At 31.6% G+C, this 58060-nt stretch overlaps 9 protein-coding genes across 10 annotated transcripts; 3 read left to right on the top strand and 6 right to left on the bottom strand.

The window, feature by feature from the left end:
• The first annotated feature begins 15840 nt into the window (after positions 1-15840).
• On the top strand, positions 15841-18268 carry LOC107926540 (protein DEHYDRATION-INDUCED 19 homolog 4). The gene is made up of 5 exons (XM_016857418.2): positions 15841-16229; positions 16324-16472; positions 16839-16916; positions 17235-17494; positions 17974-18268. Exons 1-5 carry the CDS (start codon positions 16148-16150, stop codon positions 18080-18082), a joined length of 678 nt encoding a protein of 225 aa, XP_016712907.2. The 5' UTR covers positions 15841-16147; the 3' UTR covers positions 18083-18268.
• A 305-nt stretch (positions 18269-18573) lies between these two features.
• Positions 18574-20931, bottom strand: LOC107926539 (uncharacterized). 2 transcript variants are annotated; one of them, XM_016857416.2, is made up of 6 exons: positions 20304-20931; positions 19949-20166; positions 19463-19694; positions 19312-19397; positions 19141-19232; positions 18574-19046 (listed from the first exon to the last, which is right to left on the bottom strand). In XM_016857416.2, exons 1-6 carry the CDS (start codon positions 20592-20594, stop codon positions 18796-18798), a joined length of 1170 nt encoding a protein of 389 aa, XP_016712905.2. In that variant the 5' UTR covers positions 20595-20931; the 3' UTR covers positions 18574-18795. The 2 variants fall into 2 exon arrangements, with proteins under 2 accessions (XP_016712905.2, XP_016712906.2); XM_016857417.2 differs by having other exon boundaries at positions 18574-19043; positions 20304-20930.
• A 3581-nt stretch (positions 20932-24512) lies between these two features.
• On the top strand, positions 24513-27949 carry LOC107926437 (eukaryotic translation initiation factor 3 subunit J; the record flags this gene model as incomplete). The annotated part of the gene is made up of 6 exons (XM_016857284.2): positions 24513-24531; positions 26167-26285; positions 26679-26815; positions 26985-27132; positions 27220-27376; positions 27616-27949. Coding segments are annotated over 6 exons (672 nt in total), but the record flags the coding sequence as incomplete, so codon positions are not given.
• A 693-nt stretch (positions 27950-28642) lies between these two features.
• On the bottom strand, positions 28643-31696 carry LOC107926375 (probable polygalacturonase). The gene is made up of 6 exons (XM_016857218.2): positions 31406-31696; positions 30452-30769; positions 30252-30372; positions 30005-30179; positions 29843-29913; positions 28643-29655 (listed from the first exon to the last, which is right to left on the bottom strand). The coding sequence occupies exons 1-6, from the start codon at positions 31415-31417 to the stop codon at positions 28979-28981; spliced, it is 1374 nt and encodes a 457-aa protein (XP_016712707.2). The 5' UTR covers positions 31418-31696; the 3' UTR covers positions 28643-28978.
• A 4615-nt stretch (positions 31697-36311) lies between these two features.
• On the bottom strand, positions 36312-38671 carry LOC107926554 (60S ribosomal protein L19-2). The gene is made up of 5 exons (XM_016857437.2): positions 38442-38671; positions 37649-37771; positions 37244-37557; positions 36677-36723; positions 36312-36590 (listed from the first exon to the last, which is right to left on the bottom strand). The coding sequence occupies exons 1-5, from the start codon at positions 38551-38553 to the stop codon at positions 36560-36562; spliced, it is 627 nt and encodes a 208-aa protein (XP_016712926.1). The 5' UTR covers positions 38554-38671; the 3' UTR covers positions 36312-36559.
• A 3588-nt stretch (positions 38672-42259) lies between these two features.
• Positions 42260-43930, bottom strand: LOC107926521 (ethylene-responsive transcription factor RAP2-3-like). Its single transcript, NM_001327263.2, has 2 exons — positions 43638-43930; positions 42260-43124 (listed from the first exon to the last, which is right to left on the bottom strand). Exons 1-2 carry the CDS (start codon positions 43837-43839, stop codon positions 42538-42540), a joined length of 789 nt encoding a protein of 262 aa, NP_001314192.2. The 5' UTR covers positions 43840-43930; the 3' UTR covers positions 42260-42537.
• Positions 43931-45335: 1405 nt separating this feature from the next.
• LOC107926522 (multiple organellar RNA editing factor 3, mitochondrial) lies at positions 45336-47298 on the bottom strand. Its single transcript, NM_001416029.1, has 4 exons — positions 46745-47298; positions 46541-46638; positions 45943-46008; positions 45336-45831 (listed from the first exon to the last, which is right to left on the bottom strand). The coding sequence occupies exons 1-4, from the start codon at positions 47098-47100 to the stop codon at positions 45719-45721; spliced, it is 633 nt and encodes a 210-aa protein (NP_001402958.1). The 5' UTR covers positions 47101-47298; the 3' UTR covers positions 45336-45718.
• Positions 47299-47699: 401 nt separating this feature from the next.
• On the bottom strand, positions 47700-50819 carry LOC107926467 (exopolygalacturonase). The gene is made up of 5 exons (XM_041101430.1): positions 49423-50819; positions 49028-49354; positions 48625-48914; positions 48246-48465; positions 47700-48131 (listed from the first exon to the last, which is right to left on the bottom strand). Exons 1-5 carry the CDS (start codon positions 49630-49632, stop codon positions 47898-47900), a joined length of 1281 nt encoding a protein of 426 aa, XP_040957364.1. The 5' UTR covers positions 49633-50819; the 3' UTR covers positions 47700-47897.
• A 2617-nt stretch (positions 50820-53436) lies between these two features.
• LOC107926414 (pectinesterase) lies at positions 53437-55528 on the top strand. Its single transcript, XM_016857265.2, has 2 exons — positions 53437-54582; positions 54662-55528. Exons 1-2 carry the CDS (start codon positions 53592-53594, stop codon positions 55360-55362), a joined length of 1692 nt encoding a protein of 563 aa, XP_016712754.2. The 5' UTR covers positions 53437-53591; the 3' UTR covers positions 55363-55528.
• Positions 55529-58060: the final 2532 nt, after the last annotated feature.

The following is a 58060-nucleotide window of genomic DNA, read 5'->3' on the forward strand; positions in this document are numbered from 1 at the left end:
ATAAATATATTAATTTCTCTACATGTTTTAAAATTTAAATTATTGTAATTTATGTCATTAAAGTCTCAATATTTCAGTATTATAATTTTCTATCGACTTAATTATTAGTTCGAGTGTTAAATGTCAAGCAATATTATTTGAATTAAATTAGACATGTTAGATCACAAATGGATTGATATACTAATCCAAACAAAGGGATTGAATCGACATCTAAGTGAATCACTTGAAAATCGAAATAAAATCTGCTCTTAAACTGATTAAATCAAATTTATAATATTTTTTTTATTTTTTTATTATTATTGAACTAAAATTTTAATCAAAATTCAACTATTAATTTAATTATTAAAACTTGAACGCCAACTCAAATATAAATATAACGTACATATTTAAAGTACTCGAAGCAAATTTCAAACACATGTATGGTGAATCGAGGACAAAATTAAAATATAAATTATACTTTTAGGATTTATGATGAAATTAACCGTAATAAACATATTACAGTAATTTTTTTTTTAAAAAAAAGCAATGTTTTGTTTAAAATCGTTTACAGTCTCAAAAAAAATTATATAGAAAAAAGTGAAAAAAATAAATTAATAACACTTTGTTTTTTTTTTAAATAATAATACATATTTGTCTATCACTATCGAAAGAATTCCTTAAATTTAAAACAAGCTTTCCTCATGTTTGTACCTACTACATAGATAATTTTTATCTAGCATTAAAAGAAAATAGTTTCATTAAATTTTATGAATTATTTTTACATGTTAAATCTAAGTTATATATTTGATGGCTACATAATATGCTGCTTGTGATCATATTTGAGCTAACATTTATAGTAAAAGCTGATAAAATAGCATGATTGATATTGTATTAATAACACTCTAATGACTTAATTAAAACATTTTGGAATTTGTAGACCAATTAAGAATCTGAATTATAATTTGGGGACATTTAGTATAATTAACTTATAATTAAAATATTTTAAATAAATTTAGGGTAAACTACATCCAATATCATTAAATTATTAGTAAATTTATGTTTTAGTTACTCAACTTTAAAAACTTACAAAATGGTCATTAAATTATTCAAAAATTTTCATTTAAGTCAATAGATTATTAAAATCGTGTTGTATGGCTTTTTTTATTTGCATATTTACGCCAATTGAAAGGTCACATTTCTCTTTTTTTCTATAATTCATTTTTTTTACGAAACTACTTTGAATGTAACAAACATGTGAATCATAATCCAAACAATTTTAGATCTAATGTATGTTATTCTACTTGTCAACATGTATTAATCCATCATATTTGATTTTTGAAATATCACTTGGCGTTTGCTAGCTAAATTTAAAAAAAAAAAACTTAACAGCATGTGACTTCATGAAAATTTTCAAATAATTTAATGATTTTTTAACTTTTTAAAATTGAATTACTAAAACATAAAATTACTAATAATTTAGTTACATTGGATAAAATTTACTCGTAAATTTATAGCAAAAAAACGAAATGATTTAACTTTATATGAAAAAAGGGAGGAAAATGAAAACTACTCCTAAAAGATCCAACTAAGTAACAACTAAGATGGCTGACACAACAAGTGTTAGAAGGGACCCACCAGCTAGCGAAAAAGACGGGACCCACTGACCTACTTTAGGTACCCACGTCAGCATAGAGCATCAAACGTTTCGTGTTGGATGAGGAACACGTGGTGCGGTCTCTTGTGGCTAAAGAGTGGGTCCCAAAATATACTAAAAAACAAAAAAGGGGAAAAACCAACGCTCAGAGATGGCGGGCCTACGCTTTTACAGTGTACGTGCGTCTCCTTTTAACACGTCCGTTTCCACCGAAGATTAAAAAAGAAAAGTTCCTAGTATGTTAAAAATACAAGTAGAGGGATTAAATGCTTATAGTCCCTGTATGTTTTGAAAATTAAGAATTTAATCCATGTGCTTATATTTCTAGGAATTTATTCTAACTATTTTTCATATTTTAAAATTAAGGTTCAACTATAAACACTATTATTTTTTGATTAAATTTGTTGCTAGTATTAATAGTTAGATTTAAATTTTGAAATCTGAATGATAGAATGACTTAATTTCTAGAAATACAAATATTATGACTAAATTCCTAATTTTTAAAAAATACATAAACTATATGCATTTTTTAACTAAATAAAAATTATTAATTACAATTTTGAATTTTTAAAAAACTTTGACTTCATTTTCGTCATGGATGGAAACTCAAAAAGAATTATCGAATTTGGATATCTTATTATTTTATTTAATAAATTTATAAGTTTTTTAATTATTATTTTTAAAATTTTATATTGGAATTAAAATATAAATTGAAACATTGATAATTAAGCTATTTTTATTAGATAAACTAGCCAAATACTAAATAATACGATTTTTTTTATCTCTAATTGAATTTCATCTTTAATTTTTTTTATCTTTTTGGTAATATTGAAATATACTTTTTGATAATATTATATTCAATCAATCAAATAATAGAATATTATGAACCCCGTATGTTGGTCTAATTATCAAGGTATTCACCGTCCCAAGTATGATCTAGGTTCAAGTTGCACTAGTCACATTATTGTTAGGACGAAAATTGATAAATCATTTTCTATATCTTAATTTATCAAAATATTATTCTCGTCAGATTTAAGATTCAATTTCACATGTACTTGTAATTGGATTAATGTCTTGATCTTTATAAAGCACAGTGACCATCAAATAAACTTCTTAGATTTCTGAAAATAAAGGGATATAATTCATAATTAGACCTATTAAAATTTTTAATCCACTTGTCCTACAAAAGGAGAAGGGGGTAAAAGAACAATAACAGAAAGTGTTAAGCATTAGTATAAAGACTGTTACGGTTGTTAGTTTGTTATAAATTCTGGTAATCAGTTTGATATGAAGTTGGTTAAGAACAGTCACTCTCATATGAGTATATAAACATAGTCAATGTATTCACTTAGGATAGAAGAAATATTGATTGAAAGGATTACTCAGTAGTTTATATTTTTCATACATTTTCTGCATAGTATCTAACATGGTATCAGAGCCTAACCTCCTGGTGTCGACGTTCGTTGCTGTTCTATGGCTAATTCACGAGATTTCACGTTCGTCGATCGTTCTACTTCGTCGTTTTCTAGTTCACGATTAATTCAAGCTTTTTCTCGTCACGACACAGTGAAATTAGATGAGAATAATTTTGTGCAGTGGCAGCAACATATCAGATTAATCACAGAAATATATGAGCTGCAAGGTTTTTTAGATAGTACTCTTCCTGCTCTGCCTAAGTTCGTGGCGTCTCCGGATGGTACTCTGACTTCAAATCCAGATGCAACTGTCTTTCTTCAACAAGATAAGCTTTTAGCCTCTTGGCTACTCTTTACCATTAACGTGTATTTATTATCTTAATTTACAGCCGCTAAAATAGTGTGTGATATCTGGACTACTGCCAATCAGCTGTTTGCTGCCTTTACCGGTGCTAAAATTTCACGAATTAAGCATGAGTTGCACATTTTAAAGGAAGGTGTGTTGATTGTTATCGAATTCATAGCCAAGGTTCAAAATACATGTGCCCTCATTGAGGCTTTTGGATCTATCATTTTGGAGGCTGAAAAGGTTAAAGTGATTCTCGCTGGTCTTCCGTCCGATTTTGATACGGTGTTGACTCTCGCATCATTTTCATCGGAGACACTTCCGTTTCAACGGTTGGTTGATGTGCTGATGGAATTTGAGACTCGTCAAACGCAAGTAATGCAAGACGTGCCGATGCATGCGAATTTGGCTGAAACTTCTCCGACTGTGACGGTGACCGAGTCTGCTCTACGTCCTAGGTGTGGTGGTCGCTTCTCTTCTGGCTCGTGTGGGTGCGATTTTATCTTCGGGTGTAGTGCCAAATATGCAGTCGATATGGTCATCCCGCTCAATGGTGTTTCTATTGATTCAACCGCGATTACGGCGGTCTGAGCGAGTCAACTCCGGTGCGGTTTCATTCCAGCCACACCGGTCAAATCATGCCTAGTAATCTTGCCTATGATGGACCTAGGTAGCATCTGGAGGTCGGACCGACTTTATGGGAAATGTGGTTGTCGTATTCAGCATTTGGATATAGGGTTTCCAATTGGAAGAACCCTAATTATTTTAGTGACGGTTGTACTTGGCCTCAGGCTGGCCCGCATGTGGTGTATGGCCTGTATGTACGGTCGCAAAGTGGACGTGAATACGGGAGTAATTTAGGCCGTGTATTTGGGTGTGATATGGAGCGCGGGTTTGGGCTTCCTTTTGGGCGTGATATGGAGCGCCAATTTGGGCCTCCTTTTGGGTGTAACTTGGGCCAACAATAGTTTGAGCTTGTTGCTGAGGTGCCCAGGCCAACTATTTCAAGCTAGCCGTTTGGGCTAAATAGTCCTAGTGGGCCGCATAATGGACAGGTTAATATTGGTCAAAATTTTGCACAGAATCCTTTTGAGCCCGTTGCTAATTATGTGGTCTTTGACACCTCTATGCGACATAATGGTCCTGAGGTTACGTGGCGGACTAAACCCCGAATTCTTGACTTTCGTGCATCTGATTTTTTAGCTGCCACATAGTATGACTCTAATTTTAATAACACTGATTCGTATGTTCTTGTGCCAGTAGGGACCTCGTCTTGGTATCCAGATTCAGGAGCCACTCATCATGTCTGTCAGAATACTTTTCGGTTAAATACGACAACTCCATGTTCAGGTACTTCTTCTTTGGTAATGAGAAATGGAACTTCTGCTAAAATTTTATCTATTGGTAATACGATTCTGCCTGCAACAAAGAAGTTATTACATATGTCTAATGTTTTGTGCGTGCCCAACATCCGGAAAAATCTTATGTCTGTGTCTCAGTTTGCTACTGACAATAATGTGTTTTTTGAATTTCATCCGTCTTATTGTGTTATTAATGACATCCAGACTCAGGAAATTTTGTTGCGGAACCAAGTGTGTGATGGTCTCTATCAGTTTTGGCCAGTACGTCAGTTTCATCTGATTCTAGTCCTGTTGTTCACAACATCGGGGTTCAAGACTATTCCTCTGTTGATGATATTTTTATTCTGTGGCATAACAGACTTGGTCATCGTTCTACTGCAGTTGTTAAACATGTTCTTGATAAGTGTCGAATTATTTCAAATAAAAAATGTCTTGATAATGTTTGTATTGCCTATCAGAAAGAGAAATCACGTAAATTTCCCTTTTTTACATTCTACTACCGAATATATGAAATTGTTTGAATTGGTTGTTTCCGATTTGTGGGGGCCAGCTCTTGTTTCCTATGGGGGCAATCTGTACTATGTTTCGTTTGTAAACATGTGTAGTCGGTTTACGTGGGTTTATTTGATTAAACGAAAGTCTCAAGCACTTGACTGTTTTCTTCAGTTTCAAAAAATAATTGTCACACAGTTTGGAAAGAAAATTAAAAAGTTTCAGAGTGACTGGGGTGGTAAGTTTCGTGCATTTACATCAGTTCTAACTAGTCATGAGATTCTTCATCAGGTTTTCTATCCACATACTTCAGAACAAAATAAGGTTGCTGAGTGTAAACACAGACATATTGTGGAAATCGGTCTTACATTCTTGGCCCAAGCTAATCTACCTATGGATTATTGGGGATATGCATTCTGCAGTGTTGTTTATCTTATTAATCGTCTACCTCATTCGATCCTAAAAGGTCAGTATCTGTATCAAAATCTTTATGGTCATGAGCCTACGTATGACCGCTTAAGGGTGTTTGGTTGTTATTGTTTTTCGTACTTACGTCATTTTGTGTCACACAAACTGGATTTTTGCTCTCAGCCATGTATGTTTCCAGGGTATAGCTCTCAATATAAGGGCTATCATTGTCTCACACCAGAGGGTAAGATTGTTATTTCTCGTCATGTTGTGTTTGATGAATATCAATTTTTGTTTCGCTTGTGTGCTCTACCCACTGTTCAGTCCTCTTTCAGATCTCCCACATATGTTCATGTTGGTCTAACCTCTTCCGTTCGGTTTACTGCAGAACCCAGCAACACCACTATCTCGTCACCGGCTGTACCTCTACCTCCTGCTCTAAACTACCATTTTGATCGATCTGTTTCGGTTGAGTTACCAAATAAGTGTCATCCCAGTCAGTCGTCTCAGTTGATTTATCGGCTGAATTTGGGAAAAATATAAGAGAGCGTTGTCTTTCATATTTGTCCACAGAAGCTAGTCCAGTCAATCGATCCAATGTGTCTCCAATTATTCATTCTCTTCCTGTAGGAAATATTCATGCTATGGGTACTCAGTCTAAGGCAGGAATTTTTAAGCCTAAGGCGTTGTCAGTTGATGTTGTAGATTTTGAGCCTCGATCTGTTGAGGAAGCTCTTGCTCATACGAAGTGGAAAAGTGTTGTGCAAGCTGAATTTGATGTTTTAATGGCCAACTCTACATGGGAACTGGTTTCTCTACCTCTTAGTCGGAAAGTAATTGGGTGCAAATGGATTTTCAAAATCAATAAGAATTCTTATGGGTCAGTTAATTATCGAAAAGCACAATTGGTAGCAAAATGATGCTTTCAGGTTCCTGGGTATGACTTCAAAGAAACATTTAGCCCAGTGGTCAAACCTGTTACGATCCGAACCATTTTATCTATTGCTGTATCTAATGGTTGGAACCTTTGTCAGGTTGATGTAAACAATACTTTTTTAAATAGAGACCTGACTGATGAAGTATTCATGCAGCGGCCTCCAAGATATGTTCAATATGGACTAAATTGTGAGCCTTTGGTGTACCGTCTAACGAAGGTTTTGTATGGATTATGGCAAGCTCCTCGTGCCTGGTTTGAAAAGTTGAAACAGTTTCTTATCTCTACCGGTTTTGTCATGTCTAAAGCTAATGCTTCATTGTTTGTTAAAGTTTCGACCAAATCCACTATTTATATATTAGTAGATGATATTATTATTACTGACAGTTCGAATGATGAAATAAGTTGTTTTGTTCAGCAACTACATACCGAGTTTTCTCTAAAAGATATTGGTGAGTTTCATTATTTTTTAGGGATTGAGGTCAATAGGTCTTTCACTAGCAGTCTGCACTTATGCCAGCACAAATACATTCGAGACTTTCTTGATATGAGTTCTCTGGATAATGCAAATAGTGTTCATACGCCAATGGTTAGCTCATTGACTTTGTCTAAGGATGAAAGTGATCGGCTTGTAGATCTTACTAAATACAGAAGTCTAGCTGCTGCTCTTCATTATTTGGTTCTAACTCGGTTAGATATTACCTATGCTGTAAATCGTGTCTGCCAGTTCATGCATGCATCTACTACAGTTCATTTGATAGCTTTGAAACGTATCCTGAGATATTTATATGGTACTATCACTCATGGGTTAGTTTTTCACCGATCTAATAGACTATCTTTGGTTGGATATGTTGATGCTAACTGGGGTATTGATTTTGATGATCGTCGATCTACTACAGGGTTTTGTGTCTACTTCAGTCATACACTTGTTTCATGGTGTTCTAAGAAACAACAAGTTGTGTCATGGTCCACAACAGAGGCTGAATATCGAAGTCTTGCTGCAGCCTTTACTGATATTGCGTGGTTAGCTTCTCTGTTAACAGAGTTACAAATTAGTTTTATTGATCCTCCTACAGTTTGGTGTGATAATTCAAATGCGGTAGCTGTTAGAGCTAATCCAGTCTTACACTATAAATTTAAACATGTTGAACTTGACCTGTTTTTTGTTTGCGAAAAGGTAGCTGATGGGTCTCTTGTTGTCGGTGAAGTGCCAGCATGTGATCAAGTTGCAGACATTCTCACTAAACCTTTGTTTGTCTTATTATTTGCTCGATTTCGAAGCTTACTTCAGGTCTTACCTATTAAGAAGTTAAGTGAATGTTAAACATTAGTATAAAGACTGTTACAATTGTTAGTTTGTTATAAAATCTGGTAATCAGTTTGATATGAAGTTGGTTAATAACAGTCACTGTCATATGAGTATATAAACATAGTCAATGTATTCACTCAAGATAGAAGAAATATTGATTGAAAGGATTACTCAGTAGTTTATCTTTTTTCATACATTTTCTGCATAATATCTAACAGAAAGGGACAAAGGGTACTTTGAAAATAGATCCACATATAAAGGTTTATACACTTATGGTACACTTTGCCAGCCTTGCAAAAATAGGCTGCTACTGCCACTTTGCCTAGTGTTTCGAGACAGAGACTGCTTGCATTTTGTACTTAAGTTTGATTTTGACATTCAATTTCAGACTTGAGGTTTTCTTGGTCTTGATTTGATATCTAAACTAAACAAAATTATGTGGCTCAATAAATATTTAACACGTGCTCTAGTAAAAAAATGTACTTAATTGAAACAAAAAAAACTTGAATATCAAATTGAATAAACTCAATAAAAATATTATGAAAGTCTTTATACTAAAATTTAGATTACACATTAAAACTAACTTTAGATGTCATATCGAATATTAAAATTAAACTTAGATATCAATTAATATATTAACAAAAAAAAATGCCATCAAATTTTAAAGTTCCTAAGTACTACTTTTTCTTTAAAACCCAATTTTTTTTTGAACCATTGAATGCCTCTAGTCTTTTGTTGTTTCAAAACCCATAGATTGCCAATCATTGTCTTGTTTTGTTTTCTCCAATGCCAAAAACTTAAACCCAAAGTGGGGGGCACTTCTTTGGATTTTTTCACTCTAAAATTTTCAAACTTCTTTTAAATTCTAATGGAAAAGACCTAAGTTACTTTAATAATTTGCACCATGTGAATAATAGGGTAAATTTATGGTTTTGGTTTTTCTTTTTTATGCTTAGAATTAAGGTTTAGTAATTATATTTTAATTTAATATTATTTGATCTTTATTTTTATGACGCTATTACTTTTTTTCCAAATAATTAATATTAAAAATTGTTTTTATTACAATGTTGACATGATCTTTTTAAATAGTGATCAACGTAATGAGTTACAATAATTTAAAAAGAATGAATTTTAACATTTTAATCGAAATAATTGTTGTTATAACTAATTGAACTAATTATGACAATGTAGATAAAAGCTTAAAATTAAAGTATAGACTAAATTTAAAATTTGAGCATAATCGTTTATGTTAAAATTAAAAATTTTAACTTATTGAATGCAAAGTGTAAAGGTATACACAAGGGACATATAAAGACCTTGGCTCGTTTAATAAATTTTTCATTTAATTTTGTCAAAATTTATGTAATTATAAATCAGTATAATAATAAAATTATATTTTAATCTATTTAAAATTTATAAATCAGATTTTAAAATGATATTCACAATATTTATTATCATAGCATGACATTATCCTTAGTGTGGTACAAAGCTAATGATGATGGGAGTTTGGAACTTTATGCATCATTTTGCGAACAGAATTTTTATGAATCAATTGGCATCCAATGTGCAAAATGAAGAATTGTGTAGTTCTTCATATTGCAATTCCTAAAAAGTGCATCAACTTTGGACTTTGTATTGGGTCCATATATATAAATAATTTTTAAGGTAAATTTTATGAAATTATTTCTAAAAAGTGTTTGTCCATTTAAATTGCACATGGGGTAATGTTAGTGAAGCAACCTGATTTTTGTACTTTCAAGTATTCCAAGAAAATGAATCATGAAAGAAAAAGAAACCCATTTTTTTAGCCATTTGTGCCTTTTTATAAGGGCCAATGCGTGTGGTTGGCATCTTATATAATCAAATGAAGAAGAAGAAAGAAAAAGGGTGCATTGGGAATGGGAAATGAGAAGGGGGGGGGGGGAGTGACATTATTGGATTTATCTCTAAGTCAACATCCATCATTGGATGGTGCCACTACCCACAACCTAGCTCCTTGTTAAATGAAAAAGAGAATTTTATGCAAAAACAATGGTTTGCATGCTAAGCCTAGTGGCTAGCTATCATCTTCATTCCTTGGTTGATTTCATGGATAAGTTTGATTCTAAAAAATAAATTATATTCAAGGTTATTAAATTATTAATAAATTTATATTTTATTCATTCAATTTTAAAAAGTTACAAAATAGTCATTAGATTATTTAAAAATTTTTATTTAAGTCACTGAACTGTTAAAATTATTATTTTATGATATTTTTTGTTCGCACCACCTGCACAAATTGAAAGCTTTCCTTTCTAATTTAGTTTTTTTTTTCCATAAAATAACTTTGAATATAATGAATTTATGAACTAAAATCCAAACAATTTGGAGTTCAATAGTTGGACTTTAACACTGTGTTTGGTTCAGTGTAATAAGTAATCCATTACACCCCGATTACGCGCCTATTACATTACGCCCCTATTCCGGCGTTTGGTTCGCTGTAATAGATATTACGCGCGTAATACAATCCCGATCTAATCCCCAAATTCCCTACTTTTCTATTCCCTTCCTAAATCCCAGATTACCTATTACGTCCGCCTTCCCTTCCCAACTCTCTGTTTTACCCTCCCTCCCTACCCGAAATCGACCTCCACCTTCTCCTTTTTCTGTCCCCATCATTTCTCCTCCCATTTCCCACTGCTTCATTTTTCCTCTCGGAGCACGTTTGGTTGTTGAATCTTACCGACGGCTGGGGTTCCTCTCCTTCGGAAATCCTTAACTCGAGACTAAAATCGCAAGGTAAGGATAATGGGTAATATATTTTGTTTTTCTTTTGTTTACTATGCTTTTGAGGTAGAGTATGTTTAGGTCTTAACAGTTCTCTATTTATGTTGATCGGAATTATTTGGGGTTAGCTTAAAATCACTACAAAGTTAAATGTCTCCATCTCTGCAAGTCCCCCCAATATATATATTTTTGCGAAAAATTTTGAACTTGGGAGAAGATATCTAATTCTTATAGATTGGTTTAGTTTTCTATATGGAATGGACATTGTTATCAGTATGGACATTCTTCTTCTTTGACTTCTCTTAATCTGTTTGGGTGTCGTATGCAATGGAACTTCTCTTAATCTATCTCGAATACAACTAAATAAAAATTCATATTTTTTCAACCATTCTTCTGAAAATTTATTTTGTTTGTTTTGCAGTATCTTTGAAGTGTAATGTTTTTTCTGGGTTTGATTAAATGGAGAAAAACAAGGATGATGATTATGGAGAGGAAGAAGATTCAGAGTATGTATTACTTGATCTTGAAGCTGTTCGTGGGCAGATTGACATCCCTCCAAATGCACCTTATACTCTTTCTGTAAGTTCTAAATTTCTGTATGTTACAAATTTGTTAAGGTTTTTTTTTTGGCAGTTATGTGAAAATTAGAATTTATAACTGAATGAGTATTTAGGAAGTTTAGTCTTGAATACATATGACAGATACAAATATTTTTAAAAAAACTAAGAACCCGAGAAGAAAGCTTTGCCTTTGGTTTTTGTTGCTCAATGTTCATTTTATATTTGTTAATTCATGAAACGAAAGCTCCCATATTTTTACTGGTCAGCTTATGAGGATTAGGGAATTTTAATGTGTTGATAGAGATCTTCATCTAGATATATAATACTAGCTATCCGTGTGATTGCTTTAACTATAGAGAACTTAATCTAGATAAACCTTGTTTAGATTATGTATGTACTTGCTTTGTACTTGTTGGATTTAATAAACATTTGATTCGGCAATCTGCATTTCAGCATTTATGGTGTTATATATTTATATAAAATTTGGCAAGTTTATAATTTGTATTATATAAAATTTCTTACATTTGCGTATTCATTTAGTTTGCAATATGATTAATCTTATTAAAAATCAACCTATATATGTTTTTGTTCTTTGATTGGAGCTCTGCATAGATGAATACGGATTTGATTTTGGTGTGTAATTGTAAGCTTCTAATTAATTGTTGAGCGATATTCTTGCCTGGAAATATTGCTTACTTGATTTACTGGTATTTTGCTGTCAGTTTTGAACAAGGTTTGATTGTTGTTTTTAACCCTTTTTTCTTTGATTTATCATATTGTGATGATCAGATTGTTACGAATGTCAGGGTTTGGATACGATGAATCCAATATTAATCATAGACAAAAAAATGAAGCTGGTGAGTTGTTAACTTTGCAAATCTTGCTATATTATTTAAATCAAGGTCAGTGTCAGATGTGGATCTGTACGTGACATGGATTTACCAAAATTTACTATGTTTTTCTCTATATTTGAAGGACCATTCCTCCACACTAGTGTCTGAATATGTTATGTATACGTAAAGAAACTGAAAAGTCCGAACAATATTAAATCTAGTATTTACCTTGAACAGCGAAGGTTCCAACTTCCAGGTTATTTATGTTTTGAAAAGTTTATTTCCTTGATGACCATATTTACTAAATATCTTAGGACTACCATTATTTATTTATTTATTAATGTTTATTGCTAGAAATTTTAAATGGTGTATGAATGTCTCTGTTATGCATGAGAATGACGTAAAGAATTCAGGAAGCCATAGACCGAATATGGTATTATAAATGGAAAATATTATCTAGAGATCATTTTCCAAATCATTATCATTCAAGTCTGGATAACTGGATAGGTATTCATATCTGACATTTGTTTCCAATTCCGGTAATATAAAAGTTTGCTTTGATTTGAACTAGGGATTTGGTGGTCCGCAATAGGCCTAAGCTATCGCTTTTATATTTGCTCTTTGATTTGAGCTTTAATAATCACCAACTGATTGCTGAGATGAGGGTTTTTTAATTCATGAAATTTTCATGTTTTAAGTTAATTTATTTTCCAAATTACAGATCGGAGAATATGAAGAAACAATTGGGACTTGCTTTGTTTTCTCTAAAGATGGTGAGCAATATTTCCTGTTATACTTACTTTGAGCTAAACCGGGACTTGGTTAACTTACTCCATCTTCTCTCTTTGTTATCATCTTCTTGCCCCTTGCATAGCGGAATAGCAAGTTACTTGTACAATCCAGGCATTCTTGTCGTGTTATTATTGTTTTTCTATGTCGTATTGCATTTAAGGTGTTATATAGTTTGTGACACGATAAATCCATGATAGATTTTGGCATGTTCGTGCATACATGTTGTGTTCCAGTAGTTGAACTTCAGTCCGTAACATAGGCTGCCTCTTCGTTTATTCTGTTTCTCAAACATTTTGCATTGCATGAATTAATAACTTGTGTGTGAAATTATGATTTACAGAAGCTTCACCTGTAGTACATGAAGAGACAGGTCCATCAGAGGCAAATCTCTTCTCAGGCAAATATATACTAGATCCAAATCAAGCTCCGAGAAAGCAAGTAAAACCGGTCGCTCGACTTCAGAAGATTCTCAAGTTCAGATTGTTACTCGACGAGGATGTTCAAGTCGAAACAAATTCCCAAAATAATTCAATTTTGTAAACTAGCAAACTCAAAATTTGTAGTTAAATGTTGATCCTTAACTTTGCAAGTAATTTAATGAAAATTTGAAAGTAATTTAATGAAATTCAAGCTTAGTTATGCTCTGAGGAAGAGTCCATATTTTTAAGCGATGGATCTTGTATATAAACTATTTCAGCAGATTGCGAATTATAATGCAGCAAATGTAACTTTTTAGTAATGAAGGTGTGATTGATCCGAATTATTTTAAATTGTATAAATTCATATAAGAAAATTTATTATTAAGAATTTTATGAAATTATATATTATTAAATTATATGTAATAATTATTATTTTAAATTATACAAATTCATAAAATATAATTTATTAGTTATAATTATTTTAAATTTTATTAAATCATATATTTTAATTAAAATATATTTAATATTAATTATTTCAAATTTTCTTTTATAGTATCATATATTATGATTTGAGTAAATTCATATAAGAATATTAATTATTAAGAATTTTATTAAATTATATATTTTAATTATAATATATTTAATAATAATTATGTTAATTTATATTTTACAGTATCATATATATTATGATTTGAGTAAATTCATATAAGAATATTAATTATTAAGAATTTTATTAAATTATATATTTTAATTATAATATATTTAATAATAATTATGTTAATTTATATTTTACAATATCATATATTATGAATATGATTTGAGTAAATTCATATAAGAATATTAATTATTAAGAATTTTATTAAATTATATATTTTAATTAAAATATATTTAATAATAATTATGTTTAAATATGATTAAATTATTTATTATTGATAATAATAATCTTATTAAAATTTAAATAACAATAACAATAATCATTTACCAAAACAAATTTATGCTAAGGGTATTCTAGTCATTTTAGTTTTTCCATTATGCTATTACACCTCTATTCCATTCAACCAAACACAAGATTACTATTACGCCTCTATTCCATTACATTCAACCAAACAGTTGATTTGCTATTACACCTCTATTCCATTACACATCTAATCCAATACAGCGAACCAAACGTGCCCTAAGAAAAACCTTAACAACCCAATGACTTGAATTTTTTTTGAATAATTTAGTAATTTAAATGAAAAATTTTAAATAGTTCAATGATTATTTTGTAACTTTCTGAAATTAAGTGACTAAAATATAAACTTACTAATAATTTAAAGACATTAAATATAGTTTACCCAATTTTTAAAATTCATTTTGACGAAAGGTTAATATGTCAGAAGTTTCTGTATTTTTGAAAACTTATAATATATTTGTTAAATTTGTTAGTGTGATATTTTAAAATTAAAAAAAAAACTTATTTGGTAATTATGTAATTAACAAATTGACGTTATAATTAACATGAATTTAATAAAGAAAAATTAATAAGGTTAACAGTTGGACCTAAATTTTAAAATTTAAAAAGTTGAGAGACTAAATTTTTAAAATATATATAAAGACCAAATTATAAAATTTTAAAGAGTATAAATACTTATAATATACTTTAACCAAAACGAAAGCTATAATAGTTTGAAAAGGCCAAACAATGTTAGAATCATTTTAACTGCTTGAACTGAAAGTTGGTGATTCAATCGGTTATGACATAAAATTAAATATTGTCCAAACAATTTTTAAAGAATCTCAATAATTTCAATAACCAATTGGTCCGATCAATTAATTGATTTAATCGAAAAAAATAATGAATTTTATTATTTTTAATTTTTTTTTAATGTTAGGATATTCAAATAATGGACATATAAATTGGTTTGGGGATATTATAATAGATATAAATTTGGGAATATAAATTTAATGTATTTCGATAGTTATTTAGTTTAACCTACTTTTTTATTGGATTTAAAATATTCAACGTTTATATTTGATATATGCTAATAATAGATTCGAGAATACAACCCTCCAAAAAACTTTCCAATACATGATTTTTTTTTTCAGAAAATTTGATTTCTCCAGTTGCTCTGATATATTTGAGAATTTGGTTCAATAAATAATAAATAAATTTCTCAAAAAAATGAAAAATAGAATTTAAATTCTCTTTAAAAAAAACCCGATAAAATGGTCAAGTCTATTAATTTTTAAAAAAATTAATTTAATAACAATTTATTCATAAAAAGGTATAAATTGAATAAAAACATTATGTTCAAGCTTAATATTTTTAAAAATTATTATTTTTGCCAAAATTTAAAAAATAATATTTTTGTCCGATTCTATAACAACATTCGTTGTCCCAAACCCCCAAAAGTAAAAATGACAGCTCCATTGGCAATGTGGACAGTCCAAAACGTTTATAAAACGCGTTTCAACTAATACCCAATCAAATTCGTACGTGACGTACTTACGTCCTCGCCCAGTAACGCAATCACAGCCAAGTGATTGTAAAAGTGGGGGTATTTTCACAATTCGGCTACAATTAAAGGGCAAAGTATGAAAATAAAATAAAAGAAAGGCAAAAAAGATTAAAAAAACAATTTGTTTCATAAAAGATAGCAGAAATTCGGTGGAGAGACTCTCTCTGTTATTCTTTTTTTCCCGATTGTTTCTTCCATCTTTTTAGGGTTTAATTTTATTTTTTTAATCTTGAAAATAATTTTGATAATTTTATGAAGCTTTTAGACATTTCATTTCAATAAATTTATCAAAAGATTTTCAAAAAGAAGAGAGACGAAAAAGATTCATAAATATTTGGATCAAAAAAGAAGAAGAAGTTGCTTTGTTTTCTCGAGAAAATGGAGTCAAATTCATGGAGCTTTCGATTCTCCCATTCTTCTTCTTCTTCGTCTTCGTCAAGGCGTCGTCAATCACGATCTGGTTAGTATTTTTGTTTCCGTTTGTTTCTCTGGAAATTTTAGAAATGGTTAGAACTTGTGATGAATTTTGAATTTTTTTGAATGTCGTTTTTTAGATCTGTTTCTAGGAGGAGGATATGAAGAAATTGACGGAGATGAGGATTTCAAGGCACAGTTTTTATGTCCATTTTGCGCTGAGGATTTCGACATTGTTGGACTTTGTTGCCATATCGATGAAGAACATCCTGTTGAAGCCAAAAACGGGGTACCCTTTTTTGCTTAATTTGTTTAATATAATCTGATTTATTATTACTCTTTTTTTTATGTTTTTGTTGATGAAATTTGTAATTTTCTTATAAGGTTTATTACAAAAAGAGATTGAAAATTTTGGGATTAACTTTATAAGAAATTTGATAATATTCGCAGCTATGTGTCTTGGTGAATTTCACTGCTGCTAGAGTGATAATTGAAATTTGCATTTTAAGCTGTTTAACTTTTAAAATAATTGTTTTAAGTTCTATGATTCTTTTTCCTTAATCCAATTGATGTGCATTGTAGGATATATGATGTTGCTTGAGTGTTGCTTATGAATTTTGCTTAATGTGTGTTTGGTTCGATGTTACGTTTTCAGGTGTGCCCAGTTTGTGCGAAGAGGGTCGGAATGGATATTGTCAGCCACATTACCATGCAACATGGGAATTTTCTTAAGATATCCTTTCTTTTTTTGGTCTATTTTGCCCAGTTCGGTTTAGTCGTTATCTCTCACTTACTTTTTATGTCGATGCTGGTTAAATAATACCAAATCCGTATAGACGTGACACGTGGTCCAAATATTTTATCTGTTTATTTTAGTAGGCTATACACTTTGACATGCTTTCATATTCATCATGTCCATGGTGGTCAACTACGCACACCATGGTGAGGGAGGGGCATTTATTAGCATTTGTACGTTTTAATTTCTTTTAGTTTAATTGTGAGTAAGCATGCCATGGTGAATGGTTTAGTTTATTCCTTGACTGGACATTACGTTCAGCGCAAGCGGAGATTACGCAAGGGTGGGTCCAATTTGACATTTTCGATGTTGAGAAAAGAGCTGCGAGAAGGAAATTTGCAGGCCCTTCTTGGGGGATCTTCATTTCTTCCTTCTCCCAATGTTGAAGCCGATCCGTTATTATCTTCATTTATGTTTAGTCCTCCCACAGGTGATGAGCCTTTAAGCTTGCAACCTCTTTCTATTGCCGAAGCAAGTGTGGTAAAGGAAAGTGGAAATAAAGAATTTCTGGGAAGGTATAAGTGCCGGTGTGATTTATATTTGCTATATTAGTCCACTTGTTTCTTTGTTTGGTCCCCAAAAAATGACTAGGCTTACTGGTAGTCCACTATGCTCCTTTGATTTAGTGAACAACTTCGAGCAAAGTCACTACGGCTCGGAAATGTCATGGCTTAAGTTAATTTGTTTTATTGTTATTATTCTTTCTGGTCAGTAGGTAGATAATCTCTAAATCATAGTGGTGTAGGCGTTGTTTCTTCATTTTATTTTATGTGTATAGGGATATGACATTCAAATACGTAGAAAAGCTTCAAAAAAAGGTGAACTTATCCATCTGAGACAGATTTCCATCTGAGTAACTTAGATCCCTACTGTCAATTGATGAACACATTAATCGTATTGGATGCATAGAGTCTGCTTGCTTTTTTGCGGTTGTCATTCAATCTCGTAAGTTATTAACCGGACCTAAGTTTCTAACGCTAGTTTATCTCGACAGAAAGCCTCAACAGTCCCAACTGTCGGACAAGGATCACGAGGAGAAAGCTAGAAGGTGCGAGTTCATCCAAGGACTGTTGATGTCCACTTTTCTTGACAATAACTTATAAGTTGATTGGGGGTGCATTTGTAGTGGTTATGCCAATATAATATTAGGTCTGAGAGAGAGTAAAGCATAAAGAAGACCTTCACCCTACCTCAGGAAAACAGTAAGCCGGTTAGATCCCCGGAACTTTATATATCTATTGTATTTAGAGCTTCTGTGCATAATGAAAAGATGGAAGAACTTTATCCTATATCTATGCTTTGCTTTTTATATACCATCGAAGATCTGAGTTTCCTGATATATAGCCACGAATATGCATAACGTTCTAAGAAAGAGTTGCATATATCTCATGTCAAATAATAATTGAATGTCCATGTCATTATCTGCAATTGGGGCTTTGTCTTGTGTTGAAAAGTAGGGGTTATACTGTCTAGCTGAGTAGCTGCCATTCATGTCGGCATTTTAAGCGGAGCTATTTGGATTAGCTAACGACATTATAAAAGCAGAGGGATCATATAAACTAAATCTCTAATTTTAGCATAGTAGAGGAATCAAAATCATAGTAATGAGAGCAAAGTCGTTTTAGGTTGTTAAAGGAGTGATCGATAGAAGATTGTTTCAAAGAGAATTAGGAAGTAAATTATCAAGGGAATGTCTTAGTTGAGATTTTGAGATGCATAAGCATCAAAGATTCGGAAAAAAAAAAACAATAAAGTTGTATCAACCTACATATTTGATATGCAATTTTGAGTTATATGTATGGGAACTTCACTTGTTTCAAGTATGGGTAACAAAGAACCTGAAATCTGGATGATCAAATTGCAAATGCCTAAGCCAATTATCAGCCTCTTGTAAAAGGGAATTGGCTTTCGGAGACTCGATAACGTCGGGGGCATTCCAGATGGAAGCTTGGAACTTATAGAAAGCAAGTCCAAAGGTAGGCAATGCTAGCTTCGAGGGCATTTCGGCAGCATCAAACTCCCTGATGTTAAAGCCTCGGAAGGGTAGGCTATCTGTGGCAGTACCTACTTGAAAAACAATACCGAAATCTTGTCATAGTTAAGTCTCACAGAGAATAACGACGACACTTGATGGAATGTGAACAGTAGAAAAGATGCTTACCGTTTGATGGTGTAGAAAGGCAGTGATATGTTAGAAAGCAGGCATCCAGGTTTTTCAAAGTTGGACCCATTGGCACCCTATATATAGGATACCTTCATGAAGAAAAAAAGACATTTCTGTCAAATATTATCGGATTTAATTTCGAAATGACAATAAACGTGGAAAATATACCATGCCACGGAAATCCAGCTCGAAGGCAAGAGATCACAGCTTCTGTAGGTCGTCAAAGCTGGGAATTGAGATGCTAGATCCGAAACCTGTTGGATGAAAGGTTATTAGAGAAAGCACGATGAACTGAAAAAATGGATGCTAAGGGACTTACTGTGTTGGTCAAAGGCTTCCGACTAGATGGCTCATCTTGCTCGAAGTACTCAAAAACAAGTTGACCTGCAGGACTGTTACGAGTCTCAGTTTTAGGCCTATCTCTAAGTGACAATCTATTCAATGCCGAGATTTCAGCATCTCCAATCTCGACATGACTCTGAGCTCCCTGGATGGCATCATTGCTCCCACTGCTACTAGATGACATGGTACTACTCTCCTCACCAGGCCTCCTGTTCAACGATATAGCAGAAAATGAGTAAGGCAACAAGCACGATTCACAGCTCAATTGAACTACTCGACGAGTACAGGCTGGAGAGCAGATATTTTAAAACGTATCAGTACCAATCCAAGTTATCAGACTTTGAGCAACATGATCATGCAAAAGTCGAGGTCCATCAAGGATTCTCTGCTCAAGGCTCGGAACAACAGCGGCAAACTAAGATAAACAAAGGTAAGAAACAGTGAATGGTTTTTAGTTTTTTACCTTTGGCTTGTGGAGGGTCTTGAAGGGTCAATATACAGCTGAATGGCAGACAAGTAGGGGACATAGTATTGAATTACAGGGTACCCGTCCAACAAAATATGAACCCCAGCTCCATACACACTCCATTCCTCCATAGATTCCCACAAATCCTTGAGAACAAAATACAGAGGATTCTCCGGTGAGTGTCGCCGTCGCCGACGCCGTCGGGTTATGATTGTCTATAGGATCACACAAAGTTTCATCAACAGAGTAGGGTTTGCCACCAGAATTGAAAGTAACAAAAAAAAAAAAACAAATCCCTAAAATCTAGGTAAAAACAAGGAAAAAGGGAAGGTAAAAAATATTGGTTTTTTACCTGAGGTAAACGTTGAGCTGGAACCACCGGAGTTGTGAACTCCAAGAACCGATCCAAATTCGTCGGATTATTGTTATTGTTTCTTTCACTGTCATCGTAGCCACTATTCGCCGGCGAAGAAGATGATGTTGGGGGTACCTCGTTTTCCGTTCTGTTCTCCGACGAAGTCCCGGGAAGCAACGGCCTTTGTTCCTGCCGACGCCGCCACTCCATCTGTGGCTGTTGTCGGTGCATCCTCGGCGGCAACCGCCTACCACCGCCTCGGTTACGAACGACGCCGGATTCCGACATTGTACGGGACGTAACGAGAAAAAACCAGGGCTCGAGAAGGAGAAACGATACCGTTTAAGATGTTAGTCTCGTTTTCTTGGGTGATGTTCGAGCGGGAAATGGTCGAGGTTGATGCCTTTCTAATTACTCTTTTATTGATGAATAATTGAATAATTATCTAGGATAAAAAGTTAATATAATATTTGGTTGGTTCTAAAGATTAATTTGGTACCTAAATCAAACAAATATTTGGTCAAATGAATATTTGACACGTGTGTTTTAATAGAAAAGGAAATACGTAAGTCAGATAAAAATATTTATGTATCAAATTGAACATTAAAATTAAATTTAAATATTTAAGTGCAACAAAAAAAAATACACAAATATCAATACTTAATTTGATGTTTAAGTGTTTTTTTTATCTCAATTTGATTAATAAATTTTGTTTTAATGTTGATTTTGGCAACTAAGTATTGAAATTAAACTCGAATAATAAATAATATATTAATCATATTTAAATAAAATTAAATATCATTTTTATTTTAAGTAAATTGTTAACTCACTCCTTAAATCACAATGAAGTTTTTTCATTTATTATTTCAATAAAATCTAACAACCATATTTAAAACATTATGTCAGTTACAGATTTTTTTTTCTCGATAATATCGAGTTCTATGAGTTTGATATTCAAACTTGAATTATTTGAAATTAATTGTCTTCGTCATTTTAAGTATGGGATACTTTTTTTTTGGTCAGTTTCAGATTGAATCATTTTTCTCGATAATTTATATTTTTGTCATATGAGTTTGACACTCAAATTTAAATAATTTAAAATTAATTGTCTTCTCAATCTAAGTTTGGGATACATTTTTTTTATGATGGTTTTGGATTAAATCATTTTTTCTCTCTTGATTATATCAAGTTTTGTCATATGAGTTCGATACTTAAATTTGAATCATTTTAAATTAACTGTTTTCATCATTCTAAGTTGGTAATACATTTTTCTATGTCGGTTTCAAATTGAGTCATTTTTTCTCTCTCAATAATATCATGTTTTTTTGTCTTCATCATTCTAAGTTTAGGATACATTTTTTTTTTGTCAGTTTCGGATTGAATCATTTTTTCTTGATAATATCGAATTTGGTCATATGAGTTTGATACTCAAATTTGAATTATTTAAAATTAACTATTATCGTCATTCTAAGTTTGGGATACATTCTTTTATGTCAGTTTTGGATTGAATCATTTTTTCTCTCGATAATATAAAGTATTGTCATACGAGTTTGATACTCGAATTTGAATCATTTGAAATTAATTCTCTTCATCATTCTAAGTTTGGAATACATTTTTCTATGTTGGTTTCAAGTTGAATAATTTTTTCTTCGATAATATCGAGTTTTGTCATATGAGTTTGATACTCAAATCTAAATCATTTGAAATTAATTGTCTTCGTCATTTAACTTTGGGATACATTTTGTTATGTCGGCTTCGAGTTGAATCATTTTTCTCTATATAATATCGGGTTTTGTCATATGAGTTTGATACTTGAATTTGAATCATTTGAATTTATTTGTCTTCATTATTCTAAATTTGGGATACATTTTTTTATATCGGTTTCGAATTGAATCATTTTTCTCTCTCGATAATATTGAGTTTTGTCAAACGAGTTTGATACTTGAATTTGAATCATTTGAAATTAGTTGTCTTCGTCATTCTAAGTTTGGAATACATTTTTTTATGTCGGTTTCTGGTTGAATCATTTTTCCTCAATAATATTGAGTTTTGTTGTATGAGTCTGATACTCGAAATTGAATAATCTGAAAGTAATTGTCTTTGTCATTCTAAGTTTGGATTACATTTTTTGATGTCACTTTCGGATTGAATCATTATTTCTTGACAATATCTAGTCTTGTCATACAAGTTTGATACTCGAATCTAAATATTTGAAACTAATTGTCTTCATCATTCTAAGCTTGGGATACATTTTTTATGTCGGTTTCGGATTAAAATTTTTTTTGATGATATCGAGTTTTGTCATATGAGTTTGATAATCAAATTTGAATAATTGTCTTTGTAAGTTTGGGATGCGTTTCAGATTGAATCATTTTTTCTCTGATAAAGTCGAGTTTTGTTATATGAGTTTGATACTTGAATTTGAATCATTTGAATTAATTGTCTTAGCCATTCTTTGTTTGGAATACATATTTTGATGTCGTTTTCTGATTGAATCATTTTTTCCTCAATAATATCGTGTTTTGTCATATAAGTTTGATACTTGAATTTAAATCATTTAAAATTAATTGTCTTTTATCATTTTAATTTTGGGATAATTTTTTATGTCAATTTTGAATTGAATATTTTTTTCTTGATAATATCAAGTTTTTCTTTCATATGAGTTTAATACTCAAATTTGAATCATCTGAAATTAATTGTCATCATCATTCTAAATTTGAAATATTCTCGAGTTTTAGTTCGGATTAATCAGGTGTAAATAACCATTCAACAATGAATGGTTTCATTTTTACTGAATATTTTTTGTGATATACAGACTAATTTTGTAATCTGTACTTAGTTGGATAATTTAATTTCTAAAAAGTACTAGGAATAAAAATACAATATAAGAATGGGTAAAAAGTACTGACAGTTTCTATATTATATTTTAATCTCAAAATAGAAGGTTGGTTCATTTACAAAATGGTAAAATTATATTTCATATTTTTAAAGTTTAAATTATCGCTAAGTGTTAAACCTATTTTAAAATCATATGATCAATTTGGAAAAATAAAATTTACAACACTATTTCTTTTTACCAACATGTCACATTCAATTTACCCCTCATAATTTAAACACTTGCAGCTAAAGCTAAAGAAATAATTTAATGGCATATGATTTTTCTGTCCTTTTAAGTTTATAAATTTTTTTTTTAGTTATCTATTTAATCTTTCGTCTCTTTAACGCTTAAAATTGAATTGTTTATCAAATTACTCAAAAATAGATGGAAATATTAGCGTTTGTTAACTTTGTTCGCATGACTTCCACATGGATGCAACGTAAATAATTAATTAATTTTTTAAAATTAAAAAAATTCAAAAAAAACTATTAAAAATCAATATTTAACAAATTTAAAAATTAATTAATTGTTGATGTAGCATATATGTGGGTTGTCATGTCAGCAAAGTTAACAAATATTAAATTTTTATCTATTTTGAGGTGATTTGACAAACATCGCAGGCTTAATAACTATAAAAAGGAGAAAAATTAATTAAAGATCTAAAATAATCTTTTTAATAAAATTAGAAATTCAAATAAATTATTATGCCTAATTTAATTTATTTGATGTTTATTTGATGTAATGCCAATATTTTTATACTTATTTTAATTAAAACTTTTAAAAATTTTGAGATTATTTTAGCATTTAAGATATAATTAGCTTAATACCTATTTTAGTCCCTATATTATTGTAAAATTATCACTTTTACCTTTTTTTTTATCCGATCACTTTGCTCCCTTTACTTTTATTCCTTCCATCACATTAGCCATTTGATCATTTCCGTTTAAGAAAATCCCCTGTGTTTGTTTAAGCCAATCAAATGTGAAGACGTGGACAATAATAAAGGGACCAAAGTGAGAATTTTACTATAGTACAAGGGGTCAAACTGAGAATTTCGCTATAGTATTTTTAACGTTCATTTAAGTAACGGTTAGCAAACTGCAGTAAAAACCCTAAAATAGTATTCATTTCCCTCTAAATTGTTGCTTTTGGCGTCTGAACTGTGAGCAAAAAATTCCCCAACTATAATTATTTCAAGGCAAGTAAGTAATTTTTCATTTGTTTCTTTGCTAATATATTTTTTTTAATTTAAAGGAATATACTTTTTTTTTTGTTTTCATTTTCTGGTTTCAGGGTTGTTCTTAGATTCGTGGAATTTGTTTAAGTGAACAGTACAGGAGGACTGGGGTAAATTCCTTTTTTTCTTTTTAGCCCAAATTTGATTACATTTTTGTTGTTTAAGTAGGGCTTTGATTATAAATTTATATTTAATTTTCTTTTGTTTGTTTTATTATGTTTTGAACCTGTATATGCAAGCTTTAGCTTATAATTATTTGTGTTGATTGAAATTTGGAATTTTTATTTGGTTTGTTTTGCTTAAGTTTTAATGGGGTTTAGGGTTTATTGGGAAATGGAGTAGATTATGGAGAAATTTAGTAGGTTTTCTTTTTTCTTTTCATTAAAAAAAGAAGAAGCTCCTTTTAGTAGTTAAGCTAGACAAGGCTTCGATTGCGGGACAAGCAAATGCTTGTACCACACATATTTGTATCTGACATTTATGCTTGAGTCCGAGTAATATAAGCTAAAGTCAAGCTTTAGCCATTGGCTAATGGTGTCCGCAGAATCTTATCCAGGTGGTTTGAGGTGTGAAGAGGCTCCAAATTCCTTAAAAAGCTTCTTTTAGTAGTTAAGCCAGACAAGGCTTGGATTGCAGGATTTGCAAATGCTTGTCCAATACATATTCATATCTGATACTCATGTTTGAGTCCGAGTAACATAAGCTTAAATCGAGCTTTAGCCGTTGCCTAATGGTAACCCCAGATTCTTATCTAGGTGATTTAAGGCGTGAAGAGGATCCAATTGCCTTAAAAAGTTCCTTTTAGTAGTTAAGCTAGACAAGGCTTTGATTCCAGGATTTGCAAATGCTTGTCTGGAACATATCCGTATCTGGCACTCACATGCTTGAGTTCAAATAACATAAGCTCAAATTGAGCTTTAGCCATTGCCTAATGGTAACCCCAGAATCTTATTTAAGTGTGAAGAGGCTCCAATTGCCTTTAAAAGCTCCTTTTAGTAGTTAAGCCAAACAAGGCTTCAATTGTGGGATTCGTAAATGCTTGCCGGATAGGACCAATACATATCCATGTCTGACAGTCATGTTTGAGTCCGAGTAACATAAGCTTAAATTGAGCTTTAGCCATTGCCTAATGGTAACCCAAGAATCTTATCTGGGTGGTTTAAGGTGTGAAGAGGCTCCAATTGCCTTAAAAAGCTCCTTTTAGTAGTTAAGCTGGACAAGGTTTTGATTCCGGGATTTGCCAATGCTTGTCCGGTACATATCCATATTTTGATACTCATGCTTGACTCTGAGTAACATAAGCTCAAATTGAGCTTTAGACATTGCTTGCCGGTAGCCCCAAAATCTTATTATAGGTGGTTTAAGGTGTGAAGAGCCTCCAATTGCCTTAAAAACCTCCTTTTAGTAGTTAAGCCAAACAAGGCTTTGATTGTGGGATTCACAAATGCTTGTCCGATACATATCTGTATCTGACACTCATGTTTGAGCCTGAGTAACATAAGCTTAAATCGAGCTTTAGCCATCAGCTAACAGTAGGCCCAGAATCTTATCATAGGTGGTTTAAGGTGTGAAGAGGCTCCTATTTTTACCTTAAAACAGCTTCAATTTATGTTTCATTTGCTTTTAAGTTGTTGATAAGTAACAAAATTTTATTCTGTTTTAGTATGTTCAATCTTAATTGAAGTAACTGTCTTAATATGCCCCTTTTTTTTTTTTGTTCACGAAACCATATGTTGTCATTGCAGAGGATGACATTCCGCCTCTTGTTTCAAAGGAGCAACCTAAAAGCAAATGGGATGATGAAGATGTTGATGATGCTGATATCAAGGAATCATGGGAGGATGAAGATGAAGAACCTCCTCTGGTACGATGATTTTCGTTATAATTTGGTATCTGTCTGGTTTTACTAATCTTCTTGGGTCTGTTGAATAATTTTGGATGTTTATGCGGTAAAATGGGGACAAAATGGCATTCATAGTAACAAATTTCTACCACCTAACCATAACCATAGGCTAGAATATCTGGTTACAAGTTCATTACTTTTCCAACCGAATAAACTGATGGAAATATTAACACGAACTTAGTGCAACCGTGTGTTCATAGATGATATGTTTTGAATTCATTAGCAAACATTACTTATTGTGTATCGAAGTTGTTACTTGGCCATTTTGTACGGACATTCTATGCCAAGAAACAAGAATGTCCTTATAAACTATTTGCTTGCATTGATGTTTTCTTTTCCTTAATCCATAATCAGCAACCCGTAGCAAAAGCTACTGAAGAGAAGGCCCCCAAGAAACCCTTATCGAAAGCTACTGAAAAAAAAGGGAAAACTATCGAAATAGCTAAAGAAGAGCCCCTTGATCCCGTTGCCGAGAAACTTCGCCAACAAAGGTAGAACTTAGTTTAGGTCATTCCCGAAATTAACCGAAGCCATATTGTTTTTTTCTCCACATCCGCATTCTTGGATCTCGGGATTGTTACGGCACCTCGTTTTACTTGTATATGTCTCCAAACTCAATATTTTTTGTGGTTTTAATTCGGTGTTTTCTTTCTATCATAGGCTCGTGGAAGAAGCTGATTTTAGGTCGACTACTGAACTTTTTGCTAAGAAAGGTGATATCAAGACTGTTGATAACTTTATTCCTAAATCCGAAAGCGACTTTGAGGAATATGCTGAGCTTATTTCTCATAAGCTTTGCCCGTATGATGTGAGTTTTTAATCGTTTTTCTTTTTTGTGTCTTGCCTGTATATTGAGAAAGTTCTTACATTGCTCAAATACTCTCTTTCGATGCAGAAAAGTTATCATTATATTGCACTACTCAAGGCAGTAATGAGACTATCAACTATTTCTTTGAAGGCGGCCGATGCCAAAGATATCGCATCTTCAATCATCGCAATCGCAAATGAAAAGCTAAAAGCCGAGAAAGAAGCCACAAGTAAAAAAAAGACAGGTAATCGTTTCATTCTCGAATCCCATTATACACACACTCACATGTATATATTATACATGCGTTTAAAGCTTTATATATCTTTCTTCCTTGAGAGCCTTAGGCTTTCGCCCCGAAAGGTTAGGGTCGAACAATGTGTTATGATTAGATTAGCTTGTTTGAACGAAATCTTCATGTGATGTTCGTAATAACAATTAAATAGAAGAATTCTCGAACTGCTTTTCAACCCTTTTTTTCCCCAGGTGGTAAGAAAAAACAGCTCCATGTCGATAAACCGGATGATGATCTGGTCGTTAATGCTTACGTTGATGTCGATGATTATGACTTTATGTGATTCGGCAAAATGCCACCGTAGAGTTGGATACGGCCCAGTGGCTTGGTGAAGAGCCGAAAGTCATTACATTGAACTTGAGAAGCAGAGTCTTGGAGATGGTTCATGGTTGGTTTCAATGTGTTTTTAGCCTTAAAAATGATTCATACGATGTTTTGAGAACTGTTTCTATTGTAAGATTATACAATTCATTAATTGAATACTGGATGTTTCACACGATTTATTAAGATTTTTTGACAAAACAATATATGTGTCTATATATATATATTCTTTGATGAGTTAATTGCACCAAATATCCTCAAACTATAACTTATATTTTAATTGGTCCTTAAACATCTCTAAATTATTAATGTTATATCAATAAGGTCATTCTATTATTAAAAATGCTATTTTAACCGTTAAATAATCACAAGATCTTATATGACAATTTATAATGAAAAATTTAAAGAAAAATGAACATTGTTAGAATTGTATGTTGTAAAAAGTTATGTGACAAAATTATACTGTTCTTTACATTTTCATTTTAAATTTATTGACATAACGCAGATAATTTATGGATGTAAGCTCGAGTCGGTTTTTAGAAAATCTGATGGGATCAACCAACTAATTCACAAATGTATTGAACAGAGATATTAAATTTTTTTATTTTTATGAATTTTAATAATATAATTGATGAAGCCAATCAGATAAAAAACTGAAAATTGATTTGACAGATTCGAGGGACGAGAAATATTGCTTCCAAAAACATAGACCAACAATTAGATAAGACAAGAACTAAAATGATTTCTTTTTCCATTTTTGTCATTCTCTGCTGTAATGCAAAAGAATCCAATGCAATGGAATCTACCTTCTCAAGAAGTGAGATAGTACTTATTTAATAATATTATATTTATTTCGAAAATATACTCAAATACATGAATTTACACAACTAAGAAAAATAATAAAAATTTAAAACACTTTATTCAATCAAAAATAAAATTAAACACCCATTTTGAATCTCTTTTTAACTAATGTAGCTGGACCAAAATTAAATTAAAACAAAATTAAGTGTCCTAAATACTAAAAATACCCAAAACCCCCTTTTTTTTGTTTTTTTTACTCACCAAATGACAAAAGTTTGTTTACACAAGAATGAAGACTGTACAAAACAAATGCAAGACATTGCAACTCAAAGGGATGATATTCTAGATGTATCTTATTGGAAAGAATCTGACCTATTTTGTAAACCGGTAAAATTTTCCGAATTTATTTTGTTTTTCTTCTTAGAAATTGTTTTATAAGATCGCACCTGTACCACCTCTACCATTCGGCCTCATTAGGATGGAAAAGCACGAAGAAGCGTTTGAATTCTTAAGGTCGGCGCATGGTTGGGGAAAAACCAATTCAGAATAACCCGAAACGTTGGAACATGACCAACAAAATGAAAAGGCCGAACTCATTGATAAGGAGATGTTGAATAAACACATGGATGTAAAGGGTGCTTGTTGGATCCCTGAGAAATTACCGGCCATTATGATGTTTTTACCGATGATATCATGCAAGGTAATTTTCTCAAGGGATGGGAAAGCATCGGGATTGAATTTGTCATCCGGATGAGACCCGTAATCACCGATAGCACTGAACGCCGTGTTAATGTTTAGCATGTTGGCGTCTGATATGATGATCTCTCTAAGGTAACCACCTCGACCTTTTGTTGTTCTAAACTGGATACCGGTGAATGAGTTGTAGAGGTGGACATGTTCCACTTGGACATTGGAAATGCCACCAGACATTTCACTACCAAAGGCAAGGGACGAGCCAGTTGACGACTGAAGGTGGACTGATCGGATATGGACGTTTGTGGTAGGTCTGCCATAGGCAATGCCATATTCGTCCCAACCACTCTTGAGGGCAATCGCATCATGGCCTGTACTAATGTTGCAGTCCTCAATGCAAACATTATCAGAAGAATCTGAAAGCAAAATGTTAGAAAAACGATTCAGAAAGCTTTTGCAGCAGATAAAAGCACTAAACAGAACTGAGAAATCTTATTTGCAAGTAAAGCAACTGCATATAATGAAAGATGTTGTCAATAGGTAATATCTAAATGCAGCTTAGGTTCTTGATATGAACAAAATCAGATATTAAACATTGCAAACCTGGGACTATGCCGACGGTATATGGTGATCCTGGTGGAGCATAGACTGATACATTATGTATATGTACATTGCTGCATAAAATCCGAGCAGATATCCATTTATTGACAGACCAACAAAAGTCAAAGAATGAGTAAAGCATTCAGAAAAGTAATGAACATGAACCTGCAATAAACCGGATGGATATTATATGCAGGGGCATTCAGGAAAGTAATGTTCGAAACATGTACATCTTTAGATGAAACAAATTCCACAAGGTGAGGACGAGTATAATTTAAAGAATGAGACGTGAACCATTCCCACCAAACTGAGCCCTGCCCATCTATGGTTCCATTGTCACCTAATGCAAGAAGCAAGTTGTGAGCTTATCCAAGACACAACCAAGAACAAGCAAAAGCGAAGGGAACCTTACCAGTTATTACGACATCCCGTAACATATATCCATTTACCAAACTTCGGTATCTTCTTCCGGGAAGTTCAATTCCTCGACCATACGAAGGTAATGGTTCAACAATATCCCAGAGAGATGGATCCTTAACAAGCAAGACAAACAATTTTAAAGCTAAAAATTGTTGAGAATCACACCTTAAAACTATAGAACAATCATAATACCTGAGATCCAAGAATGACAGCACCTTTTTCAAGGAAAAGGGTGAGATGGCTAGTGAGATTGAAACTTCCTGTAAGCCATCGTCCTGGTGGAACGTAGAGTTGAGCACCACCTTTGTCGGCGAAAGACTTGAGATAGAAAATGGCATTTTGAAAGGCAATGGTATTCAAAGTTTTGCCATTACCAACAGCACCGAATTCTAATATTGAAACGCTATGGGGTCTCGGTTGCGACGTCGGGTTATGATCACATTGAAGATAGTTACCTTCTCCATTAACTTTGATTGCATTGCATAATGCCAGCAGCACCAGCAACGCCACCTGCACCACCATGAAAACACAAACAAAAAAGACAAACCAGTTGAAACTCTTGTACCTTTGCAAACACAACAATGGAGATAAAAGAGAAAATAATATCAAACCATTATTGGCTTTAGAAATATTGCTTGAGGGTATCAAAACTATGCCTTGTAATACATTAATGCCAAAAAAAGAGCCATTTTTTAATACATATTATAATTTAAGGTGAAAAAACCAAAAGAATCCAATACAAATCGAGGTAATTAAGGAAAAAAATCTAAAATTTTGACTAAAATTAAGTAATTATCAGTAAATTAAGCAAGCATTAAGGTAACAATTAATTGCAGAAAAAAAACTAAAAAAGCATCCTAAATGTCAATATCAAAAAGAAAAATCATAACTCTAAATGCAGGGAAGATGAAAAGTTGAAAGTTTTAGAATCCAATGAAACCAAAACTCTACAAAGAAAAATAAAAAATCCGAAAAATTCAAAGAGACATAACATCAAACAACAAGAAGGCAATAATATATATTATATGTGAATTGCAACAAATAATTTAAATATTTAAAAAAAAACCAGGAAAACAATGAATTTTATTCATCAAACCATATTTAAATTTTAAAAATTCAGAAATCAAATCAAAGAAACGTACTTACTGGCATCTTCATAGCTTTCAGATTATAGTGAATAAAGAAAATAAAAGAAAAGCTGAAAAACACTCAAACCCTAAAAAAATAAAACAGAAAAAGATAAAGAAAAACAGAAGAAAAAAAAGAATGGAAGAAGAATAGGAGGAGAAGAAAAGAACGACCGCAAAAACAGGACTTCCCTGGAAGCATATGAATTATGATCATTAATTATATATATAATGACCATTTTTTATATATATAAATGGAAATTTAATAATGAGGAGCTAATTTACTGAATATAATCACATTTTTTTGTTATTTGCATATAATTAAAATGAAAAATAAACTATTTAAATATAATATAAATTATAAATGGTTAGATATTTAATGATGAATATAGGAGAAAAAAAAGTACTCAAACAAATGATGAGATCTAATTAAATTATTTTAATTAATAATTACCTGTTTAAGTAAATATTATGACTAAAACGGTCCCTCCACAGATCCAATAAACCCTACAGAAATATTTGTTTCTTACCTTCATTATAATAAAACAAATAAGATAATTATAAATAATGTAAAAGTTTTTTTTATAAAAAATGTTCTTTTGCGAAGTATTTAAGTTTAAGATTTATCATTTATAATTATATATGCAGGTCGTGAATCTCATCATGTATGAGAGTTTTAGTTTATTGACTTTAGTTTAGATCGTATCAATTTTTAGTCAAATTTAATATTTATAATTATACTGTAGTTATCGCACTTTAAAAAAATTCTTTTAATCAACATAAATGAGATAATGAGGTGGTGGGAAATTATAAAGTCATTGATTTTTGTAATTTGTTAAAGGTTTAATTATAAAATTTACCTTTGCAATTTTCACTAATGATTAAAAGTAGTACTTAAATTTCTAATTTCATTTTATTTTAGTTAACAAATGTATGATGTTTAGTACGAATTTGTTGCGTGTTACATTTTTACTGATTGATACCTTGTTTCTAAAGCAAAATAAGATAAAATTAATGTATAATTACTTTACGTACTTAAATGAAAGTTTTATATAATTTGAAGACCAGTTTCGTATTTAATCCTATAACAAATAATGTTTAGCAGTTTTAAGTAGATTGTATTATTAGTAATTTTATATTTTGGTTACTCAATTTTAAAGAGTTATAAAATGATCATTGAATCAATTTATTTAAGTTACCAGACTATTAAAATTATTCTTGGACTTTTCCTTTTCTTTATCATATATAATTCAATCTATTTTTTATAAAATAATTTTAAATATCACGTGTCTGCAAATAAAAATTTAAATAATTTTTTCTAATCTTTATCATTAAGATCTAAAATGTATTATTTTAATTATTGATGAATATTGATATACTATTAAATGATTGTTTGAAACTTAAACTTAATATTAAAAATCGTACCCGCATTATCCCGTTGCCACCGCTAAAAGAAGTTTGAAGTTAGAAGAGGCAAGTTTTGGTTGGTTTGTCAGTATGTTGGGAGATGAAAGGTCCCAGATTGACACGTAAGGGGCAGGACAAAAAGGAGGTGAAACGATGGGTGAGAGAGTGCATGGCATGTGGTGAATTGACAGTGGGCCCCACCTTAATCATGCCCAAGATTGCTAGCCTGGCGTTAGTCACATGACAGACAAAACATCAAAATTCACACAACAAATATATTTATATACACGTTCCTAATTAGTAGGTTTATGTTTTAAAAGGTTACAAAATAATCTTTAAATTATTTTAAAGTTATTATCTAAATTATTGGATTATTTAAAAAAAATTATTTAAGCCATTAGGTTTTTTTTAAAAGTTCGGCTAATGAGTTCCAAGCTATTAATACGATGAATTTGTACTTATTGACAAGTAGAATAATATAACTTATATCAAAGTTGCTCTGTAGTGTTAGATATTGGGTAAGAAATTTATTTAGATTTTGGCTCATAAATTTGTGACATTCAAAGTTATTTTACGAATAAAAAAATGAATTATAGAAGAGAAGGAAATGAGAGCTTTAGATTGGTGTAAGTGGTGTGAATAAAGAAATGAGAGCTTTAGATTAGTGTAGGTAGTGTGAACAGAAGATGACATATAACAACAATTTAACAGCCTAATTACTTAAAGAAAAATTTTCAAATAGTTTAATGATTAATTTGTACTTTTTTTAATTGAATGACCAAAATATAAACTTATTAATAGTTTAACGAGTTTACCCTAAATTAATTTATAATTACAATTACAATTAAAATAAACCATTATAATATAATATTAAATTAATAATCTGAAAGAAAATAAAATAAATCCAACTCGCCCATTGCTTCGAATTACAAAACAAGCTCTTACTGGCACACTAAAATTGTATATGATGAAATTATATATATAGATATGTGTGAATAAATTTATTTTAATAAGATAATATATTTAACTTTTTGGGTGAATTTCTTTGAACAAATTTTAAAAAGTACAAAAGAAGAAAGTTTTAATTTATTAGTAGGTTAATGTGGGATATATTATAAATTTGAAATTAAATGGGATCGCAATCCTGCATCTAATTCTATATAAATAAAATGTGATTGACTGCCAGTAAATGAAAATCAACAAAATAGGCATTCCCTTTTATGTTTATAATGGATCATATAAATTTATATTTTATTAATCATAAATAATAATAATAATAAAAGTTATTTTGAGAGTGGAAGTTAATTATGAAATTATAGAAAAATAATAATATAATCGAATTCGAATGTAAATAATAACATATTGTCATTCGAAAAATCAAATTCGAATGTAAATAATAACATATTTGAAAAAAAAATGTAAACATTGTTTTGTTTGAAAAGGATGCTTTACTTAACACGAGAGGCCTCAAACAATTCTTTGACGCTGTTGGAAGTTTGAACAACTCTCAAAGGCTTCCAGCTAATATAGGAAAATGACATAAAACTATGGTCTATTATCGATTTTGTGCTTTAATTTCTGTATTTTAATATCATATAATTTGATTTTTATTAGTTTTAATATTGTGTTGAGGAGGAATTTTGTTGGATTTATTGTTTGCATGATGGGTTTTAAAAAAATTTAAATTTTGTGATTTAATATCATTTTAATGGGAAATAATTAATTGTCTCAATAATTTGTTAAATTGAAGTATAGGTTGAATCAATTCAACCAAAATAGATGATTTAATTGATTTGATATATTCTAATTCAGCAATATTCTTTTTTTTTTCTTCATTTATTTATTTTATTTAAATTATAATTTTTATTTAGATTCTATTTATATTTATTTCAGATTTTCTTTCTTGTTTTAGGTTTTTTTTTTAAGAGCTTCTTTCTTGTTTTAGTTAGCCTTAAACGTAAAGTCATTTGCTGTATTTACTCCTTATATTAAAAAATAAGGGTAATTATTATTAAATTTCACTCAATTTTAAAAATTTATAAAATATTATCGAACTGTTTGAAAGTTTTCATTCAAGTCAATGAACTGTTCAAAATTTTTTATTTAGATCACTAGGCTATTAAGTTTTTTTTTAAGTCAAATATCGAAGAAAAAGATTATGTGGACTTGAATTTACAGATTCATGATATTTAAAGTTATTTTATAAAGAGCAAATTAGTCTGTTTTAAATTCCATCCATGCTTAAGTTAAAAAATTAATCCTTGTATTTCAAAATCTATTTAGTTATTCTGCCAACCACACTAATTTTTAATTATAGAAATAAATGAACTTTTTAATAGAAATGACTAGTTTACTTTTTGACCAGTTCTTATTATTTTAGTAAAAATGACAAAATACAATTTAACTTTCAATAAACAGTTTCAATAATACTTTTACCGCTTGGGTATAATTTATTTAAAATATTTAAATACTTTATTTTTATTTAAAAATTATATACCAATCAATTTTTTTAAAACCAACATCGACGTTTTACATGTTGGAACTCTTATTGAAGTTGTACCAATATATATATAATGTTGAAGCCTGAACCACATATATCAAATTCCAAATGGTAATAACTGTACAAAATACCATGATCCACTACCAGGTCACCCTAATCACTGTGAAAAATGTTGATGTCACAATATGATGTTAAGATTTGACAATATGATCAATATTATAAGAATAAGATTGGATTAATGAGTCCAATTGAGAATCGATCAATATAAAAATTCGAACAAAAAATTGAATTAATTGAATAGAAAATTGCTTGAAATTGACAACAATGGAAAATCAGGACAAAAATACACAATTTAACATGATTTAATTTTTTAAGAATTTTAAATTAACTATTTAATTATTGTTAGTCTTGCAGTCCAACTGATTAAACCAATTGAATCAGAAACCAATGGTCTAACCAGTTCAACCATCAGTTTGGATACTATGAGATTGTACCATGTCACCACTTGAAAATTTATATAATTTTTTTAATTTTGAAATAATAATGAGGCACAATCTCAAAATGCAACATCATCAAACTTTTATATTATTCAAGTTCAGAAATCAAAATAAACTTAATTGTAAAGTTCAAATAGCAAAATAGACCAAAAAAGAAAAGAAAAGAAGAAGTACCAAAATGAGAATCTAATTGTCAAGGAAAAATTCATATTATTCAAAAATTAATTTGCACTATTAACTTGAACATAATTGTGTTTGAAGTCAAGCATAAAATTCGAGATTACTTTTAATTAGGCGATTAAAAATGTTACAGTAGTTCAATATTTTATCTCTAATCAAACTTGAGTTCTAGAAATTCGATTCAAGTCAAATCAAGTTTAAGCTTATTACAATCAGAGCTCAACTCAATCACATCCCTAATCCTAATAATAATCATCTTCATTGTTGCTTAAAATACTCATGTCCAACACTCGTATTTAATATATATAGACATAACTACGTAATATGATTTTACAAATATATGAAACTTAACATACCCTTATCTGGCATTCACCTTTGAATCGGGATACATCGGATGTTCCGACATTTTAATAGAACACAAATTCCACAAAAACCTTCATTTTAATATAACAGCTCTGAGGTTTCCAAAATTCTGTAATGTATGACTCAAAATTTTAACATGAATGAAAACTGAGTTTTGCACACAAACTGCCACGGAGAAAAATAAAAGGGATTAAGACATGAAGTTTACTGATTTTCGCTATTTCATTCACTTCTTCGCCTTCACTGTCTTAACCATCCTGCGAAAAGAAAAAGGGAAATCCAAATTAGAACTGTTGAGAAACGGATAAGACAGCAATGCAGTGATCTTTATCATGCATCTTACTCGGCCTGTTGGTTTGCAGCTGCAGGTGCGGTCTTCTCAACGGGTCCCTGGATGGTCAAGAAACAGAGGTTCAGTCGCTAAGAACCAACTATAACTCGAAACATCCAAAACTAACAACATAGGGGTGAGCAAAAGTGATTCCAATTATAATGGTTAAACTGGTGAAGGCCAAGTCAATTCAGTCAAGTAGGTTATGATGGTTAATTATGTTTTGTAGACAGTTAAAATAGGTTACGCTAGTCGGTTATCTGTTATGAAACCGATTTAACCGACCAATGTTATGTCGGTTTGGTTAGCTAAGTTGATTTTTCCCTTTTTTTAACCAAACTGACGAACCAACCGACTGCTTTCCTCTAGAAATACAGAGGGTAGTGTAAACTGGTGTAGTGTTTGGGGTGGTGCAATGAGTAACCAACATTAAGGTACTAGCCTAGTATGCAAAAGCTACCATGTTCCGGTTTTCTTCTAAGGTAAATTTATGTTGAACTTTCGAAAAATTCAGAACCCACGATTCATTCTCACATAATGATTATCGACAGGTAAATCGAAACAGATGTTTGCATTTACCTGTGCAAGGCGTTCCTCTCTTCTGGCCATCTTTCTTTCCCTGCTTGCCTTGTTCTTAGCACGCTTGGCCTCGAACTGGTCGGATAGAGTCTTTTCTCTCGCTTTTTCGGCCTTGGACTTGTGAATACTTTCCATCAAGACACGCTTGTTCTTAAACACGTTGCCCTTAACTTTCATGTACATGTCATGGTACATGTGCTTGTCGATCTTCTTGGATTCTCTATACTTACAAAGCAATCGCCTCAGTACACGCATTCTCCTCATCCAAAGGATCTTTGTCGGCAACCTTGCCTCTCTTGTACCCTTCCTCTTACCTGAAAGTATTTAATAGAAATTATGGAACAGAACCCAATCATGTATGCAACACACTAAACATAAGCAACCAGAGATAGATTAATCGTATACCGTATCCAGAGTGTCGGCCCTTTCTCTTGGCCTCCTTCATCCTACATGCACGTGAACGGGAGTGAATCTTTGTAGGCTTCCTGATGATAAAACCGTCCTTCACCAGTTTCCTAACATTCTGCCCTGCAACCGGTGATGATTTTTTAACATAATAAAAAAGCCATGAAGCTGCTTCACATTAAGATAGAACACAAACCCGAACCATCCAAAATGTAACTCGAACTACTCAAGTTCAACTTAAAAAAGAACTTGAATGCAACTCAGTTGTTGTCAAGTTCAAGCAGCTCAATCTATCAAGAGAGAAAAATTCGAACATAATAATGCTTGACTTGACTTACTTGCAATGCTTTATTACTATTTGAATCGAAATTAATTGAATTATTCATCAGATAATTGAATCCGTCAAATATTCACATTTAGTGCGTGAAAAATAATTTAAAAAGTAATATCCACCAAATAAAGAAAATTCAAATAATAGATAAATATCTGTATCTGCTTCGAATCTGCAACATGGTAATTAAAACATCCAAATCCGACAAAAGCAATTTGAATAACTGCAAATATCCGAATCTGCACTATCAATTGCTATTCCTACAACTTGAAATTCAGAACCTAAATCTATCATTTTCCTTTCCTATGTTCACTTAGAAACCAAACAAACCCTAAAAAATCACTGACAAACGATAGCAGCTTCGATCTATATACTACAGCATATTGGATTAACAAATTTGGACTGTATTTCTAAAAATGAATCAAAGAAAGAAAAAAAAAAGTTCAAGAGGGAGTAACTTACTGGAATTGGCCATGGAGATTTCATTGATTTCATTAGGGTCCAACCAGACCTTGCCACGACCACACTTGAGGACGCTAGCGGCAAGCCGCTTCTGAAGCTTCAAAGACACCATTGTTGTTTCCCCTTTCTCGTCTCCCTCTATCACCGGAAAATCGAGGGTTTTGGGGGAAGAAATGTGGAGGTGGCTATTATAACGGTAACGATATTTTTATTTACGGATAGGGTTTGGGGTATTGAAATATGAAGGTAATATTTTTTGTTTTTATCCCTCAATTATGTTTAATTTATGCATTTAGTCCGTGTAATTTTTTTTAAGTTAGTACAATCTCAAATAATTTACATAGCAATAGTTATAATTAAATTTAATCATTATAATCAAAATATATTCGGACCCAAATCATAATAATTAATAAATCTCGAACATTTAATTTATGCATTTTAATTTTACTTAAATTTATCTATTTTACTTTTATAATATCCTTAATTAGGGTAAAAAATTATCATCGTTAACTAATTCAATTAAAATATTAATATGAAAGCATTGCTTTCAACAAAATAAATTCATGAGAGTTGTTTTCCCTTTTTCTTTTCCCCCCATACTTTGAATATTGATTGTTTGTGATAGAATATTGAATATTGGTTGAGACTTGAAGTGCTTCAACTTTGCGTAAATTCTGATTTATGATAGGTTATTTTCGAGTTGTGCTTCATAATATTTAATTATATTTATAGTAATTCCAATATACAAATAATTTGACAATACGGAAATGAATAAAGCCTTGGCTAATAACAGGTGGGAAGATTCAAGCATTATAGTATTTAGAAGGGCACGACAACTCTTGAGAGCTGAAGAACAATGGTGGTTGAGGTATATATCTAAAGAATATAACATAATTGCGGATCACTTGGCCAAGTTGAATCTTACGTGAAAATCAAGCTTACGAGTCTTTTATGCTATCCCTAATGAAGTCTCAAATATTTTTCATCAGGACAAAATGAGGGATACTTTTGATATTTTTAATCTTATATAATAATGTATGTTTATTTATAAAAAAAAAGAGATCAATAATTAGCTTAAAATATCTATATCTTTTACCAACCTGGTTTGAATTGATATCCACCAAAACATTCTGAAATGTACAAAATAAGAAAAAAATATCTTACTAAATCAAAATTGAAATTATTTAGTATAGATTTAAATTCAGAGCCGTATATATTAAGGTTAATATATTATTTGGTACAAGTTTAGTCTTCAATTTAGTACTTAAATCTTTTTTGTCTTAATTTAATACTTAAATTTAGTTTAATTTTTATTTTGATATTTAAATTTTTTAATTTAATACTTGAGTTTTATGTTGCCTCAGTTCAATGTTTGAGTTTGATGTTAATGTTCAATTTGATACTAAAATATTTTTTGTCTTAGTTAAGCACCTATGTTTTTCTACTAGAGTAACCGTGCCAAACATTTATTAGGCTACGTGATGACATTTAATCTAAATATAAAATGAATATTGAAATTAAACTCTTAATTAAACTTTTAAAATAATTAATAATTTAATTAACTTTATATTAATCGATTAAAAGTAAATTGCCTAAACCTTTTTATGGTTTTCTTTTCGAGAAATCCAATTTTCATTACATCATTGAGTGGCATTTAAAAAGGAGAGATTTTTTTTTTCTTAAATGGAAGTCCAAAAAGAAGACACAAGTGGACATTAGCTATGATTGAATTGAAGTAACCCATTAAAGTTTGAGCAATTATGTATCAATTCGTTTGACAAAATCTATGAAATTATTTAATTATAATATTAGTCACTTTATAAAAAAAAAAAAACTGAACCAAATCCTAGAATTGTGCATGAACATTCGATCTAAAATGTTTCTATAAATAATATATGATTCGAATACGTACATTTCTTTTAATTAAAATATTACAAGTTGAATGTTTTAATGTTTTATTGGACAAAATAATAAATAATAATAATAAAGAACCCTTCAAGTGGCATTCCAAGGTTGCTTTCAAGGACCCATCAGATAAGATCCCATGAAACAACTTGTGACCAAATTAACTCCCAAAATCATACTATATTGTTATTTAATTATGTGTATTTGATATAATGTGGGTGTATATTTATTATAAAAATGTTAAGATTGACAATCAATCTTACAATCAGGGATTAGTGAAGTTATAAAATTTATGTCTGAGATTAGATAAACTTAAAAAATAAATCATAATGTCAAAAATAATTACTTGAATTATTAATTTTTTAAGGAGTTCATAAGTATATTTAAGAGTATAAATACGAATTATAAATAATACATGTCTGATTAATTCGAACTAGAATCAACTTAATAAAAGTATCACAGATTGAAGTTTAGAGTATATACGAACAAAGCCCACATATAATGAGACTTAAACTCAAAATAATACGGGGGAATATCTCAGACATGGCGAGGCTTCAATCTCGATGCTCAATATTCTGAAACTTCAATTTTTATCAACAAGACCAAAACCTAATTAACATTAAATTATAAATTTCAGAAGGGATTAAATGTGCAGTTGTACCATTTAACGAATAAAACAAAGGATGCTATTAAATTTTAAAAAAAGTTAAAATAAAATTTTCATTGTCTTTTAATTAGAAAATAACAAAAAAAAATTCAAATAGAATAAGGAGAGGGGCTTCAACCACTTTCATTAAAAATCTTTTAACACTTACAAATTTAAAAAAAAAAGTAGAAATAATTAAACATTATTCATATACGGAATTAAAAAAAAAGAAACCCATTAATTTAATTATATAAACTAAGTTAAAATTAAGGTAACACATTAGGCTGACTAATTATATGAATCTCTATTTCTACGATGATTCTATTAGTAGAGGTTTGTTTACAAAATAAAGACAAAAAGTGAGGAATTATTTTTTGAAATAAAATTATATATGATTATAATCATTCAAATATTCATGACGCACCAATAGATTAGGTTCATGCATCTTCCCTATGGAGCTGTCAATTTTCAATTGCTTTCCCACCAAACAAATTCTCAATCTATAATGTGACTATCGTGTTATTTTTATAAAATTTTTAAATGTCAAAGCATAAGTTATTAATATATTATTTCACCACAATTTAAACCCCTTAGATTCGTCTCTCTTTAAATGGGGTTTTTCATGATGGATACATTTAATATAGCATTAGAAGAAACCAAATTGATGCGGCAAAGGCGTAGTTTTGGACGTACAATAATAGCAATAATTAATTTTATTCGCAAGTAAAAAGTGAAGTTGTGTTTCCTCTTGGTGCATGCATGCTCTATTTTTTCGTTACATCCATCCCTTTCAGTAGGCTGAACCTTGCGTTGCAAAAGCTGTCAATTTGGAGTTGGATTCTTTGATAATCTCTACGCTTCTGGATTTGGATATTTAATTTTGAGGGATCAATTAAGACTGTTGTTTTTTTTTTTACATATATTCTTTCATAAGCAATATTACTGAAAACAACTAATAAGTTTAAATAATTATATTTTTTACAAATTAAATGATCTTACCTAAAATATCGAAACCAAGCAATCTGATTTTTTATTTAATAAGATATTGTTACAAAAATTAGCTTTGGATTTTCTATAATAATAATAATATTACCTCTGTATATATGTATTTGATAAAAAATTAATATATACTTTTAATTACTCCAAATACGTATAAAAAAACAATGCAGGTATGTGATACATATATACATAGAGCCCGCTTAAAATCTTCATCCATATCCATTCAAACATGAAGGATACATCAAATGCATTGATTAAACTGCAACGTGTTAAATCCTTTATTCTTATATATATAATGCAACTAATGCATTGATACAAACATGAAAGTCATAAGCATATACATATATAACAACATAATAAAAAACCCTAATTAACACACAAATATTGATTAACGCTAACTAATCCATGCAAGAGCAAAGCGTTAATCCTTTATTCTCATATATATATATATAATGCATGATAGCATAAATAAAAAAACCCTAAGTAACACAAAAACATTGATTAACGCTAACTATTATTTAATTTTCGCCCCCACTAATGAACATGTTAGCGCCGTTGCTTATACTGAGTTACGAGGTCATCAAGTGTCCAAAGCTCCAGTGAGTCAGTCCCACCGTTACCACTCAGCTGAGTCATAGTCTCATGGTTAGTCTCCAAACCCAGGAATGATTCCAGGCTCCAGATTTGTTCTTTCAACTCCAACTCACTCTCCACCACTTCAATCGGCTTATAATCTTCACTTCTTCCATACCCAAGACCCATAGGATAAGGTGGTGAGTCAGTCTGGAAACTCGGTTGAGTTAACTCGGGAACGATGCACCTTTTCTTAGCAGGAGGAAGCAGAGTAAGAGCTGGTGAAGCTGCTTGATTTTTGGTGGGCGTTTGAGGGAAGTTGAGCTTGGCTTTATCACCACGGATACGCTTGGCGGCTTCATCGTAGGCTCGAGCCGCTTCTTCGGCTGTGTTATAGGTACCGAGCCAAACTCGGACGCCTTTTTGAGGGTCTCTAATCTCAGCTGCCCATTTGCCCCATGGTCTTTGTCTTATTCCTCTGTAAAAGTTTTTCCGAGTTCGCTGAGTCTTTTCAACCTTTTTAGTGACTTGGCTTGTCTTCTGAATCGTCTCGCTTCTCTCTAATCAGTAAATCAACCCCAAAGAAAAAAATAAAAAAAAAAAATTCACAGAAAAAACCCCCATTTTTTTGTATGTTTATATTTGGTCTTATTGTGGTTTTAGTTCTTTACTATGTTGAAATTAGAAATTTAAATTTTTTTCATTTTAATTTAACATAGTTTGATCATATTATTAACACCATTACTTGCTGATATTAAATTGAATTTTTTTCTATAACAACTTTAAGCATTTGGATTTTCACGCAGCCATAAAAAAATTCAAAAGACCACCTTAATATAATAACTAATAATATTATCAAGCTGAGTCTACTAATAACATTAAATTAAGGGACTAAATCCCAAATAATACCAAATTAAATTAAAGTGATTAATCTCAAATTTTAATATAATAGAAGGACTAAAATCATAATTAAACCTCTATATTCCAGCTTCAAGTTCATGCAAGAAAAATGTTCTATGAACAAAAAAAAAGAACCAAAAATTTGAAGAAAACCCGGAAAAAGAAAACCAGACCTTTGTTAAGTTGATTGTCTTTTGGATTAATGAGCTTGTTGTTGTTGTTGTTATGAAACTGATGATTGACAAAGCTTTTGCCATTGTTGTCGAAACCTAGGAGGTCGGAGAATATGTCAAGTTCAGACCAAAGGTCATCGCCGGTCAATTTCCGGTCATATTTGGGGGCGACGAAATCGGAAATAATTGCACCTCCACACATTTTTGGGTGTTATCTTAAAAGAAAACCTGTTTTTTTTTCAGATGGAAAAAGCTTTGGTATTGGGGTCTAGGATTTATAGACCGACGGTTATAAATTATAATACAAATCAAAATATATATTTATAATAGACGGACAAATTTGCAATCACCTTTTTCTAGCTTTTCTTATTTTAATATTAGATTTTAGGGTGTATTTTGAAGGTAATAATATTATGGAGTTGGATTATATTAAGAGTTATCCTTTTCAAATTAATATATTAAAGAGTAAATTAATTTTTCTATCAGAATTAGATACATATGATACACTGAGTGTAATTGTTTGGTTATTTTAATAGCAACGTTAATTTTTAAGGATAGATTTTAATGAAAATTTTACTATAAAAGATCAATTTACTCTTTAATATAACATACAAACCTACCATTTTAAATTCTGACTCTTACTATTATTATTATTATTATTATTATTATTATTATTATTATAATATCCACTAGACCCAAGTTTGCACTACCTCTTGGCAATGAATCAGCCAGTTTCTCCCATTGAATACAGGCTTTTTCTTAAATTGGGATTACCATTTTTCGAAGGTACATCAGAATTACCATTAATTTTTCCTTGTCCAAAAGCAGAGCTAACCGAATCCCCAAACAAATTAGGGTTCTTGTTAACAATTCCAATCCCAGAACGATTACCTGCTCAAGGACCCGATGAGGTCCAGCTCTTTCCCAAAATGTCACCCACCATGGAACTGGGTCCAGATAACCTGGAATGGCTTCATTCGGGACGAGTTGGTGGGTGACGATTTGTTGGGTTGCCAAGCGGGATTTGATTGTACAGTAGATGAATCAGATGAAAATGAAGATAGGGTTTTGATCTTTTGGTCATTGAGGGATTTGAGTTGATCTGAGGCCGAGACCGAAGGTTCAACGAAGCTGATGAACTATAGTGTACCTTTGGCGTTAACTGTAACACCCCAAAAGTCGTTACAGTTTGAAAGCTTGAAAAATTGAGATTTTATCATCAATAAAGTGAAATAAATAAATAAATAAATAAATAAAGGAAATAAAGTGATAAAAGGGAGAGAAGTTGAATTATATCAATTAAAAATTTTAAGGGCTAAAGTGTAAATATAAAAAACTTGAAGAGTCATTAATGTAAATATTTTAAAGGCAAAATGATAACCAAGAAAAATGAATGAATTAAGACCAAATTAAATAAGTAGAAAAAGTATGAGGGATTCAATGAATGGAATTTTGAAAGATCACGAGTAAAGTAATCATTAGCAAGAAAAATAATGTTGAAGGGTAATGACAATGTTGATGATATTTTAGTGATATTTTTTAAATACAGAAACAAAACAGTGCTTAAGGCTGGTCTAAGTATTTAGAATCATTTTTTCAAAGCAATGTTACCCAACCTCATAATTTCCACCCCTAAAAGAACCCGCACCCGATTCATGTGTTAAACATATATTTATAAATAGATACAAGGACCCGATCCAACAAAAATCCTCCAAATATACAAAAACATACTCGTATCATACACTTACCTGTCCATATAAGATTTCAACCAACATTGATGCACTACTAGTCAAAAGCAAAAGAACTAGAAGTTTATAAGAAGAAGTGTCATGGACCAGTTTTTACTGCAAGAAATCAACAATTATATGCAAATGTTCATATTTCCCAACTTTCATAAATATGCTAGATAAACATGTATGAAGTCATCACCATCAAACAAGATATATGTCAACCAATAGCATTTTACTCTAAAAGTTTCCTAAATCAAGGAAAAGCCCAGACCAACACGGTGAACCTAAGAAAGGGAAGAAGATGTAGATGGCGGTGGTGATCGGTTTCTCGTTACCATAGTCTCAAAAAGGTTATCTTCTTATATGCCTATCACCACGTCCTCGAACTCTGCTGCCGCTGGATGGCTGCACCGAGCTTGTATATTGTGGTCTATGAATGACTTTCCCATCAACAAACAAATCCCCTGATAATCAATCCATCAAGAAAAGAGATTAAATTGGTTGAGAATGGGAATTTCAATGGCTATAAGCAACAAACATAATCTTTTAACTTTTGAATTCTTTAAACTACCCACCTCCATAATCTTTGTTTGGAACATCGAGATACGAATCCGGTAAAACCCAGAGTACATGAGGTAACCCTATAGAAACATAATGTCAATTGTATGAAAAAGATTGATTTTAGAACAAAGTGGCAGGCTCATCAATGATAAGTTCAAAACCACTCACAAAAACAAATGAGACTAACAATTTAGAAATTTTAAAACCTAAAAGTACCGTGGAGGCCCTTATACTAAGAGTCGGATTACATTTTGCCCCATTTACTAAGAAAATGGGCAAGTTAGTTCATGTATGTTAGATCAAAGAGCAAACTAGTCATTCTCTTGAGAATTATAGGGGCTAGTTTGCTATTTTTTGAGTAGAAAAAGGCAAAATATAATCCGACTTCTGTGCACTTCAAAACAATTGAGGAATGAGGGGGAACCGTTTAAACCCTAATAAAATAGTATAAAAAGAAATAACATTGGGAGATTTAAAACCCTAAAACAACTAATAAAACATCACATACAATGAAAATCACTGTTAATTCTTCCTCCAAGTACACTAAAAAAGAGGAAGAAAGAAAGAAAACCATGTAAACCTTAAACCCTAATAAATGAGAAATGAAATTACCTTTAATTTTATAAGACAACTCCTCAGAAATCAAAGCACCAAACCCAGTATACCTCGTTGTACAAACAGAGTATATTCTCTTTTTCGCTTCCTCTTCACTACAAGATTAGAACAAACAAAAAAGAAAAATAAAACCCAATTCTCAAATTCCCGGAAACCCCCCAAAATTAATGAAATTTGAAGGAATTGTTATTATTTAAAAACCTGCCGACAACAGAAGCGAGGGTTTTAACGTAGGCATCGATCATTTCTTCTTCGGAAGGTTTTGGGTCTTCTGGGAATTCCAAAACGATAAGCCAATGCTCATAATCACAGCCATCGAGGAGAATCGTTTCTTTCGGCGGTCGGTTACTCCAGTTAGGAGATGGATCGTTCAAAGGCGAGTAACCGGACGCGGATGTCTTGGTTCGGGTCTGGATTTTGGTTGCTTCGGGGATAAAAACTGGGGTTTTGTTGAGGAGAGCAACTGTGAGGCGCGAATGGGAAGGAAAGGAAGAAGAAGAAGAGAGGGCGCGGCTTAGAAGGGTTGATAGAGATCGTCGGGCATTGACGGAAGCCATTCTCCGGCAACGCTGGTTCTCTCTGATAATAAGCCTTGTTTCTTCGACGCTACTAGATTGTGACTGTAATATAGGTCACCGGTTCCAACGATTTATTGTTAAAAGAAAGGAATTTTTCGAAAAAATAAATAATAGATAAAAAAACCAGAAAATTAAAAAAATTGAAAAAATTATAAACTCATTAATGCCATAAAAAACCAATTATGCGTTACAAACCCTAACCTTTTTAGTTTAAAACTTATATGTATAGCTGTTCAAGGGCCCGGCCCAAGTATAATAATTTTTGCATTTCAGTCCGGTCCGATTGAATAGAATTCAATTTACATAATAAAAATATTTTTAGTTTAAATTTAAATAATTATAATTATAATCTTTATATTACACGTGGATTTAGTCATTGTATTTTTAAAAATTTAAAATTTCAATTTTGATTGAAATAATAATAGTTAAATTCTTGTTAGGTTAAAATATATCATTAGTTCTTATACTCTTTATAAATTTAAAATTTTGTCTTTATAATTTTATTTATAGGAATTTTTGAAAATATAAGACTCATGACTTATTTTAAATTTTTTTAAAGTATTAGAACCAAATTCTTACGTAAAGCAAAATAAACTATATTCATAATTATACCAAAATTTTACAGACAATTGGAATTCATATTTTTTTTGAATGCATTACAAAATACTCTCTAAACCCTATATTGGCTAAGATGTATTCACAACATTAACATGGTACACTAGCTCCACTACTTTCTATCCTTTTTTACCCTGTGATTTTGAATGCCATGCGCCGCCCTAACGGCACGGCGGAGGATTTTGTAACCCAACGTAGGAAACCTTGGCATTAGTACAATTAGATTCGAAAGGCTGTTGGTCACGAGGTGGTCCGACGTACTGTAAGTCGATATTATTCATTTGAATGCCTTCACAAGGATTCGATTTACTGCAAAGGAATTGTACCGCAACTTTGCTTATTGAAGTTCCCTTGATGTTCACAAATCGAACGTCGCTAATACTCACTTTCGATGTCTTTTTTTTTTCGTATAATACGCAACAAAAAAGCGAAACCAAAAAGCTCAAAATTTTAGTTTTCCGAACGGGGAAATTGGTATTTGTTAATTTGGGAGAATAAGTTTAAGTTACCTGAGTACTATGTCTATTTCCGTATTCTTGGTCTATGATTATAGGGTTCTTGACTCGATTCATAATCATGTCTGTGAAAAATATGCTCGAAGCTTTACTAAGGGAATCGGTTTTGTATGTTTTGATTCGAACCCCGTTTGTTGTGTCTGTTAGCGAGCTGTTTGTCACGACGATCTTATTAACATCTGCCTCGTCATCGTAATGGCCGAGACTACCAACACTGTCAATGATTATAGATGCGCAAACCTTTGAGTATGCAAAATTAACCAATCTAATGTATAGGAGGGTGCAGTAGTGAGGCACAATGCACTGCTAAAGAGAGATTGCATGTTCAAATCTTACATAGACTGTAAAATGGATATAAAAGATATAAAAATACCTGAAACCATGACCTGGGCCACAAATTACTTTGTTGACACTGATGTCGATAGACCCATGGATCATCGAGACACAGTCGTCGCCAGTGCCAATAACACAATGGGCTATTTTCACTACAGTCGATTTACTAATGTGAATGCCATCAGTGTTGGGGCTATCTCCAGGGGCTTGCAACTTAAGGTTTAAAAGCCTAAAGTTTCGACAAACGGTGACCATTATGTGGAACCCTTTCGGATCTATAGAATTTATCCCATTGATGATTGCATCATTTACCTTATTGAACTTGAAATTCTGCATTTTTTGTACACCATAAATGTTAAATCCTTCAATTTATCTCAAACTAAATCATAGGAAAAAAAGAAAAAACAAAAAATCTAATCTCCAATTGTTATTTTGAAGCTTACTGCGGCTAAACGGACACAATGTGACTTATGGGCACAATCATTGTATTTCCATGCCTTAGCACCTTGGCCATGGAATGTACCGGTGCCGCTTAGAATCAATCCGTTGATGCTTTGAAACGTAATCCAATCCGTATCGTCGGCTCCTCCGGTAAAATACGACAAATCAGCTTGTGCTTTCACTATTCCGTTAGCTTGAATAATTAGAGAAGATGGATTGAAGCAAGGCCCTTGAAATATGATTGGCCCTATTAAGAAGTCCCCTTTAGGGATCACCATCATAGCATTTCCACGGAAATTGCATGCAGCTTTGAATGTCCTTATAAAATTCTGCAGCAAACCACAATTCAATCAAACAACACCATAATATATATACACATATATGGAACGAAACTTACAATCGAGCTATCGGTCTTTCCGTTGGCCTTTGCACCGTAGTCCAACACATTAAAAGTTTTAACATCAGGGCCTAACTTACCGGCAGCGGCATTTTTAGCTTTAACTAAAGCTTCGGCTGGATTAAACGGACCTGTCCGTTCGCAACCATTGCGATCAACTAAGCACAAGAGAAGAATGAGGCTAATTCGAGCTTTAGTGACGAATGCCATTGCTGTCACCTTTCAAATTGAGCTACAATTTTTCTTTTCAAGTTTGAAGGATTGAAGTGAAGAGACTTAACAATGAGATTAATTTGTGGAAAGCCATAGTTTTTCTTTTTTTATAATGTTTTAGCCCTTTAAGAAAAATTCTTGCCACAATTTTACAATGGGAAAGGACTAAATTATCGGAAGAATTTAAGTTTAGTCACCTTTTTATTCTAAATATAGCTTCTGTAAGTATCCTTCTGTATTTTTGTGTGTTCGCCGTGAATGGTGTAGAGAAAACCCGGCGTGATTGATATATATATCGAAAGTTAGATTATTGGTTGCTTTTTAATTGTACTTCAAATTCGAAAATTAGAAACTTGGTTGATAAGAGTGAAATGGCTTAGAGTCCATTAAATATTAATTCTCAAATTTATTTAGAGGTCGATGAAGAAGATATATTCATGGTAAAAATATCATGGATGTATTTTGTCCCTTTTACTCAAATTAATTATGAGTAAACTGATTTCATCTATTATTATTATTAAAAACTAACAGAATAATAAAAAATGACATATGACATGCAATACATGTATCTCATGTTGACTAATTTTTAACAATAGAAGTGGATGTAATTTTTAATTAAATGATGAATTTACTTTTTAATCTGAGGTACTGAAACTTTTTTTTTTCCGATGGTGAATTACAATATTTCATTTGTTTTAAAGTCAACAATTGAAACCCAATTTTTTTTCCTTTGTACTGCTTTTCAATGTCATCCTTTTCCCTTAAAAAAAAGTTAAATATTTGAAATAGAAATTGAGAGGACTATGAAATTCTGGAAGATAATACCTTAGATGGTTGAAGTGGATTCAGAGATAGAAATGGAATTATTTAAAGCTCCCTACCAACAAGTCCAATCAAGTTTTGAAGTCAAAATATTTAATTGGATATCAAATTTGGAAAAGTAGGAATAATATCAATAAGGAATAATTTTATTCAAATTCATTGCTTAGACAAGAAAAAAAGAAAAGAAAAGAAGGAGAAATACTTTCCACTTGAAAAAAGTAAGTTATTTTGGTTAACGAAGTGATATTCTCAAAGCCTTTTTGTCATCCTTAGTTGATTCCAATATTCATAAAATTAATAATTAATCTAATCTAATATTTGTTAATCCAAAGAACCCACATTTAATTTAAGTTTAATTTTTTAAATAAATTATTTTATGTAATATTGAGATTTAAATGATTAATCATGTCATTTAGTTAAATTTGTATTTGGGTTAATGTATATTTTAACTCTATAATTTGGCACCATTGAAAGCGCTAATTAATTTAATTTTTTTATTGGTATTTAATAAATTTTTTATTAATTTAAAACACGTGACGCAAGATGATAGGTTAACAAAGTTAATCATGTATCAATAAAAAAGTATCAATTTGATTAACGGTTTTTAAATTCAAGTAAGTAGAAGCTAAAATATACATTTTTATTAACTAATTACTATAACATTTAAATTTTCTTAAGTGATTTGATTCAATCGACTGAAAGCATAAGTATATTATAGACCCTGATGCTTGAAAATCAAACGAAAAAGAAACATAAGATCATAATACAGAAAACAAAAAGAAAATACAACTATGGTAAATCACTAAAAAACACATGTATTTTACTACCCAAGCTACTATTGCTGAAAAATTATTCAAAATTACTTACTATTAATGAGACTTTGCTCAATTCGGGCCGGGTTTGCTGAACAATCTGACCTTCGATCAAATCGTTGGCACTTGCTACGAACTTGAGAGTTGGGATAGTTGACAAACATACCATCTTGCATAGTTGGTGGTGATTGGAATTTGATGATAAACTCCGGTATCGGGTTGTTGGACAAGGGTAACAACTTGCGGTCCATGATAAATGTATTGGTTCGGAACTGCCCATCGATAAACCGTTGCGTCTCCGACTTGCCGGCCTTTTGATTCCGATGCAACCTTGATAAGATGACCTATTGAACATGCCATGGAGCTACGTATTTCTTTTCGTTTGGTGTTGGTTTTTTTGCCCTTTCTTATATGGTTAATTAGAGGCTTAGGCACCAAGATTTATATAGGAAGTCTAGGATATCTAGCTGAAGCTTTTTAATTTCCCATTTTTTTCCACCATAATTTAAATTTTTTAGAAATAAATTAATAAAATTATCAAGGAATTTTCTTAGGGGAAAAAGAAATGAAAAAAAAAATAAGAAAAGGAAGTGGTTCCCCATTATTCTTCCATTAACTTTTTTGATTCTATTCTTGATTAACATGAAATATAGATGAAATTGAAATCACTAGTCATCTTCCATTTACAATGAGTAAAACTTGATTTAATTTGAAAAATCAAAATTTTTTCGAATTACAAGTTATTTGAGTTATTTGATTTTTTCGAATTAACTCGAATAAGTTTGAGTTCGAGTCGAGTTGGCTTTTACAATTCCAACAACTCAAGTAACAATTTGATGTAAATATCCCTTTGATCCCTATCAATTTTGAAAATGAGTAAATTGGTATCTGTCTTAACAAAAATTAAAAAAATTCCAAAATTTATATTTTAAATTTTATAAAAGTTAAAAAAATTCTTAAAAAATAATTTGTGAACCTAAATAAGTAAATTAATGATTCAAGTTTATCATACTAAAACGTCTTTGTTTTTCTATTATTTGGTTTTGAAAGAGTTTTTAAATATATATGGTTTTAAATTTATATGCTTTAACATGTAATTAGTTATATTGTAATAAGATTTGAATTTGACATATTTAATTTTTTAATTTGATTTGACTCAATTTAAAAATATATCAAATCGAATTAGGATGATAAAATAAAACTCATCAACTTGATTCAATCGAATGTTGACCCTCATCTGCAACTTGAAATATTAATTAATAATACAAATAATTAAATTTAATCATAAGAATATAAGGTATGCAAATATTGTAGATAACATTGGTATGAGTCATTATAATATTGACTTTTTAGCCCACTAACACCTTATTAAATAGCAATTGAAAATATATAAATCAAGAGGACTATTTAAATAAATATTTTATCTTAAAATTAATTTACTCTCTTACTTAATATGATTTTTAAAATCTTACCATTATTTGAAATAAATGTAGTACAAATAAAAATATTAGTACACATGTTTTAGAAAATTGAGGTAAATTTAATTATTATTTTTATAATTTTCCAATTTTTTTACCTAACCAATAAATGCTCTAAAGATAAATTGTTTAAAAATTTGAGATAAATTTATTGGTTTAGAAAAGGCCTACATTTATGTTATCTTAATATTTATATAATTATATATCCTATTAATTTAAAATAAAATTCAGTTTTTGCTATCCAAGCCGGGTAAATAATAGGAAAATATTTTAAAATTTTGATATAAGTTGATTCATAATAAATGATTACATTTCAATTTAAATAAAAATAAATTCAATATTAGATTATAATCTAAATAGAAATTGTGCTTATTTTTAAATATATCATTTGTTAAATTAATCTTATCTTCAATTTGATTTTTGAAGAGATGAAATTTGGAATTGAAAATCTTTTTACAAAATTTAAATGATATAAAAATTGAAAATGATAAAATAATCTTTTTTTTCTCTCTCATAATCCTAAATTATATTTTTAAATTTGAATGAGACAAATTTACATCCAGGAATGAAAATTGGTAACAATTTGGGGAGAATCACTCTTCACCATGCAAATAATTAACTAAAAATAGTAATTAATTTGCTAAAAAGGGGTTACTTTGGTAGTATAAATATTACATTTGAAAGAGAGATTATTCAAGCCTGAGCTCAAGGGGCATCAAGTAATAAACAGCCCCCACAGCTTCAAACTAAGTTCCTTTCTTTCTTTCTTTTTCTGACTTTCTTTCAAGGGAAAGAAAGGAGAGAAAGATTTTATGCTTTTTTTATTATAAAATAAATAAAAGAAATGGCGAACAACGTTGCTGTTATTGGTATTTGTTCGGTGTTCTTGGTGGCAGTGGTAGTGGCAGTAGTGGTGGGTGTGTCACAGACACATACAAAAGAGGAGAGTGATTCAAAGAGCAATAGTATATCTAGTTCAAATAAAGCGGTGCAGGCGGTTTGTCAACCCACACATTTCAAGGATGCTTGTGAGAAGAGCCTTGCGTCATCTAATTCCACCGACACTAAGGAGCTGATAAGGTCGAGTTTCCAAGCAGCGATAGAGGAAGTAAGGAAAGTGTTGGCGAATTCAACGACGATACAAGACTTAAATAAAGATGACAACAACAGAGAGGCGCTTAAGGTTTGTCAAGAAGTGTTGGATTTATCGATTGATGACCTGCAATTGTCGTTTGATAAGATGGGGGAATACGATATGAGTAAGATCGGTGATTACTTGCTGAACCTGAGAGTGTGGTTAAGCGGTGCCTTAACTACCCAACAAACATGTGTAGACACATTCGCGGAGGTAAGTAATGAACAAGCGGAGAAGATGAAATTAGTGCTGAAGACTTCAATGGAGCTTACTGCTAATGCTTTAACCATGGTCACTAAGTTATCCACTGTCCTGAAGGACCTTAACATTCCAGGCCTCGATGGCATCGACACGACTGGGTTCGAACGTAAGCTCTTGTCTAATGATGGACCTGAGTGGATGGGCCATGCTGAGAGGAAACTACTTCAGGCACCGATTATTAAGCCTGATGTTGTGGTTGCTAAGGATGGTAGTGGGAAATATGACACCATCACCAAGGCCTTGGAAGAAGTCCCTAAGAAAAGTCCCAATCGATTTGTTATTCACATTAAAGCTGGTATTTACAAGGAAAAAATCAATGTGACCAAGCAAATGACTAATGTTATGTTCATCGGTGATGGCCCAACCAAGACCATCATCACCAATGACATTAACTGCATTAAAAATCATCCGCTTAAAACATTTCAAACTGCAACAGTTGGTAAGTAGTATTATGTACATATAAGTTTGGTAGTGAGGTGAGGTGACTAACTAGTATATATGTTTGTGAAATATTGTAGGTGTGGATGGGGTCGGTTTCATGGCCAAGGACATTGGATTTGAGAACACAGCAGGACCCGAAGGTCATCAAGCAGTGGCCTTTAGGGCAACTAGTAATAAAGTCATCATGTTCAATTGCCATTTCAATGGGTACCAAGACACCCTTTACCCTCACAAAGGGCAACAATTTTATAGGGATTGTGTCATCAGTGGGACGGTGGACTTCATCTTTGGGGATTCGGCAAGCGTGTTCCAGAATTGTTTGATCATCGTGAGGAAGCCAGGTGAGAACCAAAACAACATGATTACAGCACCTGGAAGGCAATACATAGACACTGACTCAGCCCTTGTACTTCAAAACTGTACCATCACGGGTGCCCCTGATTACCTTCCCGTGAAGGACAAGAGCAAGACGTACCTTGGTCGTCCCTGGAAACCCTTGGCGAGAGCCATCATAATGCAATCTACGATTGAAGACATCATTACACCAGAGGGTTATGCCCCCATGGAAGGCACCAAAGGATTGGACACTGCCTACTTTGCTGAGTTCGAAAACAAGGGACCTGGTGCCAAAACTGAAGGCAGGGTCACATGGCCAGCTATCAAGAAAATTGATATAAATGAAGCCAAGAAATGGACCCCTGGCGTCTTTCTTGGATCTGACCAATGGGTTCCACAAGCCGGCATTCCTTATTATCCCGACATGGTCCCTGTAGTGTAAACTTTCAAAACCATCGCCATTAGTCTTATTATTATTATTATTACTATTATTATTATATATCCTCCTCCCATATGAGAATAAAAGGGAAAATTCATCATTATTATGGAAGTTGCAATATGTAATTATTTTCTTATTATAGAATTAAAAGTAATAATATGTTATCGGAGATAGATACAAAGTCTAACCAACTTAATTTCTGATCGATGCTTTGTGTTGGGTTAATTATTTTGGACTAAATAGTTAAAAATTTAAAGTTATAAGAGGCTTCAAGTTTCTGAACTTTTTGTATATTTAGAATTTAATCCCTAAATTTTTTATTAAATTTGTTGGTGTGACATTTTAAATTTTTAAACAAAAAACTCACTTGATAATAATATCACAAAAAATATCTTTATAATAAACTTGAATTTAACAAAAAAAAAGAAGCTAATGATGTTAGCAATTCTTTAAATTTATCTCAGCATTTTAAATAGATTAGTTAATGATCTTATATAAAAAGAAAACTCAAATATAAAAATTAAATCTTAAATTTTAATATAGTACTATTTTTATATAATTAAAAAGTAGGAGCCTTCCTTTGATATGTAGTAGTATAGTATAGATATGCTCTTAAACAAAAAAAAATGCTATGTATATCATTAATTAAAATAATATGTCTTAATATATTTTAATTAATATAAATACAGTTTTTAATATTTTTAATTTGTAATTATCATTTAACATAAATAGTATTTTAATTTATAAATATACTATTGAATACAAATATTATTTTTGAAAATGATATATTTTCTATAAGCGTGGTTGCAAAATTGGCCACCTTCCGCTTAAATATTTGGGCTTCCGTCTGGGCGTTAATCCTCGGGATTGGGAACCTATTATTCAAACGGTAAGGTCCAAGCTTCCGCAATGGGAACGAAAGCTTCTTAGTTTTGCGGAACGCCTTACCCTGGGGAGGTTACATAGTGAATCGGAAAGGAAATTAGCACGTGTTAAATGGGAAGTGGTGTGCAAAAGCAAGAAAGGAGGAGGTCTTGGGGTTATGAATTTACAGCTCCAAAATCAAGCTCTCCTAGCCAAGTGGCTTTGGAAATGTGCTAGCGACGCCAATTCTCTCTGCCTTGGTCAAAACCTCAATCCATGCCGAATTTTGGGCGTTGCATCATAGAAGATGTTAAGTTTATTGACTGTAATTATTTTTCTTGGTTTGTTGGTTCAGGTAAGGGTGTTCTACTTTTGGATCGATTGGTGGTGTGGTGAGAAACCGATTAAAGATTCTTTTCCCAGTCTTTTTGCTCTCGCTTTAAATTAATGGGCAAAAGTTGATGGTAGCCTTGATCATGATAGCTGGCATTGATTCTTCGTCCGATGCTTCCTTGATCGGGATATCTCAGCTTCAAGCCTTGGTCAAGCACACTACGTTGTTTCAACACCTGAAAGATGGAATTATATGGCGCCACGATCCCAAGGGACAATTTTCTGTTCAGAAACTGTCGGCTATTCTTTTACATTCTGATAATGGTAACACTTTTAAAACAATATGGTCTATTGCTGTCCCGCCTAAGGTTCAAAGCTTTATATGGATGGTCCTTATTGACCGCATCCCCTCGATGTCATTTCTTATTCAAAGTCCAGAGCAATCTCTTTGCCCCATGGTGTAGAAGAACCATTGAATCGACATATCATGTTCTCTTCACTTGTAATTTTGAGTGGTGGAAATTGACCTGTTGCCTACAAAACTCTTTAAAAAGACTTGTTAGTGGAATGTCTTGGAACAGTTTCCCAGCACAAAGGTCGTAAAGAGTGGCTCTCTGGTTCCTATGGCTTGCTCATAAGAAATCTCTTTCTCTAGACCAACTTCTTTTTTTAACTACGATGGTGCTGATATCTCTCAAGGCTTTGGGTGGGAGAATCCGTGGGATTGTGAAAGGGTTCTAAATGGCTCCCACCACCCTTGGGATATTTGAAATTTAACGTCTATGCATCAGTAAAAGGCAACTCTTCTGGTTGTGGTGGCAGTCTTAGAGGACCAAATGGCAGTATCCTTGCTCTCTTCCCTGCAGCAGCTACTAATACTTGCGGTGTTTGCGGAGCTGAGTTAAGTGCCATCAAAATGGCATTGGAGCTATTTGTCAATGCTGGTAAGTTCGAATCTCATGGTTTGTTGACTGAATCAACTGATCTGGAAATTCTGCTAATACTTTCATCAACATCTTTAGAGAAGCGGAATGTCTCGACATGTTCCTTTGGTGGTAAGCTGATGCGGTTTGGTCCTTATTCTGTGTATCGCCTTATGTTTCGTGTCTTTATTTATAACATTGGCTTATGATTTTATCCTATTAATAAAACTATACCTTCGCTGATAATAATAAACAAAAACAAACAAACTGTCGAAACCACCATTTCATTTGAAATTTGAAAAACGGGAATCGACTTTGAAAATAAAATGGGAGTCGCTACCGATCTTTTATTGAGGTGTGATTGGTTCACCATTAAAAAATGATTTTAGGTCTGCGAATTTTGAGAAAACAGGCTCGGGAGTCGGTTACGTACAAGGAAGGGTTAGCACCCTCGTGACGCCCAAAATTGGTACCGAATTGATTGTTTAATGTCTTAATGTCGAAATTTTGAAAAGATTTTAAAATACGATCCTTTTATCTTGAATAGAATGGATTGGATGATAAGGCTCACTTATTTCAAA

This window comes from Gossypium hirsutum, chromosome D09, assembly GCF_007990345.1.
Source record: "Gossypium hirsutum isolate 1008001.06 chromosome D09, Gossypium_hirsutum_v2.1, whole genome shotgun sequence".
Classification (NCBI taxonomy): Eukaryota; Viridiplantae; Streptophyta; class Magnoliopsida; order Malvales; family Malvaceae; genus Gossypium; species Gossypium hirsutum.

Excerpts from the sequence above, each read along its gene's own strand:
- LOC107926554 (XM_016857437.2), bottom strand. The coding sequence starts at position 38,553 with ATGGTGTCTTTGAAGCTTCAGAAGCGGCTTGCCGCTAGCGTCCTCAAG. Across the intron at positions 37,772-38,441 it reads AATCTCCATGGCCAATTCCA|GGCAGAATGTTAGGAAACTG; the intron begins GTAAGTTACTCC and ends CACCGGTTGCAG. Across the intron at positions 37,558-37,648 it reads GGGCCGACACTCTGGATACG|GTAAGAGGAAGGGTACAAGA; the intron begins GTATACGATTAA and ends AAATACTTTCAG.
- LOC107926414 (XM_016857265.2), top strand. The coding sequence starts at position 53,592 with ATGGCGAACAACGTTGCTGTTATTGGTATTTGTTCGGTGTTCTTGGTG. Across the intron at positions 54,583-54,661 it reads ATTTCAAACTGCAACAGTTG|GTGTGGATGGGGTCGGTTTC; the intron begins GTAAGTAGTATT and ends GAAATATTGTAG.
- LOC107926522 (NM_001416029.1), bottom strand. The coding sequence starts at position 47,100 with ATGGCTTCCGTCAATGCCCGACGATCTCTATCAACCCTTCTAAGCCGC. Across the intron at positions 46,639-46,744 it reads CTCGCTTCTGTTGTCGGCAG|TGAAGAGGAAGCGAAAAAGA; the intron begins GTTTTTAAATAA and ends CTAATCTTGTAG. Across the intron at positions 45,832-45,942 it reads TCCAAACAAAGATTATGGAG|GGGATTTGTTTGTTGATGGG; the intron begins GTGGGTAGTTTA and ends ATTGATTATCAG.
- LOC107926375 (XM_016857218.2), bottom strand. Across the intron at positions 29,914-30,004 it reads ATCCATCCGGTTTATTGCAG|CAATGTACATATACATAATG; the intron begins GTTCATGTTCAT and ends GATTTTATGCAG. Across the intron at positions 29,656-29,842 it reads TACCGTCGGCATAGTCCCAG|ATTCTTCTGATAATGTTTGC; the intron begins GTTTGCAATGTT and ends TTTTGCTTTCAG.
- LOC107926521 (NM_001327263.2), bottom strand. The coding sequence starts at position 43,839 with ATGTGTGGAGGTGCAATTATTTCCGATTTCGTCGCCCCCAAATATGAC. Across the intron at positions 43,125-43,637 it reads AGACAATCAACTTAACAAAG|AGAGAAGCGAGACGATTCAG; the intron begins GTCTGGTTTTCT and ends TTTACTGATTAG.
- LOC107926467 (XM_041101430.1), bottom strand. The coding sequence starts at position 49,632 with ATGGCATTCGTCACTAAAGCTCGAATTAGCCTCATTCTTCTCTTGTGC. Across the intron at positions 48,466-48,624 it reads GGCCCAGGTCATGGTTTCAG|TGTTGGTAGTCTCGGCCATT; the intron begins GTATTTTTATAT and ends AATCATTGACAG. Across the intron at positions 48,132-48,245 it reads GAAATAGACATAGTACTCAG|ACATCGAAAGTGAGTATTAG; the intron begins GTAACTTAAACT and ends GAAAAAAAAAAG.
- LOC107926540 (XM_016857418.2), top strand. The coding sequence starts at position 16,148 with ATGGAGTCAAATTCATGGAGCTTTCGATTCTCCCATTCTTCTTCTTCT. Across the intron at positions 16,230-16,323 it reads GCGTCGTCAATCACGATCTG|ATCTGTTTCTAGGAGGAGGA; the intron begins GTTAGTATTTTT and ends GTCGTTTTTTAG. Across the intron at positions 16,917-17,234 it reads AACATGGGAATTTTCTTAAG|GTTCAGCGCAAGCGGAGATT; the intron begins ATATCCTTTCTT and ends ACTGGACATTAC.
- LOC107926539 (XM_016857416.2), bottom strand. The coding sequence starts at position 20,594 with ATGTCGGAATCCGGCGTCGTTCGTAACCGAGGCGGTGGTAGGCGGTTG. Across the intron at positions 19,695-19,948 it reads AGACCCTCCACAAGCCAAAG|GAGGCCTGGTGAGGAGAGTA; the intron begins GTAAAAAACTAA and ends ATCGTTGAACAG. Across the intron at positions 19,398-19,462 it reads GGAAGCCTTTGACCAACACA|GTTTCGGATCTAGCATCTCA; the intron begins GTAAGTCCCTTA and ends TTCATCCAACAG.